Genomic DNA, 72,089 nt, shown 5'->3' with positions numbered 1-72,089 from the left:
ATAGTTCTCGTTAATGTTAATGAGCTACCTGCAGATATGAGATACACAAGCATATATTCCAAAGAAAGAGAGTTGTACATATTGACTCCAATTGGCTTGTTTTGTGAATATTATATTCAGGATGTTCTATCAGGGGGCTGGAAATGGTTTTCTGCAGCAAGCCAAGGAACTGCAATATTTCTGGGGTTTATTTATTTATTTTAAATTAAAAAACTCCTCTTCTCCTAAGTCATTTCAATACTTGCTTTCCTTTCTGTTGTTTGATTTGCATCTGCAGCCTCAAGTAATGATCCAAAAATGAACTAGGAGCGGAGGAAGGTCTGTTAGATATATGGGAATGTAAATTACAACAGCAAAGGAAAAAAGAAAGAAAATAAAAAGCTTGTGTTGATTTTTCCTTGAGATCAGCATTGGGGCAGAAAGGTTACTGTTTGATTACTTGGCTTGCCTACTTGCCAAGTTTAATAGTAATGTCATATGATGAAAAGGCATATTTAAAAACTTGTTAGGTGGCAAACATGGAATTGGAGTTTATTGCTTGTACTGCCTTTAGCCACCCCCTTGCTCCACCCTTTCTGCTGTTGTTTCTATTGCTTTATTCTTGCCATGCTTTGAAGAAGTCTGCAATCCCCTCTAACTGCAGTGGTAATGGAGAAGGAAAACACAGTTTCTTCTCTGCTGTATTTCCTTATATTGTATCAGACACTGGCTTTGGTTGTACTGAGGCTCTCCCTGGCGCTGCTGCAGCCCCTCAGGGTGCCTGTCCCTGTAGCCATAGCTCAGTGAGTGGATCCCTGCAGCTGTTACTGAACAACAAGGCTATCAATATGGTATGTTAGGGCTGCAGGATAGAGCTGCTGAGATAGCAGCTCCAACTAGGTTTTTAATAAGGCCAGTAAGCACAATAGGAGGGTAAAATTTACCAGTCTGTGGTTTTACTTGGTTGCCTCAATGTTATTTGTTTCCGATTTCCAGCACATATACAGTTTACCAGTGTCTTCCTTTTTCCAGAATATAAATGAAGATCTCATTAAACTTAAAGCTCAGCTGTGCTGGAAAATATTACTGAAGTCAGAATCTTCACTAATTTCTTCACATATGAAAAAACATTGATACTGCCTTTGCCTGCTTGCCTCATAGCTGCCCCAATTTAATCAAAGCATTTTATGTCTAGGAGACCTGCTTATTGTGCAAAGTGCTGTTCTCTGTGAAGTTGGGGATTTTTTTTTTTATTTTTTTTTTTCCAGCCTGGCATTGCTGCTGTGTGCACACAGGCACCTTTTTGTTATCACATGTGGACAGGTCGAAGTGAAACAAAGAACAATTTCACTCTGAATTCCTGAGCTGACCCAGAGCATTCCCATGGTGCTAACATTGGTGTAGTGGGAAGTAAAAATCATGTTTCTAGTTTACAGGCAGAGCAGCTAATTTGCATAGGCAGTTCATAGAGCTGCCCTAGATTTAGACCCTCTCCTTGATTTGAATGACTGGGGACCAAATATAGGCTGAGGAAGTTAACTAATGAGACTCCTCACTGATTCATGCTTCCCTCTTACCAGCAAGGGCTATTGCAAAAAGAGTAAGATCCTGGACATGCATTTACCGTGAGGAAAATTTTAATAGGATGAGGTCTCTGAGCACTGGGTAAGTGCTCAAAGGGCATGTTTTGAAATTGGAAAGACAAATGGTGCTTATGTGTAGGTGATGCAATGCAGATGTTTTTTCCCCCGTGTCCATTTACATAAGTTTATGATAGGGCAAGGTGAAGAAAAGCAGCTTTTCCTTTCACTTTCCCATTCTCAAAGTAGTGTCACTTCTGCAGACATGTCTGATGTAGTGCTTTCTGAGCTTCCCATTAAAAGTTGCAACTGCATTGCTGCTGGGTAAAGTTGTGAACAATAGCAACAGCACTGAATACATCTGCTGATTCAGGAAGACATTTAATTAATAAAAATAATTGTATGCATTTCTGTTTGGTTATTTGAAATAGTGCTTTATATTCTGCAGTAATGAGCAGTGTGAATTCAGTCACCTAATAGTGCAAGTTTTTCTTTGCTGCTATTTTTTTTCCTCAAACATCACGTGCTTTATTGTATTTCAGCATGTGAAACATGACCTTTGCATCATTACATTATGGCATTCTACAAAAAAAGTAAACTTGACCCTTTTAAACTCCTCAGGTGGCTTAAAGTTCAAGCTGTATTTTTCATAGCTGGAAACATAACTTTAAATAAATAAAGCTGAGATTTTTCCCATAGCATTACTCTAATAGTTAAATTCTCAAAATAAAAGACCAGATATGAGATTCACAATAAGATGACAGAAGTCAGGAACAACCTAACAAGTTGTTGTTTTCTTTGGAAACTGCTCTTGTTACTGTCACCAAAATCGGGAATGAACTTCTTAACACCAATGTAGTTTTAAGAAGCAGGCATTCTTTGTTACAGCGGGGGATCATTCCACCTATTGTGCATACCGACTCTTCCCTCTACAAAAGCTTTATACTATTAAAACATGCATATTCATTTCTATTTCCAAGAAGTTAACATATTCATCACATTTCCAAGAACTCATTAATACATTTAAATGTCCTTTTTGCATGCGTACTGGTTGCCTTCAGGGGTCATCTGATGATCATAGAAACTTTTGTCACTATGCCCTTTAGCTGAATTTTTCTTCTTTGCATGTTTAGTTCTTCTTTTGGCCTGTCTACAATACTTCTGTCTCCACAAAAATGGTTTATTCTAGCATCACTACCTTGTCTACCGTATTTTAAAGATTTGATGCCTCAAGTCTCCTTATTATCTATTTTAGACTATAAACTTGACTAGGCCTAGCAGATATGTAACTAACTTTCAATGTCACACTCTTTAAGCAGAAGGGTATGTTTTTTCAGAATGTTATCGTTACTTTAGGGTATAACTTAAATATCTCTGCTAAGACATGATTTAGGGGGGCTGCTTCACTATCATTCCCCTATTTGAAAATGCCCTAGTTTTCCTAATTTGCTGTATACAATTATGGAATACAATATGATTTCAAAAAAACATATTCATTTCTCCTTAAGGAGAGAACATCTGCAAGGAAAACAATTTTGCTTGAGTGGTAACGTTAACACTTTTGACTGGAGAAAGAAGACAGTCTCTGTAGCTGTGTTGTAATCACTCTTAAAATAAGCCGTGCCTTATGAAACAAACAATTCTCTGTTGGTATAAGTTTTATGTACTGGATAAAATTAAAGCAAACTGCCCAGGGACAATGCAGTCCTGCGCTAATCCCATTCAAGTAGTGTATGCCAGACATGGTAAAAATGGCTTCGCTGTTGCTAGTCACTGAAGCAAAATGGAACACTTCTGTCATACCAGGCAAATAATAGCTTATCGTTCAGGACATAGTTGTCATTATTGGGAACTGGCTAGTTAGGAAATATATGGTAAAATACCTAACAGTCAGATGAAGCTAATAAATACAGTTGGATATTTTGGATTTCTGTGATCCTCCTTAATGTAATTCCCAGTGAGAGGGTGTTTTTGGTTTGGTTTGGTTTTAACGTGGAAAAATTAGCCTTTGCTCCAGTTTTGGGTGATGATTTTCTGCAAAGTCATCTCATAGCCCCTGGTAAGACTCTGCAATTCTCCATTATCAATTTCGATAACAGAAGAGAAGGTACTTTTGATTAATTTTTGCATTCAGATAAGAAAGGAAGGCATCCTCCCCAGCAACTGTGATTAGAGTCCTCTAAACACATAGGATTAAGTACAAAGGAAAAACCCAAACCTTGGAAAGGAGATTTTGGTTGGAAGAGCATTTTCAAATTTACAGCCATTTTTGGTGTCTTCGCATTGCGCAGCAGAACTGTGTGTGAATAGTCATTGGCAGTATGTCTTTCTTCCCTGTAGATTTTGACTTGGTGAGGCTCCCACAGGAACACCTTCCTTGCTCTGTCTGCTTTACTGGTGTGTTTTTTCTGAGCAATACTACAGGCTGTGCAGGGAAAACAGATTTTTAGCTGTATTGTTACTGACTTGTACTCTATCAATGATCCAAACTAAGTCAGCCTTGTGTTATACTTTTCCCCTTGCATGAAAATTTGTGAACTTTTTATTGAGCATTAACTGTCTCTTAATGAGCTACCAATCTTGAGCAGTAGCAATATATTTAGTTGAAATTAGTAGAAAAGATCCAAGTTCTCTCCCTAGTCCTTCAACACACCATCAATGTATTTCTAAGCACTTGTTTTGGGCTTGATTGTCCCAATATATTAGTGTAAATGAGATCAGAATTAAACAAGCTGGCTCTAGCTGTTTTCGTAATAACCACAATACTCTGAATTAGCCTGTCCCATGCCCTCTGTCATCTTCTGCTTCATTGCAGTTGCTTTCTCTATTCCTTCTTCCAGTAGTCCTCTAAAACGAAATGAATCACCTGTACATTTTTCATGTGAATTCCAGGAATTATGCAGAGGCAAATGCTCATAGTCTGTTATCACGCACTTGCCAACAGTCTGAAATCTTCTCGAAACAGTCACTGGGAAGCCATAGTTCATTTTACTGTCACCTAATTGCATGCACCTGCTGGTGACAGCAGTAAAATGTGATGTCTCTGACATGATGGAAGCAGATGGGGTGCTCAGAAGAGCTGCTTCCATTTTTCTTCCTAATGAGCATAGTCTTTTCTCTCCTTTTGCCTTTTCACTGTATTGGGGAGATACAGAGATATGCTGGGAAAGATGATGGCTGCGGCAGCAGAACTTAATGCGACAGTGCTGCCTTTTTCATACTTTTCCTAATAATGTGTCAATCAAATATTCATATATGAAACTTTCTTTTTTGATGGAATTAGTGAAAGGAAAGGCTTTTACAAACGAAAGGCCTCACAGGAACTCAGTAACAACAGTGGTACAGTCAGCCCATGTAAAGCTACAAAACAGACAAGATTTACAGGGAGGGCCAATTTCATTTCTTTTCATTAGTTTTTGATGCTCATATCTAAACAGGGCCTTGTCAGTATGAAAATTTGTCCTTCCCCCTGCTTTTTTGTTGGTCTAATGGGAAGAGATTTCCTCTCTATACAAGCCTTGTGTCTCTGTAGACTGGCTCAATACTGGCTCTTGTATTGACGTTTTAAAAACTGTACCCTGGTGAACAGTAATGCATAAAGGATTTGCACTTTCTAATGTGATAGAACCAGCATCACTAGCTTGATGCATTCCAACTGCAAATGTGCTTAATCAGAACGAAAAAGAAATGTGGGGGGGGCAGTAATAAGTTTTCTGACAGGCTATTTTCAAGGAGTTAAAATGCTGATACATCAGAAACTAATACACCTTGGAAATAAGTCCCTTTCATGAAAAAGTAATTCTGGAAGAAAAAACTTTTTTTCAGGAAAGGTATTTAACCAAGGCCAGACTTGACAACTGAAAAACTAGACATTATTTTGACACTATAACGATGTACTACTACTTAAATTTATGTTACAAAATCACCAGTGTCCTAGCAGTACTATGCCTCACGCAGTCCTAGTCACAGACAGGATTTCATGCTGTGTGACCTCCCCGCAGGAGGAGGCAATCTGAGGTGGCATCCTGGTTCCAGAGTGGGCTTTTTGGAAAGTCAACCCAAGACATCATTCCATGCTTCTGCTCTTCAGGTTGCCACAGAGTTGTGACCTGAATTCTGGACTGTATTTATAAGATTATAAGGACTTGAGGAGTAAGCTGAGTGTTCGTAAAGCCCTCTGGTGTGTTGCAGCCATGGAAGCATGGTGGTCTTTGAGTTCATGTAAATAGATGATGCTGCAGACATTATTCTGCTGCAAAATGCCTTAATCAGTTGTTTGCTGATGTAAATGCAGAAATCCTTCATTTTTGCTGAATTTGCTTCTATCTTATTGTTTTTGCAATTAATATAAGAAAAACATGCAGCTGATGATTCTCATTGCTGAGCTGTGTTTTGCTTGGGACTTTCAAAAGCATTTAAATAACTTAGGAGCACAACTTCCATTAATAGTCATTTCTGCACTTTGGAAATGTCTTCTCAACATTCAGTCCATAATTTTCCCAGAGGAATGACTCAGGTAATGTTTGCTATATAAAGCTTTTTCAATCTGAGCTTAGAACTGTTTAATAAGTGGGGGGTTTATTTAAAGCATTCAGCAGACTTTGCTGCTACATGCTGATCGACGCAGTCGGGGGTGCAGATAAGTACATTGTGCAAATGAGCAAATATGGGCCTCATCAAAGCCTACCGAAGGCCATCAAAAATCTCCCACTGTGAGGAACGTTGGCTCAGACCCATAACAAATAAATACAGAAAAAAAGCAAAGATATTGTGCCACTGAATGCCCTTACTCTTGCGGCTGAAATAATAGCGTTCTTGTAGTGTTAATTATTTTGTTTCCCAACTCTCTACCTCTGGTATGCACATATTCACACTCCCCTCTCACTGACCATCCCATCTCCCTGGTAGAAAGTGGTTCTGTTGCCTCAGCATATTGCAAAGCTCCTCTCTGAGGAGAGACAGATTATATGCTGTTTTGCTGTAGGTGGTTCACTCTGGTTGGTAGAACTGGCTGTTAAACTCACAACCAGGTCCCAAATAAAAACTTACCTCAAGCCCTCCTCCTTGTGCCTGCAGACCCCTCTCTTGAGAGCTGTGCCACCCAGATTTGGCTTGGCTCTTCCTTTACCGTCCCCTCCCTGTGCAAGCTCAGACACAAATTTCCCTGCATGGGAGGGAAGAGCCCTACTACTGCCACTGTGTCTCCTCTTTCCACCCCATGTATACTGGTCCCATCTGCAATGCTGGTTGATATTTCCTTGGCAGCACATTTTTGGTAGTACTTTAATAATAAGTGCAGAAATTGCTGGCAGGGCTATTTTCTTTAAATTCTCTAGCTCAGTTGAGTTTTACTGAAGTGCAGTGCTGCAATTTAGGTATCAGTTGAGATGCATCTTCAAGATACATAGTTTTTTGTTTTCTTTTTAATCATACTCTAAATCTAAATAAATAAATATGTAGCAGTAAATGCTCTGTGGTATGTCTGGTAAGATTAACAATCTTCTAGTAGAATAACAGCTCATGATAGTCTTTGCTATTTATGTTCCTGCTGTTTAGAGGAAAAGCATATAGTTCAGTGCACAAATTATAAAGTATGTGGGTTAATGAAGTGCCTGTCATAAAGCTGATTGTTGCTGCTTCACATCCTCTCTTTTTTGCTAACAAAGCTCTTAATATTCCAAAGCTTAGAAGATTGAACCTTCCTCTTTATTTTTCAGTGCACACCCATATTCTGAACAAAAAAAAATCTAGTTAAATGTTTATTTTTATCAACCTAAGTACATACTGTGAATAAGTTAAGGTATGGGAAGTAATATAACCGCTTACTGAGGCACATAAATCCTCAAAGTTTTGTTTTGGATCCCATTTCTACTAACAAGGTATTTTTAAGCTTGGATTACTGCAGGTTTTCATGATACTTTCCTCTTATCACTTCTATGTCTTCTTGATAGAGACAATTTTACCTTTTTAAAAATACAAACAAGAGGAAAGGGATCAAATGCACCTTTCCGCATCTTTGTGTTCACTGTTTTATGTAGCTCCCTAAACCCATACAGTTGTTCAATAGATTATTAAGGTGGTTCTTACATAAAAGAATGAGCTTTTTATTTCATTTTTTCCCCTTGCACAGTAGGGAGTTTTGTGCCTGGAGTTGTGACCTATACTTATAGCTGAGGAATAAAAAAACCCCAATTCATACCTATGAACTATATCTTCCTGTACTTACAAATACACATTATTGACTTGCAAAGATAGGGATAGAAGGCATGAGAAGGAGTTAGTGTTGAAGGCATTTACTGCCCCATATTTACCAGTAGCAATAAGACAGGCAGCACTTTGCTAAAATCTAATCTGGAAATGTGATCGCAGATACAATTTCTTCTGTGTTTTTTTTCTTTCCATCTAAGTATGCTCCTCCTCACTCTAAAAATAACATCTCAAAGAGGAGACAGCAGAAATGCTTTTCAGATATAATACAAATATGATTAATCAATATATATATACTTTGCACTGACTTAAATTTCCTTTGGAAAAGACTTATGAGTTTGCTGCATAAAACAAAAAAGTACAAAGGCACACAAAAAATCATCCCTTTTCCAAGTGTCCTGACTTGCACTTTGCAGACCAAGTTGTGTGACTGAAAGATCTTTGTGTTCTTGCCAATCTCTGTGGGTTTTGTTACTGTATTTCTGGGAGCAGCACCATGTCCTTGCATCCTCCCTGGCATCGTAGATGTTATCCTTATTGTACGAAAGACAAACCAAAGCAAAGAGATACTGAAATTACTCTGGAAGTCTACAGCACTAAAAAGTATTAAGCTGGGAGTCTCCTAACCCTGAGACTCTTTTGCTTTTTTCTGTATTCTCTGCAACAGTGAGACAGGTGTTGGCAGGTACAGACAAGTCCTTCATCTAGATGTTATTTGTTTTTTTTCCAGGAGAGTTTGAAGTTCAGTTTCATTTGATAACAAATACCAGCAGTTTGCTGGTCTGCAGAAGCTGTAATGGGATGCTGCCAATAATAGACCTGAAGACTGAGAAAGTATTTTTTAAAATATACAATGCCTTTATGTATTATGGATGTCATTATGTATTATAGAAGTTGATTACCTGGACTTCTGTAAAGCCTTTGACACCATTTCCCACAGCATTCTTCTGCAGAAACTGGCTGCTCATGGCTTGGACAGATGTATACTTTGCTGCATGGAAAACTGGCTGGATGGCTGGCCTCAAAAAGTTGTAGTGAATGGAGTTAAATCCAGTTGGCAGACGGTCACAAGTGGTGTTCCTCAGGGCTCAGTATTGGGGCCAGCTCTGTTTAATGTCTCTATCAATGATCTGGATGAAGGAATCGAGTGCACCCTCAGTAAGTTTGCAGATGATACCACGTTGGGCAGGAACGTTGATGTGCTTGAGGGTAGGGAGGCTTTACAGAGGGATCTGGACAGGCTGGATTGATGGGCTGAGGTCAAATGCCAGGTCCTGCACTTGAGTCATAACAGCCCCGTGCAATGCTACAGGCTTGGGGCAGAGTGGCTGGACAGCTGCCTGTCGGAAAAGGACCTGGGGCTCCTGGTTGATAGCTGGCTGAACATGAGCCATTAATGTGGCCAAGAAGGCCAATGGTATCCTGGCTTCTATTAGAAATAATGTGGCCAGCAGGACTAGGGAAGTGATCATCCCCCTGTACTCATCACTGGTGAGGTGATATACAAAGGCTTAAATTATAAGCCTTAAACTGAAGTTGACTTTTGAGTGAATTTCCCAGCCTGTGCCATAGTAGCATCAAATGCAACCATAAGATTCTTTTCCCAACCTGTATCACATCAGCATGAAATAAGACTGTGAGACTTTTCCTCCTACAATTCAAAAGCAGATGCAGAATACCAGAATAGTAGCTTCTCAGACATATCTTGGATTCTGGCCAAATCCAGATGTGCCCATGTGAATTGAAACTTACCCACCAGCTATTACCATGTCTTTCTGTCTATGTAATTTGTTTGTTAGATTGTATTAAAGGAAGACCCTCTCACAGCAAAGATGGAGACCTCATCTGCAAGTGGACACATGGTGTAGGACTCCCAGTTGCTGTGGAAAGGCTCTCCAAATCTTGTGCTGTGATGGGGCTCCCCAGCTGATGTACAGGATGTGAATGATGATAAGTATTTGGGCAATTGGTGATGTATCTTTCTTAATCACTATACTTTCTCTTATGTAGTCATGATTGGGTGCATTACCCTGTTTAACTCTGTACCTTGCTTATTCTTCTTTTTTTCCCTGTTTTAAAGTAAACTAAAGTAAGTTTGTTTCTAGTATTTTGTTGGTGTCTGTGTCCTTTTTGTCAGTCCCATCAATTGGCAAAACATGGGGCCACACCTCAAGTGCTGGGTTCAGTTTTGGGCACTTCACTACAGGAAAGACGTTGAGGTAATGGAGAGTGTCCAGAGAAGGGCAACAGAGCTGGTGAAGGTCTTGAGAACAAGTCTGATGAGGAGTGGCTGAGGGAACTGGGATTGTTTAGTCTGTTTAGTGAGGGGAGACCTAATTGTTCTCCACACCTAGCTGAAAGGAGGTTGTAGCAAGGTGGGTCTCGGTCTCTTCTCCCAAGTAACAAGCGACAGGACAAGAGGAAATGGCCTCAAGCTACATGAGGGGAGGATTAGATTGAATACTAGGAAAAATTTATTTACTGAAAGGGTTGTCAAGCATTTGAACAGGCTGCCCAGGGAAGTGGTTGAGTCACCACTGTGAAGGCATTTAAAAGATGGGTAGATGAGGTGCTTAGGGACACGGTTTAGTGGTTGACTGGGCAGTGTTAGGTTAACAGTTGGACTCAATGATCTTAAAGGTCTTTTCCAACCAAAGCGATTCTGTGATTTTTTTCTTTGTAATATGAAGCATAGCAAAAAGCAGCGACGCCAGCGTTAGGTGGGGGTAGAGTCATGGCAGTGCCCTTTCCTCTGTTAGCCCCCATCACTGCTGTGTTACACTACTTTGCTGCTGGTAACAAACCTGGAGCATCTCTCCAGAGTATGACTCTGGAATGTAGAAACAGTGGTACAGTTGTTTCCAAGAATTACAATATTAAATTAAACATGAGATTTGGTCCATCCCACCCTTAGAAAGTGGTGCGAGCAGCAGCTAGAGAATGGAGCCATATGCAGCCTCTCTAGGCATCAGGGAGAGCAGTACAAATCTCCAAGAATCTTTGGAGCTTCCCATCTCTGTTCTCTTTTAGGTGCTGTGCTCTAACATGAAAGTCTGGAAGGAAATTCTCTAACATTTGAATTGCAGTGAATGGATTTTATCCTTTTAGGTGCTGTATGGCTCTATCCAGACTTAATTTACTTTCATGTATCGAGTGTCTGAATTATCAGGCCCTGGTCAAATGCACAGGCCTTTTATATTTTGCTGCATTTGGTTGAAAACTCTGATAATATAATTTCAGTACCTCATTTGTTACATGGGCAGCAAAAGAAATATTGATCCATGTTTCTCCCTCCTTATAATTTTAGAAACCATGATCAGTCTGCACTCCTGGGACCCCCAGTTCTTGTTTTCTCAACAGCATGTTTAAGGTGAGGGATTGAGTGCAAGCTACAGTATAGCCAGCCAGAAATGTGAATATATTATGGTAGGTGTTATCCAAGTATTCTAGCTTATGTGAGTAAAAGCAGTAATAAAGTTGGGTTGCAGCAGCTGCTGGCAGCTTTTATTTTGAGACCCCTAGTCACTGTTGAAAGTTTATTACCCCATCTTCATAGCTTCTGTTTGCAGGAGAGAGAGGACCAACCTATGCTGAAGACACACCTTCAACTTGAAAATGTTGGTGTCATCCCAGAGTCACTGGCAAAGGCTGACTGATGGGTTGTCCCAGCTGGTGGTGAATAGAGGACCAATGGAAATGAGCTCTTTTTTCCAATGTTAGGAGGAGGGAAAATAAGTAAGATGATGTTTGGAGGAGGGAGAGGCAGCACATAGCCTTGTGTCACCCTTTCTTAGCATGTCCTAGCTCTGGCTTTTGAAATGTCATTGCTTGTAGGGAATGGAGACACATCGATCAAAGCGAACAGATATCACATCCCCTTAGCCCTGAGTGCTGCTCAAAGAGGAGGAAGGAGGCATCAGCTGTGTACTAACACGGGATAGATGAGCTAACTTAAAAAAAAAAAAAAAAATCCACGTGGTTAGTTGTTAGAAGTCTGTTTCCCAGCAATCAAAAGAAACATCTAGCCTGATTCTTCTTGCTGTAATTTTGTTTCCAGCAAAAGTTGAAAACCCTAGTTTTGATTATTGCTATTGGGAAATGTATGTATTGTGTTTTATTTGATCCAAGATCAGCTGGAGCAGTCTGAAGCTGACCACATTAAACTTCCGAGCAGCTTAACCAGGGAAGTTGCAATCTTGGCTTTCCCCACAATGGCTATACTAGCAAATGCCACTTGCACATTTTTTGTCACATATCAATAGAAATTTACAGCTGAAGAAAGGTTTGGGAAAAAAAAATCAATAGTTTCTTATAACTGCTTTATGAGAAGCTTTATGATTTGGCTCACTGGCTTGGTTAGAACTGCTGAAGCTGTTCTGGTGGTGTCAAGAAGGTATAGAATACTTTTTTGCAGCCAATATCTACATTGAATGGTTCTTTTAAGTCCACATAATATAAAAATATTTTGGAAGCCTGCACACTCATTAATTACATATTTCTGCATTATTTTCTTCATGTTTGCATTTGTTATTCTACACTTACTTGCTCTTTAAAGCAAAGCAAATTATTACCAATGAAAATATCCCTAAAAGGATTGTCCAGGGGGGGCAGAAAAACAGTTGTTATACATAGTGCTTTTTATGTCCACATGTTTTACCCTATTCACTTTGCAAAATATGTTTGGAGGTGCTTTGGAGGACAGGGAGATGGTACATGGATTACAAGATATGTAAGAAAGGAGGGCAAATAGAGAGCAAACCTTAATTTCATAATCTAATGCCACTGATTCATAGGAAAACTTTGTGGGACCAGGCTGTGTGCAAGGTGGTATAACACTGTAGTGTGTTGATATTTTAATCATTAATGTGTTTTCAAAGGTCCCTGAAGTCATCGTCATGCTCTGCTGACCTGATTCTTTGTGTTACAGTTCTGTTTTTATATGTCTTTTTCTCCAGGAACAGGGGAGATGTGGTGTAGGGTCACTATTTTGTCAGGCTGTGCCACAGAAAGTGGAACTAAGGAAACCTGAAAACTTCAGCTTGGCCAGGAAATCTGAGACGAGAAAAGCAGGAGACTGTAGAGAAACAGCATTTAAGATCTTCATGTGCTTTTGGAACGGTTGTGGAGGCTGGTGGTGGGAATCACCGAGTGGGACTGCCTGGACTCGCTGGAGTGGGAATTACTCCAACCTGCAATGACAGTGTGGGATAAGAGTATAGTGTTTCCTAAAGCAGGTCTAAATCCTTTTGCATTAAGTGCTGCCCAGTTGTTTGGGGTTTTTTGTTTGGTTTCTTTTGTTTTTATAGCTTAATTTTTCTAGGCTACGAGCAGGATGTAAAAGGGTTTCACTAGTAATTGGAATCTAGCTCATATAATAGAGTTATAATCAATAGATTATAAATGACTGGAAAAAAAATTTCTGATAATACAAATTGCAAACTAAATCTTGAAGGTTAAAGACCACTCCTGCTGCACTGCTTCCTGCACTTTTTCTTTGCTTCTGTATTCAACAAACCTTAAGTCCATTGCCCAACAGGGATAATAATGACAAGGAAGTTAGATGCTGCATATGGAAGGTTTACCTCAACATACTAGGTTTTGGATATATTCCCTTACTAGAAAACTGTGAAGGTATTAAGTACTTTATAGTTGATTATGGATTTTTTTTTTCTATTTATTTATTTTGATATAAAGTTTTTAAAGCAAACATCTCTAGTGGATCATAGTCCATCTCTGCAGGAGTTGCATTCTGAGGCTTCATATTGTGTTTCATTAATTTCTAGAACAAAACAATTGTTTACAAGGAAAATATCTATTTTTCCTACTTTTATCCTTCCCAGTTACTAAGAGTCAAGCTAGAACCTTTTCTCACTCGATATCAATACTAATAAGTACAGAAAGGTAAATATGGTAAGCAGTGAGTGTTTTGTAGTTTCAAACAGTGAATCCGTGAGACTTTCCAAATGCAATCAGTTTAGCTGTAGGTCAGATGGGGAGATCTTCCTTCCTTCCTTCCTTCCTTCCTTCCTTCCTTAAATTGATCTTTTAAAATAATTGTTATGAGGATATATGAGAAGGAACAGAATCTAGCTACGCTCCCTTGGGATATGCAAAGATAGACATCTAGCTGTGACAGCACACATCTCAGCACAAGATTTCCCGAGTATTTACCCAGCTCCTTAGGTAGGTTTGGCAGCCTGATTTTTCTCTAATGCCACAGCTGGTCCTCATATATGCATACCTGGGGTTGTCTATGCTATATATCAGTCTCATTAATGACTGTGGAACATGCACATCCCTAGGTATTTTACGAAGTAGGCACATTGCACAGTACTTTTGTTTACTGCTTCTTACTTGTTACATTTGCAGAGAACAAAGTTAGAATTGTCTGTGCTTCCGTTAAAGGCACGACAATTAACTGTGTCAACATATCTAAGCTAGTTTAAAATCATTCCCCTCAAACAGTGGAAGAATGGCACTGAAGGGATAATGCAACACAGGGTGACTGTTTGAATATTTATCTGTCTGGAGATGCACCTCACTCTTGCACTGAGATCAGCACCTGAACTAGGTAGTTTAAGGATACTGGGGGGTCTGAGAACTGCCCAGATTCCACTAGTAGTGCTATCTCTGCAAGAGTTGTTTCAGTTGAATAATGGGAGTAAAACCAGTAAACATTAATTTTAGTTACTTAAGGCAGTTGGGTCTGACTCCAAACAGATATACTGGTTTCAAAAGATAAAATTTTTATTTATTTTTCCTTTAAAAAATAAAAATGCAGCTGAAGTGTTCGAATTGAGCTGTGAATCAATTGCTCTGTAGAGAGAAATGTGTTCACACACAGAAATTAAAGAATAAATTAAGCTATCTGCCATAGAAGTTGACCCTAATTAAGGTCAATTATCCTTGATAAGTAATTAGTCAGGAATCCTTATTATATTTTAGTCTCTCTGTTAACAATAAATAGAGCATTATTTTATTTTTATGGCTAGAATAAGTCTCTTAATTGATAGTATTCTGCAGGAGACAAACATCCATCAGCTCTGAAACTGATTCGCTGAAGACATTTTAAATTAGAACAGTGTTAGTTAAATTATCCAAAGAGCAAAACTGCAAAGCTCAAGAATGTACATCTTCTGCAAACCTCACTCTTCTGTAATTTGTTGCTTATAAAGAAAAAAAGCATGTCACCTATCTCTGCCTTGAGGTGAGAGAATGTTTTTAGTTAATATCATCATTCCCATAGAATCCAGTTTGCCATGGTTGTCCCATTCTTCTTATCATCTTAATATCTGAACATCTTTCACTAAGCAGTAATGACAAATATTCATGATGTTTTGTATTCTTATCCCTTTATATGGAGTATATGCAGTACGATGTTCTGTCTCACCTTGTCATTCATATATGTAGGTATGCATATGTAAAACATATAGATATAGAAGGATATGCACACAGAGGCATCTGCATACATACATAGATCATGATGTGATTGGTATATTGGTGAACGAAGGTGGAAAAGGTTTTGATTGTCAGTACCTGCCTCTACTCCAAGTTTAGTTTCTGAGTGTGGGATGCAGCACAGAAAATAATTATGATTATCTAGAGGGCAAAGTAAGTCCTCTTGTAATGCAGGAAGTGGAGCTTAGTGGAAGAGCAGGTATAGTGGATTCCTTGTTTGTGGTAGGTTGGGTATGCTGGAATTTGTGGAGTTTCTTCACAGCAGGATGGGCACAGTACTTGCACAATGCGCTGCTTGAGTGGTCCCCTGGATGTGCAGAGCTGAAAGAGGAAATGGGAGAATGCTTATTGGGGAGATCTGTCAGTCAAAAATATCCTTTGCTATGGTGAACGAGCCAAGAAATCTGTTAGCAATTGCACAGGCAAAGCAGAAGTGGCAAAAACCTAGATTCATTTCAGGTGAAAAAATTTGTGCATGATGTCCTCTAATGATACTACTGCTTAATGAGACTATTTGGGCAAGGAAAAAATTGGAAAAATAACAGAAGAAAAAGAAATAGTTTGCTTTTTATACCCTTAAAGTTATCACATTTAGTACAGAAGGATGTCTGAAAGGCTGAATGTATGCACAGCCACACACATACGCATGCACACCTGCCTTTCCTGATGCTATACTAAAGCCATTTTGAGCCTAATGCTCTTGAGAAAATTGCTCCAGAGTGGTTAGTTCACCATGCGGAAACCTCACCTCTGTGATGCTAACAAAGTCAGCAAGACACTGGGTTATCTGCTGCAGAGCTCAAGGCATTTCAAACATAAGCTACCCAGAAGGCTATTTAAGATGTAGAGTATTCCCACTGCTATGTTTTTATGTTTTTAGGAAGTCTTAAGAGTGGGACTTGATCCAACAGGTCATTGAATCCTCCACTTTGTTTTTTTGGGGAGGAGGGGAGAGGGAGGGGGTTCTTTTGGGTTTTTTTGTTCTCCCTTTTAGAGTTTCCCATTTTCTTCCTTGCCACCCTGATCTATTTGCAAAGGCTTATCTGACCAAACAGATGCAAAGCTATTCTCAGCCTTCAAGTAATCAACCATTTGTATGTCACAAGTCAGAGATAAGCCAGCCAGCTAGGTTTGCTTTTTGGAGTGGCTGAGCTATGGGGAGGGGATGTATTTGTAGGGGAGCTATTTATAGTGGGGGTCTTCTGGTGTGTAAAATCCTGCCCCCTCCCCTTTTTTTCTTTTTCAAACAGTCCTTCACTAACATTAAAGTGGTAGAAATATGAAAATGATAAGTTATGTGTCTGGTTTCTACTAAGCTTTTTCTAAGAAAACCTTGATCTTAGTAAACCCAGAATTTTAATAAAAATAGTGAAAGCATATCATTTGCAGCAGCTATCTGTCAAATATTTTACCATCACATCTCTTCCACACTGAAATACATGAGAATAGCAGTAAGAAGCAGAAGCTCTGAAAAACTGACAAGTAACTGTAATGAGAGATGCCCTGGTTTTACCACATTGCTATTTCTAAAGTGGCCTTGACTTCCTTCGGTGGAGTTACTTCTGACTTTTAACTTTCAGAGGTAAATATCTGCCAGGTATATAAAAAAAAAAAAAACCACAAAGAGAATAAAGTAAATGCACTAAGGGCAGAAATCAGGCATATACTATCACTGAGGTTAGAATAATGCCCTAAAAAGTTGGTTGTTGGTTGTGTAACAGACCCCATTTGCAAAGTGGTGATTTCTAACAGTAGTAAAAGTCTATTGTGTATATAAGTGAAGAATTTATAACTAAAAAGAGGGTATTGTTCCATTCCCTTGTGCAGTTTGAAGATAATGATGTGTTTTGCAATTTTGGCTGTTAATGGCTGTTGCACTGCATGTTTTACAGCAAGTATTTATATACTGTTAGGGATTTTTTTAAATACTGTTGTGTTAATGAACATAAATAATATATTTGGACATCATTCAAACCTGATGCTGATCATTCCAGTGAAGACAATATTCATGACTCTTCTCTGCTTCAGAGAGGCATTTGGAGCCTGACAGTACTGAACTCATATGCAAAGCTCCCTCACTGTGAGTTAGCTTCTGTTTTGATTTTTTTTTTCTGATTTGCTTGAGGTCAGCCTTTTCAAGTATCTGGCAGGTTTCTTCTAAATACAATTAAGTTTATTTGGAAGCTTCTTGCATTTCAAAGAGCATATCGTTGAAGGTGCCCATGCTATTTGCAGTGCTTTCATCAAAAATTTCCTCCTTATAGAAGCTTTTTACAAACACTAATGATTTCCTGTACGCAGCCCCTTCATTACTCTGTGGCACTTCTCTTCCACATGTTAGGTTTTTTTTGTTTTTGGGTTTTTTGGGTTTTTTTTTGTTTTTTTTGTTTTGTTTTTTTTTTAAAGATGCCAAAGCAATGTTGTTCAGACCTTGTGGGCTGTTCGCAACAGTAGCAGAGGAGAACATAGAGATAGCTATCAGATTTTGCTTTCCTCTTCCAGCTACCTGCTGGATTTCACAGTCCAGTCAACTAAAGCTGTTTGATCACTTCATGTGCTGCATGTATTCAGTGCAAGAATTTTTACATGCTCTGCAGCATCAAGTGATCAAAAGAAGTGAGATCCTCTGTTGTAGCATCGATAATAGGCTACTCCGCACTGCGTATCTCAGCACAGCACGCAAAGAAATTGTCAAATTGGTTTTGATTCTGAAAGACGTTCAAGATGAAGAAAGGTAAGATAAAGGAAACTAATGCCATTGAGAAAAATATACATGGTATTAAAGCTTGCCGTAGGATGGCTATACACCTGTTGGTGAGAAAGCAAGCTGGCGACAGAAGCAATAGGACTGCTCAGAAAATAGGACAACCAGGTCTTGCTCTTCTGTAGGGAGCCCAGGCCCAACCTGTGGCTTGTTGTAGCTCTGTTGTCTGGTAATAGCACAGCTATGTTTCTTTGTGTGAGGTCTCTTCACTTCAGTTATACATTTGTATCATAGACAAGTAATTGATTTTTTTTGTTTGGTTGATTTTTTTAATTCTGCTTAACTACATTGCAGATATGAATTGTTTCAGATAGACAGTAAGCTTCTGAAGTAAGAATAGTGGGTTTTCTGCATTTTACAGAGAGGAGCCAAAAATAATAATCTATGTCCACTATTCAGATGCTTGACTTTTAAATCACTTTTTGGGCTGGTTTGTTTTTTTCTTTTCTTTCAGTTTTATTTTACCTAAGGCCATGTCAATAATGAATACCTAGCAGCCAAGATTAATTAAGAGCAGGTTGTTTCCAAATGGAGACTTGAAAGCAAGAGAAGAAGGGTTAGAAAGCAATTCTGGAAATACATTTGTATACAGGCAATCAGAGCAATAAAGGAATGCAAAGCCTGCATTTAAACAGTGTTTAGAAAGTATTTTGTTCTAGTGTCTGTGGTAGACATATGGAAATATTCAATATTGTCGCTAATATTAAAGGAAAGCTTATCAAAGGCATGAATGGCAGGTAGGTGTTCAGTTTTCATTAAAGGTCAGTAGGAGTTGAGTGTCTAATACAATTTTTTACATCTTAATAATTCCATACAGGTTTTTAATATGAAAAGCCCTTTGATTCTCCAAAATTTATTACTTGTGTTTTCATGAGCATGTGTATTGATCATCTGGCTAATAATCATTTAGCATGAAAGCCTGCTTGGGAATTTGCTAATTCTTCACTTCTGGTCCCAGTTATACCTCCTTCTGACTCTGATTTTGGATTTGTTTCAGACATGCAAATTATCAGAAGAGTTCTGTGAAGCCTTTCTAAGCACAGAAATCAATACCCTTAAACCAGCACAATTTCCAGTGTGGATTAAATAGTACTGATATCAAGGTGCTACTCATTTGTTGTTTTTTCTTTTTTCCTAGGAGTATCTTTACACCTTTGGATTACAGGAATTACAGGATCCTTACAGTTATTACAGGAATTACAGGATCCTTACAGTTGCAGGAATACTATTTTAATAATATCTGTGTAAAAACACTATAAAAAAGAGGAAAACAAGCCTAATTTTCAAATCTCACTGTGCTCATCTGGAAACACATGTTGATGTATGTGTGGGGAGGAACAATGTTTGCCATTTTTGAGTGTGGCAATGAGTATGGCATACTCCCAATAAGTATGCCGCCAACTGTATGAATTTTAACAAGGGCAAGTGCCAGATTTTGCACCTGGGACACAGCAACTCTGAACACACACACACACACACACACACAGACTGGGGAATGAGAGGCTGGAGGCAGCCCTGCAGAGAGGGACCTGGAGGTTCTGGTCGATGGCAAGTTGAACATGAGCCAACACCGTGCCCTGGCAGCCAAGAGGCCAGCCGTGTCCTGGGGTGCATCAAGCACTGCATTGTGAGCTGGTTGAGGGAGGTGATTGTCTTGCTCTACTCTGCACTAGTGTGGCCTCACCTTGAGTACAGTGTGCAGTTTTGGACACCACAGTATAAAAAGGATATAAAGCTACTGGAGAGTGTCCAGAGGAGGGACACAAAATTGGTGAAGGGCTTAGAGGGGAAGCTGTATGAGGAGAGGATGAACTTGCTTGGATTGTTCAGTCTGGAGAAGGGGAGACTGAGAGGAGACCTCATCGCAGTCTGTAACTTCCTCACAAGGGGAAGAGGAGGGGCAGGTGCTGATCTCTTCTCTCTGGTGACCAACGATAGGACCAGGGGAAATGGCAGGGAGATGTGCCAGGGGAGGTTTAGGTTGGATATTAGGAAAAGGCTCTTCACCAAGAGGGTGGCGAAGCACTGGAACAGGCTCCCCAGGGAGGTGGTCATGTCACCAAGCCTGACAATGTTTGAGAAGCATTTGGACAACCCACTCAGACACATGGTCTGAACCTTGGAATTGTCCTAGGCAGGGATCGGAGTTGGACTCAATGATTCTATGATGATTCCTCAGGGTGGGCGTACTATATTTGAGGTGCACAAGCTTACAGGTGTCTGCCTACTGGAAAACAAGCATGCAAGAATAAAGTCCAGGTATATGAGTTACCTTGGCCAATAATTAAAGGACTTTTTTTTCCTTCAAATTAGGTTCTGTTTGGTATAATGGCATCTGTTGTCTCTTTAACCAGTCCTACCACAACTGTGAATCTTTGGTGAGACACTAGCCAGGTAAAGACGTTTCTCTGCTACATGCTGTTTTGACAGAAAGTACCATGTTAAGGGCTGACTACTTAAATTTTTCTTTCCTGCATATTTTCTCAGAAAAAAATAATTTTGTATACTGTAGTAATGATGCTGAGTGGATAATAAGATGCAGTATGCTGCTGCTGCAGGCTCTACACCATATGTCTTCCATAACTATTACATTTTGGGGGGCTGGTTGTTAGGGTAATTGTATCGTCTCAGTAATTCATCATCAGAGTAACTTGAAATAATACAGCTGTTATATATAGCAGTGAGAATTACAATGTTTAAAACTAAACAGCAGAACTGCATTCTGTGAGCTGAAGTGTCAGAATTGTAGATTTATAAATATTTCTACATTTTCTGCTTGCTGAGCTTTATGTATAAATCAAATTGCTATAACAACACTTAAAGCAGACTGTGAAGACAATTATTTTAAAGCAGAAAGTTATCCGAGTCATTATTTCATAGTAGTAAAGAGTAGTTGCTTCCTGCTCTGAAATGCTGGGGCAGTGAACGTTTGTGATACCTTCATTCCAGGCTTTTTGTTCTATGATCGCATATATGGCATTTTGTGACATAAAAAAAAAATCATTTTGAGTCATGTATCACTACTTCCACTTAGTGAGCCACTTAGGTAGCTTTTTTTTTTCGAGTACGCCTCAGTTGTAAATTAGTGTGATACTGGACCCATATTTCACTTACCTCTTTTAAGGGTCATTGGTTTAAGGCTAGAAGGTGCTTAATTTTTATAAAGCAACATTTAAGAGTGCAGTAGCTCTGGTAGCATCTGTATGTATTTGCATACATAATATTGTTACAGTGACAGTGTTTTTCTTATATGTTAACCAGGGGCATCTGGTGAACAATGAATTTTTATTATTTCTGAATTAATTTAGAAAAATCCAGATAACTTAATGGCATGAAGCTGGGGTCATTTATAGGTTTATAAAATGATCAGCAGCCCTGAGGAAAAGAACTTGGGGTTGCTGGTGGGCGAGAAGCTCAACATAAACCAGAAGGCCAACTGTATCCTGGGTTGCATCAAAAGAAGTGTGGCCAGCAGGTTGAGGGAGGACCTTATAGCAGCCTTCCCATACCTGAAGGGGCTACAGGAAGGCTGTGGAGGGACTTTTGACAAGGGCAGGTAGTGACAGAACAAGGGGTAATAATGGCTTTAAACTGGAAGAGGGTAGGTTTAGATATTAGGAAGAAATTCTTCACTGTGAGGGTGGTCAGACACTGGCACAGGTTGCCCAGAGAAGTTGTGGATGCCCCCTCCCTGGAAGTGTTCAAGGCCAGGTTGGATGAGGCTTTGAGCAACCTGATCTAGTGGAAGGTGTCCCTGCTCATAGCAGGGAGGTTGGAACTAGATGATCTTTAAGGTGCCTTCCAACCCAAACTATTCTATGATTTCGTGACCTTACAGTGTTTCTGCATAAAACATGAGAGCAAAATATGTTGTAAATTCTCTGTCTCTCTTTAACAAAATCCATGAAACAACTGATTGAGGATCCCAAAATTAGGGGAGGGGAAAAAAGGGGTTTTGCTGTATGTTTATGATTATAGATCTGTTTTTCAAGTGCCTTGTTCTATCTCTGTAAGGATCTTGGTGCAGACAGGAAAGGTGTGCTTGGGTTTGTTCTTAGGTGAGCATGCACAGGTGCTGCAGGAAATATTGGTAACATTTATGGCTCTGCAGACAACATTTTTCTTCTCTGAATAGTATGAATAGTGGCTCAATACTGTTAGGCAGTATTTTTGTTGCCAGGATGACATTTCAAATGGGTGTGTGCAAACAGGTACCACAGACCTGACCGTGCTTCTCACAGGAATTCAAGGGTCATATTTGCATTCCAGACACCACTCAAGCCAAGTAACGATAGCCTTCAAGTCATGAAAAACTTCCTGAATGCAAACATACTGTGTACTGGAGGCTCAAAAAGACTAGTCAGCTGTAGTTAAGTTCTTATAGTGCATTTTGGAAGTAAGTATTTTCATTTCATCCTTCCAGTCCCACTGTCTTGGGGACCATGAGGCTGTGAATTAAGTAAAGGAGAACAAATCTTTCCAGAAGCAGGTCTCATGATGAAGGAGGAGCAGTCAAAATTGCTGGGAGACTGGATTGAGAAGAAGCCCACTTTGCTGCATGTTGCTCAGATTTGATATGAGGGTGACTAAATCAGTGTCACCTGCACAGAGTGACATTGTGCAAGTCACACCTCCCAGCTGGAAAAAAAAAAATCAAGCATTTAGTTTAAAATTGTGGGATTTAACATGCTTTTTAATTCTTTCTGTTACCCTGCCAATGCAGTACCCGGCAAGGCTTTGGGTTTTAAGCTTTTCTATACAATTATCAGAACTAGGAGATTGTTTTAAAATGCGAAGTGGGATTTTCTCATAACCTAAGGTTTACAGAGATGTGAATTTAAGAAATAAGCAAATATCGGCAAAGTCGCGAATAAATGGTGAGAACTGGCAAGAAGGAACACGGGGAAAATCTCAGTCTGCTCACTAGGCAACCAAGAAAGGGAGATGCTGGGTTTGTTGTGGGGTTTGGTTAGGTTTTTAGGGTTTTTTTCCCTTCTCCCGAGTAGCTATATATTTCCAGCTTTTAGGAAAAGAAAGAGAAACCAAACAGCTTTACGCTTGTCAGATGGCAGTCTTTCAAAGACTCAATACTGGGTGGATGCACCCTATCAGGCATCAGCAAAAATCTTTGCTTCCTTCCTTGAAGTGCCTACCTGTGACTGATAATTTTGCCTGCTAGCACTGTGATAGAGTTTTCAAGCCCCTCCTACATTTGCTGCAGTATGTCCAGCACTGATATACTGAAAGCTACAATCCATCCTTGACAATGGTTACCTTTCTAAAATCATGAAGGGACAAAAAAACCTAACTGTAAATACTCAAGATGGAGGATGACAGAATGTCTGCTCCCATGCTCTTTTGTCCTGCAGTTGGCTAAAAAGTAAAGATTTGATTGCTGTTGGTAAAAAATGGGTTGAATATTTTATTACTTCTCATAGATAGAAGCAGAAACAAAATATTTTAAAAAATATTATGTTAAATGACATAATACCCAAGAGTATGAATTTAAAAACACCTATCCAGAAAGTTAAGTTTTTTCACTGGAATATAAAAGATAGATTCATTCAAAGAACTCTTCCCAGACGTTTATATTTTCTGTGTCTTTCCCAGGAAACATTTCCTCTGGAAGACACTAGATGGTAATAAGAAATATTAATGGGTTAATAGACTAAAATATATGTAGTTATTCAATTAATTTTGGAGTTTAACAATATCTTCTGTCCATTATGTATCTCTCCCCTCACTTCCTTAAGCAAACAGTACTATTTTTACATATGCATTTCCTTACAGGATTGAGAAAATCAGAAATTATTTTAATTTTTACATACATTTCCATAATATAGAATATTAGCCTCTGTTTACATTTGAGTGAAAATGATCTCACTCTTCTTAATAAAACTCAAGAAACTTATTCTTCAATAAAATCAAAGTAAACTGTCAGTTAGTTCTAAGACTTTATTATCACATTCACCAGAAAGTTGCTCCTCAGGGACTGACACTATAAGATGCAAGCTGGCATGCTTGAACTTTTTTTTTCCTCTCTTTGTTCACCTGTGGGAGTCACAGTGTTATTACTTTTCCTTGGAAGCGGTTAAAAGTTGTAAGTATTATGAGCTTAGGTTGTCTGTGGTCTCTTCTAAGACTACTGTTGTGCCAAATTTGCACACACTCATGTTTCAGTCCAGAATTACTACAGAGAGCAATAAAACCTTGCTGATGCTATAGGAAATATTATTCTGGGGATATGTGTATATATAGATATATATATATATTTATACTAGCATAGGTTTTACTGCATTTGAAGTTGGCATATCGGTCACACTGAACTAGGGTCCAATAGGGAACAAATTGTACTGTCAGCTGCTGGCTTGATTTGCATTTCAAGTTTCTCACTTGGTTCTCAGGTTCATCAGCATTCTTGTTGCTTCATTGGAAGCCTGATAAAGCCAAGCTAGAAGTATTTAAAGTACACAATTAAAAAAAAATACTTGAAAATATTCTACTGGAGTTGCTAGATTACAATAGTAGCTGCTAGTGCTTTCAAAGACAAAGTGTCTTGAAATGATTTGTATGTACAGATGCATACACACACACCTATACTGTCCGAGCAGTCAAAACTCCTAGTGTTTCAGAGCACATTAGGAATATAGGTTTGGAGCTAAACATGTATATCTAACGCTTTTATCCAACTGCTTTGAAACCATCAACATAATTATCCTGTCCCTGAGCTTGGACTCCTACAAGTGGCAAGGACAGCCAAGGTTAAACTGTAGGCAATGCCTACACTGCACATTGCAGTAATGTGTAAGGGTACTTTAGGTGATACTAAATGAGCTTATCTGCCTGTCTGGGTACTGTGAGGAGTACCAATTGCCCTGGCCTTAGAAACAGAAGAGCTATGTGGTCAAAGCATCTCCAACCCAAAAGTTTAGCTTTTGTGAAGAGCTGCTGGTTGGGGCTCAGAGTGTCAGGTAGCTTGTCTGTAGGTGAATCCCAAGTGCCTGCCCTGTTTTGCCCCAGGGAGTGATGCTGGTGATGTGATGGTTGTAGCAGTATTCATAGTGCCTTCTGATTTGAAGTTCAAAATAATTTCTAGAGGCAGAGAACAACGTTTATGCTACTTCTTGAAACACTTCACTCTTCTCCTGAAGGTGTGTCCTTTCTTCTGACCTCTCTTGGAAATAATATTGAAGACTCTCCCATGTCCTCCTACATGTCTCCACTCTGTTATTGTGGCCTTCCCAGTTCAGATTAGGTAAAGGCAGAGTAGGAAAATGAATTTATTTCATTGCTATGTTCTCTCACAACTGGGTGAGATTGAGAAAAATAAAACACAGGCTAAGAACCGTAAGGAATGCGGTGACTTCTGCAGGCCCTTTGTAAATAGTTAATTTTTGCCAGGGGAACTCTGAAATGAACATTTTTGCTAGTGGGCAAACAAAACCTCCTAGAAATATGAGCCTGAAATGCTGTATTGTTTCAGGTCACTGTCAAGGATAACATCATTCAACAGATAATGTTGACTTATTGCAATACTTAGTAAGGCACAGACACTTCTATAGTGCCTATCATCGGGATGCTGAAGAGAGAAACTCTCATTCAACGTTTGTCTGAAGCTGTTTCTGATAGGAAGAATAACTTTAAGATCATTATGAATGAACAAGTGATAAAAGAAGGTTTCTACTACTGCACTGTGCAGCTGAGGCTGGCAAAGCAGAAATAGTCATTTACAGAATCCCAGAACTGCCTTGAATGGAATTTAGTATGCTTCAGTTTTATCAGTCTCTTCTCTTTGTTTACCACCATGTTGCTCCAAAACAGAAGGAAAAATAAAAAGCAGTCCTTTCTCATGGGCTACGGGCCCATTATATTAAGCATCACAGGACTGAGGGCTGAGATGAGGTTACCTCAAGAGTTTACAGCACATCAGCTGATCCACAGTAACTGTATGTGCACATGCTCTTAACCAATGACAAATGAAAAATAATGGGTCTTAAGTTATCTTGCAGTGAAGGAGGAGTACAGTGAGTCAAACTACCGCAGGATTATGCAAGAACTTAAAACACTATCTATATACAGTGGTGCTTATTGCAACTCAGCTGATACATGGTGACTTACTGCTTTGTGATAGTGTAATGATCTGTCTGGGCCCGTGTAGTGTCAGGTCTTTGCATCATATTTTGTGGTTCTAGAGGGCTGTGCACAATGGGGTTGTGGTCTGTATCATGTTTAGTGTGATGTTTAGAAGTCAAATTTAAATATGGATTCATAACAAGGAAGACTTAAACTTGAATCCCAGATTTGCTTCCTTGTTATATAGGAGGTTACATAAATGCCCACAGGTGCTGAAGAAGTGTGGAAAAAATGAAATGTAGCCTTTAATTATGGAGTTTCTCATGTTCTCAGCTACACAAATGTATTAGAGCAAAAAAAAAAATCACTACAGTATGTTATAAGCTATTCGGGTGATACTCTTTGCTATTGCAGCTTTGTGCTTGATGTCTGTACAGTACTTCTGTGCAAATGTAAGGAAGTCAGGAAATTTGCTTTTTTCACTAAAAAGTATATATGTATCAAGTTCAGGCTAAAGATCTGCCTTCTTTCAGAGAGATTGTGGAGTCTCCATCTCTGGAGATGTTCAAAACCCTCCTGGACACTTTTCTGTGCAACCTGCTATAGGGAGCCTGCTTTGGCAGGGGGGTTGGACTAGATGATCTCCTGAGGTCCCTTCCCACCCCTACCATTCTGTGGTTCTGTGATTCAAGTCTGCAAAGCATTCATTTCACTTGCTGGTACCTGGCCATTTACAAATGGTAACTCGGTAACCATTGCAGTACCACATTCTCTTATTTTGGAAAAGCATCTGATATATCTGCCTTTTATGCCACTTCATTTTGCCTGCACCTGTCCTATTCACTCAAAGGTGGGTTTTTTCCCTTGTTTTTTGATCTAAAATAATGTATGTATATACATATGTATAGCAAATAGGAAAGCAGCTATGTAAAGTGTAGGTTATGAATAGTATCATTATGAATCATTGTAAAATTAGTGAGCTTTTTTTCAATGCTCAAAGCCTTTGATTTCTTGAAACTACTGTGCAAAGGTGCATATGCCATTATCATTACATACTGGTTTTCTGTATTTCATAAATTAGTGAAAGAGGAGATTGCTTTAGAGCCAGGACAACGTTATATTTCTTTGGATACATATCTGTATAAAGAGAGTAAGCATATGAATGAAACAGGTGAAGCAAATAAGCTACTGAATTGATGGGAGAAAATGGGTGAAATTTATTCTGAGTCATAGTTGAACCAGTTGAAATAAAATAGGGCTACAGTTAATCTCCCAAGATAACTGAGAGATTGCTCTGCAACTTGCATGAGAGACAAAAGAAGGTGAGCCTGTGCTGGATGAGATGGATCCCTTACTGATACCCTATAGGTATGGAAAAGTAGGACCAGCCAATAAAGAAATGCCAAAATAATCTACAAGGGGGAAAAGAGGAATGTTTAGAACATTATTTAAGCAATTGAGCAAATAATATACTTTTCATAGTCATTCTGCAAATCTTGGTAGGGAATGGTCCTTTTATTGTTCTAAAAAAGTTCATAGCTGAAGAGGTGATAGAGTAGTGCCAAAACCTTGATGGTCTTTCTCCAAAGGTGTTCAGCAGCTGCTCAGCTGTGTAACTGGAATATGCAAGCATTATTGGAAAATGAAGTCAGGTATTTAAAAAGAGAATAAAAGACAGTGGAAGAAATCCTGAGTTCTTTGCTTGGGAGACTTCTAGACATGAGGAGCTGCAGGATACACTTACTACAGGGAGTGAGGCCAGGGTAGTAGGAGGAAAAGGGAGCAGACACAAAAGCTGTGCAGGAGAGGTGAAACTGGTTCTGGAAAGATTGACAGGAATGATGAAGAAGTACAAAGTGAAATATTTTGTGTTTCATCTGGTAGTGTAAAAACTTTAAGAAGTTTTTAAACTTTTAAGAAGAATGTACCAGTACCAAAGACATGACATTTCACATAGAACTGCCACTTTTTATGCACAAGCCCCTAATCTCATACTGTGCAGTGCTTTTTTCTTTTTCTCTTCAATTTAATAAATATCCTTATTCAGGAATAAAATTGATTTTATAAGAGGGGGAAAAAAAAAAAATCACAAAGCCCTGAAGTTAAATTTTTAATAGACATTAAAAGACTTTGTTAAAATGTAAATGTCCCATTAGAGTGAACTTCTTAATAATTAAAACACAATAAAAATATCTGGCAATATCACAATCATCTGGAAAATCTACAGCCTTGGTCCTGAGTATGAATGGGTGTGAGAAGTCCCCTTAGCCCTAGGCCTGCCCAGGCACAGCAGTTTACAGGCAAATCCTAGCAAAAAAATCAGTCTCAATCCTTAGTGGGAACAAGATGCTGTCCCTATGTCACAAGCGCCTTTCACTCCTCTCTGGCTCTGATCAGGAAAGTCTTTGTTAGTAATTCCATCTATTCTTGTCTTAATGTAGTGCAAAAAATCTCTCAATTAGGAAAAAAAAAAAAAGTATTCTCCTTTGTTATAATTTGTGAAGACTTTGAGTGTGAATGAGGTTTGGAGAAAGGACATGCAGGGCTGGGCCTTGGATTTTACAGGCCTCAGATCCTCATACCTCTTGCAAGTGACACTACAAGGCTTTCCATTTTGAAAGCCTAAAAGGAAAAATGGTGTTAAATCCTTACAGAGGTGAGGGAGGGGACAAAGAAAAAAAACCTGAGCTTTCTTCCTCCTTCCCACCTCCTCATCTTGACCTGAATCTCTCAGAAAAGGAGAGAACTCAATTTGGTGAAATAACTAATTTGGAATATCAATTATCCATCAAAGAGATGTCCTAGACTTACTGAGCTGTCAGGAGGCTTGTCATTGCCACATGCAAGCCTTAAGAACTTCCATCTGAGGAGGGAAGATGTTGTTAGAAATCTTCCCCTGTCTGACACACTGTCTCTATTTCTTGCTAAAACAACTCTTAATTAGTTTTTCCTTTTCTTCTTTCCTTTTTTTTTTTTTTTTTTTTTTTTAAAAATATCCAGCACCAGGGAAAAATTGGAGTTAAATTCAATGTTGGAACTGATGACATCTCTATTGAAGAGATCAACGCAATCATTAATGATGGAAAATACCACGTAGTACGTTTCACAAGAAGTGGTGGCAACGCCACATTACAGGTGGACAACTGGCCAGTTATCGAACGTTACCCAGCAGGTAAGTGCTTACACAAACGCTTGTGAGTAAAAGAGTGGGGGATGCGTGGAGTTTGGCTCATTTTGCTTCTCTTCTAATACAATGTCCATTCTTTTGCAGTGTTTTAGTAGCTATTTAAGTAGTTAGAGAGTCCTGAGCAATGTGCAGTTTATGATGATGGCATTTCCTAAGTGAGTTTAAAAGCAGAAATTTGTTATTACTGGAAGTGGAAAAATACAGTTATTAAACCATGAAATAGTGGGTTGGTTTCTTGTTTTCCTTTGTTTTTATTGGATTATTGTTTTAGGGGGAAAAAAAGGCTTTGACAAAAGCTACACAGTAAAATGACTCCCAAATCAATCCCCAAGTGATGGGGTAAAACAGTTACTGAGGAAAAGGTTGTCTGTGTTCTTCTAATTACAAGTTGTTATTAAAGCAGTCTGAAGCTAATGAATTTAGAAGTATGTCAGCAGGCATAAACCAAAAGGTGTTTCAGTTATCAGTTGTACAACCAACCAACCAAATTAAGATGCCTTAACTTAAAATGCAAATTAGAGGATATTATTTATGCAAGTGATGCTGGTTACTTGAACAAGACTGCTCGTGTGAATACAGAGTTGCTTTGATCGGGCCCATATTTAATTTTATGTAAATGCCATGCACTGAAGATTACTGTGTTACTAATTTTATTCATTTTTAAGGCAACAGGTTTTTCAGATACGCAATCCCTTTCTTATTGAATAAGACTACTGAGCCATTAATGTTAATTTACCACTCTGCATGTTATCTGTTAAGAGTTGGTGTGTGTGTTTATATTATTAAACAAAAGGCAGCAAATCCAGAGGTGTAAGTGAAAGGTGTCCTGGTTTGCGTATTTGCTATTATATAACTGATGGTTCTGATTTATCTGTTTATAAGTAGAAAATTCTTCATTTTGGGGGTGGAGTGGGATGCAAGATGTTTCACTAATAAGAAGTGCATAAGCCATTCCCTGTACTAATTATTAGTATTTAGGGTTTGAGGTTTTTTGTTTGTTTGTTTTGTGTTGTTTTCGGGGTTTTTTATTAAGTTTGAGTTGTAGTCCAGCTGTTCACCTGACTTTTTAAAACATAAAGATAGTTTTTTAAAAATCCACAGGTGAAATGTAACCCTTCAGATAATTTATTGGAAATGCTTTATTATTAAAATAAAAGTATGCATCACAAATAAAATTGCATATAGCAGGAGCTGTTAAAAAAAAAAAAACCAAAACCAAACACCTGTGTGCTAATTTGTTATGAATGAGTGACAGTCCTGCTGGTTAGAAATAATTAATGGCTTTAAGTTAGACACATCTCTGAGAGGTGATAAACTCTTGAAGGAAAGGGGGATACTGAATTAAATATGTTCTGTGATTTTTCAGATATTCCTGTTTCCCCCATGTCCCTCTTGTCTCCTCACTTTTGCAGCATTTTGTAAATGGTAGCTGAAATAAGATGGTGGAAGCTGAGGAGTAGTGTGTCTTAGTTTCTGTTCCAGACCTATGTAGCAGAAAGGAAAATACAGGTTTAGGGTAGGGTTTTAGTTTCTTTTGTTTTTTACCTAAATTATGAACATAAAAATATTTTTGTTTTTTTTCTCTGTTCTGTTTCTTCACAAAAATACAAAGTGGCTACAACAAGGACAAACCACAGGTTCCTCTGATTCTGAAAAGAGTGACGCACAGAATTTTTTAAAACTGAACATAGATCAATTTAGAAAATTGAGTGATTTCCTTGGGATGGGATTAGTGGAGTGGAAGGAGGTTGGATGGTTTTTGGTTTTTGTTTTGTTTGTTTGTTTGTTTTAAAAAAAGGAAAACAAAAAAAGAGAGAGAGCTTCCCTAGTAATCTATGCATAAACTAGATTTCAAGGCATTTTCAGTTAATTCATCAGCCAGGGTACAGAATCCCTTGGCTTGCTTTATTGCTGGATCTTCCAAGGCTGCCGTTGGCCTTTAATTTTCTTTGCTTTTCCCATAGTAATATTTTGAGTGCTGTATACCATAGCATTGCTTTTGAAATCCATCCTCCCCCTTTTCACCTTCCGTCTCTTCTCCCTTCCCACCATGAGAGCACCTAGCCATACATTTCTCTTTTGTTTCCATGCTGTTCCATCAGGTTTGGCACTGAAAGATATCTCTGAAGATATTAATGGCACCATGTTCAAAGCTACCACTGTCATCCCAGTTCTAAATGTAGTATTTATAAAAGTGACATTTTAGAGATATCGATAACACAGTTTGGCAAACACTGCTGCATCCAATGTAGACATGCTTCTGCTTTTGCTGTTTTAGGGACTGACAGCAGTACCTGTCAGTACTGGTTAACCAGTTAACTTGCTCTTTGGTCATGTTTTGGGCATATTGCAGTTGTACAATACAGACCAAATTTGATGCTGTTTGCATGAACGAGGGTTAATTAGCTTTCATTTCCATGCTAGAAAGAATATTCTTTTTTGCTTTGTGTCTTTCTGAATTGTTTCTTTCTACATAATTTCTTAATGTGCCTGCACTGCTGTGCATAAGCACAGACTTATCTCTCCTACTTCTGTTTTTCGTTGTTTTTTTTTTTTTTTAATTAAGACTAGAAACAAGATTAGCAGCTTAATTAGTAAGTTTGCTATTCTTAAATAAGCTGTATTTCCTTTTTCAAAAATATTATAATATTTAAAAAAAATCAGTTGGTTGCCTAAAGCATACCAACTGATCAATTGTCTGTTCTTTACAAGGAAAGATTATACTCTGAATTACACTTCTGGTTGGAGTGTCTGACTACAAGACATTGCTTGTTTGTGGTCAATGTTTTAAAGTAATGGGTAAGGAGTTCCTGGTAAGAGGCTCAGGATTTTCCAGTTCCATTGCCTGTGTAGCCTTCATACAGCTCCATCTAACGTCTGTAGACAATGGCACCCGCAGCCCAATAACAGTCAGCATTGCATCACTTGCTAGGACAATGCTGTGGGCACCCCTCTTGATATGCAAAGCGACCATCTTTTGAAAAAGAGCTGTGGCCCTGATTGCCAAAAGTCTGTGTGGGATTTGTAGGGAGTCTGAACTCAGTCCTGGGTCTCAGGAGCTGCCCAGGATTCAGTGCTCTTGCAAAGGGTTTTCTAGCTGGTGTAGCACACACGATTCTCTAATACTGCTTTCTGAGCAGTCAGAGAGGTAAGCACCTTGCAAAAAGTATCATCTAGCAATGCTCCATAGGGTTTCCATGGTTGCTTTGTGTGTTTTATCCTAGAGCTGCATAAAATGCAGAAATAATCCTGGAAGATGAGTAGGATGTAACATGTTTCCCTTGTACATCATCCTCCATCCCCACTATACTCAAGTGTTTTCTCTGGGCCAATGCAACTTCAGTTTGTATCCAAGTAGATGTGAAATGAGAGAGCTGTGAAAGGAGAAGAGGTAGGGGTGGCCAGTGGTAGAGGATGATTATCCTTGTAAAGGTGACTGGTTGATTTTTGGAATATAACGGGGAAAAATGTGGTTTAGTCCTAGACAAATGTGAAGATTTTGGTGTCCTGCAATGGCTTGATGTTTTTCATAAATAGAGGTTTAGATTCAGGTACGTATGCTCTTCCAGACTCCCATCAAAGTCTTTTTTTACTCCAAAGTTTCTCTCTTGCCATTTCTCTGAGTGCAATGCTAGAGCTATGAGGATGTACACTTCCATTTCTGCCCTTTATTAAATGGTTGTCCTATTTTCTCACTCCCTCATTGTGTCAGTGGTGGTGGGTAGCCCTATGATTGAGAATGGCGTATTGTGTTTCGATAGCTGACTAAGATGCCCAGACCTGTACTAGATTTGTATATTCCACCTTTCTTAACTAAATTCAATGTTAGGTCTCTACTGAATGATTATCATCCCTCTGCACCTTCCCAAAGGTTTTACACCTTGGACCTTTTTTCAGATAGTGATTTCTCATTAGCTTACCTGGATGTCACCTAATTTCTGATCATATTAAACAGGAATGAGAAAACTGCTGACTGTACAGAGTCCCTGATCAATTGACTAACCCTATTTTCCATGCAGATCCTTTCTACTCCTTATGGCTTATCTTGTCTGCTTCACAACTTAGTTTTAATTGCCCTTCCCAACTAGTTGGCTTGTGGTTGTAGCTTTGGGACTGCACCATAGTAGCAACTCCAGCTAGTACTATGAACAGGCTGCTCTTGTAACTTCAGTTAGTAATAATTCTACACTGAAATGTAGGTTTGCTAAGAATTCATTTATGGTAGGAAACCAAAGGACTTGTTAATTTGGTTCATACTGAACTAACAATTATGGCCAAAGGAAAAAACAAAATAATAGGAAATTTGTTTTAGTCATGTTAAAATATTAATTTAAGTATTTTCTAAATAAAGTGCTCTGACTTTTCATGTCAAGATTGCCCAGTGTTTTTAGGGGATTTAAGTAATCTGAGAACAAAACATTTCATTTAATTTGAAACAACTTCACCTGTAAGAAAATCTGTTTCAAATCAAATCAAATGGGAGGGAGGGGGCGTAAATCTTTCTCACAGCAGTGCTCATAACCATATCTATTTAACAAGGAAAACAATTTTCTCAATTTTCTAGTTTTACTTCCTTAGTAATGAAGGGTGTGCATTTTACGAGTCTGCAAAAGTATATCAAAACAAGCTAGATGACTTGCTAAAGTCACAATGATCACCACTTATTATGAAAGATTTTCAGAATAATTTTTCTGTGAATAACTCTACACTTTCTGCAGTCAAAGGGAGTTTGCCCAATGCTATTTCTTTTTAAAAATACAGCACAACCAATCATTTTACCAGTGAAAACATCCTCTTCAGCACTTCCATCATAAATCAGACTGATGCAGAATTTTCTGGATATAGGATGATCTGTTAAATATTGTCTAACTGGTCTACGGTTTCAAAACGGTTCAGATTGCTGGAAATACTCAGCACTTCCCAGGACCCTGCAGCAGTCTGGAAGATACAGCCTGATGTAGGCAAATACGTAAAGCAAAGCCTTCCTGGTCATCCCTGGATCTCTGGTCAGCCTTAGAAGATTATAACTTAGTTGTAGCTGTTCTCATGTACCCCGTGGGTCAGCACATGTTGTCAAAGAAGTGTGTGACAGACCTAGATCTGACAGCATGAGCTTCTCAAACACATTGTTCACACAAAAGAGAGTGTCCAAAACACTGCCAGAGTACTGGAACAGATGTTTCTCTGTGATTCAGGAGTATAATTTACGATCGAGCATACACACCAAAAAAGAACTTGTGTGAGAGTCCGTGTATGTTGGCAGAAAATCAAACAGCAGGCTGACATTATGGTTAGTGCCAAGTACCTCTGCAATATGACAATTGGCAGCTGAAGCTCTTGGGACTTTGGTATAATACAGAATAATTCCGTTGTGGTTTTTTGCTTTACCACATAAGCTTAAACATCTGAGAGCACACATGTTGTCTTAGGGACTCTCTCTGGATCTGTGGGCTAAAGGTTGTTATTGCAGAACATCCAAGGGTTAGAGGAAGGGGCATCTCATTCCAATGCTTCTCTTGGTCCCTGTATTCTAGAAAATAAGCAAAGCATCTGCCATCTTTTCATGTGATATACCTGACTTTAAGATAGATGCTGAGAGTCAGATATTACCATGTAACCTTTTAGGAGAAGTGCTATCCATTTCTCTTGGTTTTGTGTGTTCAGATTGACCATAAAATTAACAGGAGACATTTGTGTCAGTACAGTTGTTTCTCTGGAATGCATTAGTATTTCTGAAGCAATCCATGTAGTTGTCTAACTTGCATACCATTGGCTTAGAAATAGCTTCCAAATTCAAGCCCCTACAACCACTTCTGAAGAAAATAATAGATTTTCTTCCAGGCATAAGTGTGGTGGCCAGGAGAGATCTCAAACTCTTTCACAAACATACCTTGGAATATTCTAATAAAATGGGCAGCCAGCCTGTTATCAGCACATCCATACAAAATTGTAATGGTCAAGATGAGGAAGGAACCTAACAAGTAAATGGTCACTTGGTATTTGCCTTACCTTGCCATAGGGTAATTTTTCAAACCTCCCTGGCCACTGCTGTTCAGACATGGGACTTTCAAGGTGTTTTCCTAAAATAATATAAGCTTTCTGATTCCTATTTATTTATTTCTTTATTTGTCCAGCAACACATAGTCTTTACCTTCTTTTCATCACTTAGTTCCTTCTTTGGATACATCTTGATTCTCTCTCCTGTGCTTTCCTTTGCTATGGTCAGAGTTTTGACACTCCTACAGTCAGGTCTGTCACCTTGATAAATCAATCCTGATGGTGGACATAGAGGACATGAAGAGCACCCTCTTCTGCAAGCTGCGAAGCTTGCAGACTTAGGGCAATCTCTCATTACTTGGTGGGGGCAACGCTCCCAAAGACAAAATAAAGACTACCTATCTGCCCAGGGGGGAAATGCAATGGGAAGAAGTATTTGGTCTGGCTGAGATGGAGTTAATTTTCCCCATAGCAGTCCTCATAGTGTTGTGCTCTGTATTAGTAGCTAGAAAGTTGTTGATAACACACCAGTGTTTTGGTTACTGCTGAGCAGTGCTTGCACAGCATCAAGGCTGGCTCTCTCATTTCCTCCCACCAGTAGACTGGGGATGGGAATGGTCTTGGGAGGGGACATAGCCAGGACAGCTGACCCAAACTGACCAAAGGGATATTCCATACTATATGACATTTACCCAGAAATCAAAACTAGGGGAACGGAGGAGGAAGGAGGGTGGGGGTGGCATTTGTTAATGACGATGTTTGTTGTCCAGAGCAACAGCTATGCATGTATTGAAGCCCTCCTTCCCGGGAAGTAGCCAGACATCACCAGCTGGTGGGAAGTAGAGAACAAAATATTTATTTATTCTTCTGCTTCTGCATGCATGGCTTTGCTTTGTGTTTCTATTAAGCTGCCCTTATCTTGACCCACGAGTTTGGGATTTTTTTTTTATTTTCTCTACTCCCCATCCTGCTGAGGAGGGGGTTGATAGAGTGGCTTGGTGGACACCTGGTGTTCAGCCAAAGTCAACTCACCACAAAAGACTTTAGTTTTGTTCACAGAAATTAAGCTTCTGTGAAACAGATACTGCCCAATGTCTCCTGTTCTGTATGTCATTTTCCTGCTGTGAGAAACTAGCAGTGCCAACGAAACAAGGACATCTCATAATGCTTTGCTTCCCTTGGAGATAACAGTGTTTGGAAAGAACAGGAGGACTTCTCAGGAACTCTCCATCTGGGAATATGTAGAAGATGAATTATACAGTGCAAGTGAACACTTCATGTATAAATTTATGCCATATGCATAAAATCAGGCTATAGATGTGGGTCTAAAATATTTAGTCCATGGAATTAGTAAGAGGAGAAAGGAAAAAATACCAGTGAAGTCAGTAGTTCCTTAGTTACCAAGTAATGTCTCATCCTCCCAGATTTGGAAAGCAAAACTCGTCAATGTTCTTTATGGCCTTTCATCTGTCCAAGGAGTCACATCTCCCTGGGGTTCTGTTTATGCTAAGGTCTCTGCCTGGGAACGTCTGCTAGCAACTATTATGGTTAAACCTGCTCTGGTTTGATAGGAGATAATGGGGCATAAATATGAATGAGTTAACATACTTTTTATTTTTGGATTTACACTAAGTCTTTGACAAAGTTTTATATGTGAAAATATTCAGGAAGAAATTACACAACCCTGGTGGTACAAGCAGAATTTTTTTGTGGAACAGACTCTGGCTTAGGGAGAGCAGAGGCACAGACTCCTACCTAATGAAAAACAACAGAATAAATCTATTGATTTTTTCATTGGCAATATGAAAATTTAAACCCTTAGTTATATATTAATTAACACTGATTTAAAAAAAAAAAAAAAAACAAAATTTAGAAATTATACATACTGGCTGTACTAGAGATTTCAAGATTATTAGAAAAGACAAAGATTAGTGAACGAAGAATTATAAAAATCAATATACTCTTCCTTTGGCAAGCAATGAAAAAAAAACCAAAATAAAAAATGAAATATGAAAGATATTTAAAAAACAACAAAAATCTATTTTAAAACACCATCATTTAAATACCCTGAATTTTTACATTTCTAAAATTTAAAAATGAAAAAATCAGTTTTATACAATTTATTTTTTCTAGAGTGAGAAATTTTGTAAAATCTTCATCAGCTCAAACATTTTAATTGATCCAAGCATTTTTTATTGTTGCCCCAAAGTTAAAAAATCAACTTACTCTGTTGGATAGGCATCATAACAGTAAAAGAAATGTTGATATATGCCAGGTAATGCATACAGGTGAGATGATTTGAATTTTTATGGAAAATATTTTTATTTTTTATTTTTATTAATTGCACTAGCTCAAGACAAAGGTTTAAAGCTGTAGACAGCTCATGGATTATTTCATTAGCAGTCAAAAAGCAAGTATGTTCTTAAAATGTTTAGAATGCTAAAGAAAATATTAATGGCATTGTATTTAAATCAATGGCCCACTTCCCCTCTAAAGGATTAGTGGCTTGGGGTTGATGTTTTTCCCCATTCCCATTTCTTTTTTCTCCATGTGTATTTAGAAGTTATCTTAGTGATGGAAGAGCTTAAGAAATCAAAAAGAAAAATGTACTGGGCCAAGTCTGCTTCTTTGCATAAATTGCTTCTCTTCGAGGATAACTTAGGTGAAAACTCCTGCGCTTAGAAATTTTCTTTCAGTTTCCAGTCCAAACGCGTTCCAGTTCATCCCACTTTGCTCTTGTATGTCTTTTCACAAAACAATTTTTTCATTTCTCTGCATATCGTAATAGCCTTTCTTTTGATGCTTTTTCATTTTGAATTCATTTTTCAAGAGCACATGTGGCTGGAAATGGACAATAGAACACTAGGACCTCGTGTAAAGACATAGGAAGACATTAATGCTGAAAGTTGTCTCCACTGATGTATTCTAAGATCTTATTTTCCCTTTTCTTATCTCAAAACTGAATGCCTCAGTATCATTTTGCAGCTGACTAGTACACCCATTGAATATATTTCCTTATGAACTCTCTCTCGTAATATCCCAGTTTATTGCAAAAAATGGTGCGACTGGTCCTGTATCTTAAGTGTGTGACCTACACTTTGTAGTATAAGCTTTAGTGTCACTTCTATTAACTCAGAAGGGCTGAGTTCCTCTTGACTGCAGATTTCATTGTGTGGCTGACATTTTATGCTGAGATCAGTGAAGAAAATACCAAAGACGATTGGTCTGAGAACTCATCTTAGGTACTTTCTTAGGAGTTCTACCCTGGTAGTTTTCCTGTGGGAAAACCACTGATTTTCCTTGTGTACCTGCCATGGCCTCAGTAGTAGCTCCTATGGCATACTCTAACCCAGTTTTGGAATCCACCATGATATTAATCTTATTAACTTAATGTAGAACTCAGCACTTAGTTTATTATATTTGCTTGACTTAAGCATACGTAGATCTTCCAGTCATTCAACTAGATGCTATCAGCTATCCAAAAGAGCTGATAGGTATGACTGAACTACTATCTCTTGAGGATTTTTAGTTTTCAAATATAGGTAGTATAGTGGGGAACAAAATGGGCCAGAATATGGTATAGCTGACACATTGGCAGGGCTGAATGCAACATGTAATGACTGCTTATCATCTGTGTGAGTGATTCACCAAGAAGCTGAAGAAAACATCTTACTGAAGTGGTATTGAAATAGTATTGGGGAGAAGACGACTCCAATGCACTAGTTAGTTTGTGGAAGGGGCTTGCCTGCTGGGAAGATGGGTACCTTGAGTTTGACCTAAAAGAAGCAGCTCTTGTATTCAGAAACCTGTCAATAGATACAGAAGCAGGATATCAGGCTGTGGTCTCTACATGAGAGGAGAGAGGAAGGAGAAGTGGAAAAATTAATTGTTCAGTGCTATCACTTGTTGTCTTTTTTATTCAGCTGTTTATCATACACTTTTTATACTCCCTTATGTTTTTCACAGTTAATAAATTATTTACTACATGGCATCATATCAAATGCTTTACCATAATCCAGATGAAATTCCTTCATCTAGAAAATCAGTTAACTTCTCAAATACAGCTATTAGATTAATCTAAGATGATTTGCTAAAGTTTTGCATTTTATACCATTTTCCAATCGCTTCTATGTCTTTCATTCTTTTCTTTCAAATTTGTTCTAAAACACCATGTATGGCTAAGGTTTGATCAGATGGTTCTTTTCCCCTACTTATGTAATGCTATTATGTTTTCTGTTCTCTAATAAAAGAAGTAGCATGCCCAATTGGATAGCTGTATTTAAAAACTCCTGTCTTGTTATTTTTAAATTATGGGAGAGAGGTCATCTTCCTCACCTTCTGACTCCACAAGTTCATTAAGAACATGTATGTTGCTTTCTTCTGAGCTGTGGAGATCTACATTTTTATAGACACATTCCTGTTAGTCAATCCAGTCCGCTCCCTTGGATCATCATCAACTTCACTAAAAAATTACTCCCCTTCTATCCATGATCTCTTTTTGCTTATAGCACTTAAGAATCTCTGGCATTTAAATTTATTTTACTTTCTTTGAAAGGTCCTTTGAGCTTCAGTTTTGGCAACTTGTACATTTATTTCTGTTTCTAATTCTGAAAGTCACTGCTTTCTTTGCTGAGCAAGTCTGGGTTTTTAACCTCCTGTAATATAGTCTAAGATAGAAGCTATTCACCCTAGTAGATATCTCCTTGTATATTTTTAACCTCGCAGGTGCAAGTCCAATTTTTTTTTTTTTTTTCTACTTTACCTTAAAGAATTTCCAAGTGTCCTTCCTGGATGAGTCCAGCCTCTCAGACTGATTGCACAAACACTTTATCAAATTTTGTTCATTTGAAATCAAGAATCTGATTTACAGACTTATTTTTAGTTGTTCTTGTATTAATTTGAGTCAACTCATGATAACTCAATCAAAAAAATATTTCCTACAATGGACTTTTCTATACTGTTTTGATTATTTATCCAAAGCAAAGCTAAAATAGCATTGTTCTTTGTTTCAACTGAACAAAATTTTTAATGAGTACTATAGGAAGCAGATATCTACCTGTATTCATACAATTATGTTCAGTTATAATATGAATAAAAGAAGGCATTGTAGCAGTGTGTCAAATAATAGCATAGAGAATTAAAAATAAGGGAAATCTGTGAAAGATTTCAGGAAGGTCTCTAGAGTATAGTAAGATTCAAGAAACTAACTTAGCAGAAATCAAAATACATTAAAAATTAATCTTAGTTACTGAGCCACAAACCAGCAGTTAAGTGAAGGATGTAACTAGGCCAGCATGCTGCCTTACCTTTGCCAACAGGTAATTGCATAACTGATTTCTTGCATCTTTTCTGATTCATACAGATCTGACTACTCCTTGGTTATGATTAAATGTAATTTTCAGCATGTATCTAGATCTCACTTTCAGTTTAATTTTATTGCCCATGTGAAAGATTGATGTTAAACAAAAATGGTAATTTATTTTCCCATTCTCTTTGGGTGAACCTCTGTTACAGCTTATCCAAAGTCAGTGAAATATTTTTTTAAAAAAGCACTGCTGCCCTTTGAGAGATTATGAAATTGTTCTATCCTGCTGTCATCTTTAAATAAAAAGCCTAGGTGATACCCAAACAACACACACAGTAAGTCTCTCTTCAAAAAGTGGTTTCAGTAAAGTTTCCCAAATCAGCTTTTTAATTTGACAGCTTATCAGGTCTTTCTGTCAGATAATGCTATATAATAATGCTTCTCTAAGTCTGCAGACAGATTTTCCTTTTTCCTTTATTTTTCATCTTGGATATCCTGGTGAAATACAAAGACTCATCCCTTCTTAGACTTGATAGATCCTGTAATTAAATTCAGATCTTGATAAAATGTGTGGCACGGTTGTCATTACTTGATCACAGAAGGCATAACACCTTTCAGTTAAATATGGCAAGGTGGCACAATGCATCTAGTTTAGAAGGAGAAAATAAATGTCAAATGAGTGTGATTCAGAAAAAGGTGCTTTAAAGTACTGAAAGAAACAGATACCTGCTCTTTTTCTGTCTTGTGACAAACGATAGCGCCTGCTTACCATGATTACGCGTAGGGTGATATGAAAATGGAATTTCTGAAGAAGACCACAAGCTATGAGGTTTCAAGATAGAGGAAGAAAGTGGGAGTGAAAACAGATCTTGGATGAGACATGGCAAATTTGTCCCAGCTGGTCCCATTCACATTCTTAGGAAGAGCATTATCTATTAACAATCCCAGTAAAAGCCAGATCACAAAAGATGAAACATTGCCAATACAGAGGGATTCTTTTGCACACTTTTACTTGGTTTGTTGTATGATTTCCATGTAACCTGCAGTATCATAATTTATCCAGTGTAGTTGGATAAGTTCAAAATGGAGGATTAATGTGTTGTTGGTTAAAAAGAAAATTATTCAATCAAATTCTTTACCAAGGAATTATAGCTACTCAGTAGCTTCCTTAACAATACAATGCTGATATCTGTGATAGAATCAAAGTCTTAAAAGATATTTGTCAATCATCTTTTTTTCCCAATGGCAGGACCATGTTGTCAATGCAAAGTTTTGAACACCAACTTCTTCTATTTCTCTTTCCTTTCAGCCTGCCCTCTAGTAGGTTCATAGCTGTTCTGTTCAGGATTGGACAGAACTTTGTTAAATGTGTCACTCACTAAGCCAGACCAATATCCACTGACTTGAGTAAAATTACTCTTGTGTAACACTTAAGTTGTTATGGTTGTGACTGTGCCCCTCACTTGAGATGCCTTATTTGATGCACATACACATGTGTTTGCTTTAAGACTGGTATTAATGCTCCCAAGGGCTGATAGAGCATGCAGGAGACGAGTACGATAGTGTACTTCTGCCATGTGTTCTTTCTGCAATGCAGTTTGTTTCCATTAGCTCCTGGGACAACCCTGAAGTCAGTCTGAAATGGGAGCCTTTCTCAGGACAGAACAAATCAATGTGGTGTTGAGCCTTCCAACAAGACAATCTATCATATGGAAAACAAAATTAATTTCTCTGCAGTGCTATTGCTTTTTAGGTGCTCTTAAAAGATGAGGTATTTTTTTTATTTGGGGCACATTGTACATGTGTCCCCAGATACATTTTACTGGTGTTGTGAGGTGTGACAGCAGAATAGTACTTTTATGTCTTCAGGATAAGAACTTCTATTAAACTAACTAATTCAGAAGCAATCACTATAATTCATATTGCAGCAGGGAAAATGGCAACCTGCTCTGTCCTAGATATATTTTCAAGAGACTGAATTGTGTTACCCAGGTATCCAAGAGGACACAAATCATTCCTGTTTTGAATGTTTGAGTCTATACATGTTTTAGACTCTCTTTCTCCCCTTTGTACCATGTGAACACAGGAGAGGTGATGTACGCCTGTCTCTCCGCCTTGCTCTGTGGTTAGCTTTCTGCAGTCTTAAGCCCTGTTGGCTACAAAAAGAAAACATCTTGAAACTGCAGTGTCCACACGTTCAAAATAACTTTTTCTTTAATACTTTGGATTTGTGATGAATGGCAACTTGGTTGCAACCAGTTCTACAGGACTGTTATATTATATCGTGCATTTAAAAGTAAGTTCAGAGTGTTCCAGGGGTATTCAAAGAGTTATCTTGGCCCTTGCAAGATGTAGCTAAACCAGGGGGTCTTTTTTGCAGTCTATCTTACCTGTCAGAAAAAGGCTGAAAAGCTTGTGTGATTTATATAACTGAGATACCTTACGAGTTTCACAAGAATCAAATTCTGTAGCATACACCATTTCAAATAAAATTGAAGCAGAAATTGAACATCCATCGATGTATCAGAAGCACAAAGCATTGCGAATGGCATCCTGATTTCAACTCCTTACAAGCAGAAGTTAACTGAATTAAAGGAAGTGAAATTATGCCTCTACAAATTGGTTTAATTGAGATGTGAATGGGTTTTTTTTCCTCTGTGGACCATTTCTAAGGAGTTAAATGGCCTTTCTGTGCAGCATCAAGTTCAGTGGACATTAAAAAAACTGAATGAAACACAGTGTTGTCAGGGTTAAGTATATATAAAGACAATTTTTATTTTTGTATTTTACAGAACTGACAGGCATTAACAGACTATTGGTTTAAAATTTTAAAATTACAGTTGCACAATAGGGAGTGAAGAATAAATATGCCCTTTTCAAAAGAACAAATGGTACTAAAATTTTAACTGTAGCTGGGTATAGAGCTAAGTCATGAAAATATGCTCTCATTTTCAGAGCACAGCAATTGCCTCACAGCAATTTTCAACCAAAAGATTCTTGAGCATCTCACTTTAAAGTCCTAGTCCTGTAGATCTTTCTCATGCAAATTCATGTGTGCTTTTGTCTGAACTAAAATACAAACTCAGACTGAAGACATTGCTATGGTTGCACCGTCAGTTCCAAAAATCTGTGATAGGATAAGGTACATGTGAAGGATTTGGACAGAGAAGTCTCAGGGTCAATTTCTGGGTTCCTCCTTCACTTTTAAACTTTTCTGGTGCTCATAGATATCTTGTGTGTATAAACCATCCTTTATGAGCCAAATTACCATCTGTAGAGGTGCAGTACTGCAGTGTTCAGTGTTGAAGTGACTTTGGGGAACCTGTATATAGCCAATAATCTCATTGTCAGTCCCAAAGCCTATGGATACCCTTCATGAAAGGGATGAGCAGTGACTGCAGTTAATTTTTCATTAGTCAGCTTGAGCTAATAAACTCAATATTGCATACAACAAATAGTTAGCAGTAAGGGGCATTAATTGACTGGAAATATGTCTAGTGGGGTTTTCCAGGGCTCTGTACTGAGCTCAAAAAATATCTAACACTTTTTCTAAGTGTCCTGGAAGTCTGCTACTGATGTGTGGCTGATACAAAGATTACAAACAAAAAAAAAAGTAGCAAGTGCAGGGCAATTGTGGTGTGTAAATATGATGACTTGGGAAGCCGGGGTATTTAAAGGAAGTTAGACTGCAGCAGTGCTAAGTGCCAAGGTATGGGTCTAAGCAAAGGTTGAAGGTTACTACAACATAGACAATGTCCTGGAAACGTGTAGTTCTGAGGAGGCACTTGTGGGGTCTTGTCCTTGAGGTTGCTCTGTATGAAACATCACATGATGCTGTGATAAAGGAGTTTATGGAAATTGCTTTGTGGGCACAAAAGGCTAAAATGTAAGAATTGCAGAGGATTTTACCACCCTTTAGAGCACTTCGAAGCCAGCTCTGGGATAGGTATCAAAGTCTGTACCTGGGATCTGTGGTTCTGTGGAAAAAAATTGGAGGATGTGTACCAAGAGCCTCAAAATTGGTTCTATCTCACTGATTTATAGTGTCAAAAAGAAGATTAAGCAGTGACTTGATTACAATGTAAGTGCTTTCAGGGGGAGAAAACACTAGATGTTTACAGTGTGCTTTAGCTGTTCCTAGAAAGCTATAACCAGAACTAAGAAATCCATGCAAGAAATAGAGCGCATGATTTCAACAGTGAGCCTTGGAATTCACTGCTGAAAGATTTTCCTTTATTGTGTGTCATCACGTTAGGAGAAGATATTTTCCTGGAAGACTTGTTTGAGCCTGTTACAGGTTATAAATTAACCAAACAATAGTTGTATGGCTGAATACAGGATCAAGTGGCTCAATATTAGTATCCTGTGATATGCAGATCAGATTATAGCTATGTCTGTATTAGGAGTGTGCTACCAACATCATACCAGAAAAAAGAATGTTTCCACGTATAGTTTCTATATGCAGAAACAATTTCTATATACAGAAATATTACTGTGCTAAACAGCAGCTATACAATGCCTTAAACATGTCAGTCTTACTGCATTAATCTGAGAATGTGCTTGCAAAAGAGCAGAAAGAGAATACTGAAAATTATCCCAATCCTAATGTATCATTTATCTTTCTCAGCTTTGTATATTTATACATTTGTAAACCCTGGTAGCTAGGAAAATTATTATTAGTTAGCTGGTTGTGTAGCCATTCTGTCTGGTATTTCACCATTTGTTACATGTATTTTTTCCAGTAGCTGACTTTAGTTGAAGAGCGTTGTATGAATAAGCCTGCGTACAGCTTTTCCAGCTGAGCCATGTTGCAAGACTCTGTTAAAAATAATCTGTTGTCTGTACACTTTCCTTATCTCCCATCATTTTGTGGATAGGAGCACTATGGGTGTTCTGTGCAGAAAACAAAATGGGATGTTACTCCAGTCTTTGTCAGAACCATGTTTTAGCCTCGTGCTTTGTTGATGGTAACAATCCATCCTGGCAGTTAGATATATTTTAATCTTAATTGGATTTACAACAGCCTTAGCCATGAAAGTTTGTTTGTAAATTCTAGTGTTCTGCTTTGGGAGCAGTGGCAAATCCATGCATATTTTAATACAAGCAAGGACAGTGGTAGTTTTCTTTTCTGATCTATTGATTCCAAGGTAGTACTTTTCATGGATGATGATGGACAGAGCATTGATGGAATGATGTAGTCCTTCCTTCTTCGAGTCCTGAATTTTATCTTGAAAATATGCTTATTAAATTGGAACACATTAATATTTTATTAGTAAGCCATCTGCACATTTTAGCTGTTAATGTATTATCTGCTTAGAATTAGATATCTATTTAATACTTCATCATTCTCAGTATCATCATTTAAAAATAAAAATAATTCAAATAGCATACTGCATTATATTTTAATAATGCATTAGTGCTTTGTGTTAGAGAAACTACTAGAATTCTTAAAGCTGGAAAGATGATAATATCCTCATCTAATTCCTTCAACATAGTGGGTTTCTGTATGTTTTTAAAAGGTCAAGTGGTTTCCTGAGAAAAAGTGGATGTGCAAATTGTGCTAGAAGAGCTATTTTCTTTCAAAAGTTGTTCTTTTCCTCATTTAACATTTCATAAGTGTTTGAAAGTAGAAGTAAAGTCTACTTTTTAGATATTGCATTAGCAAATGGATTTTTGTAAAAGAGAATGAAAAATTAAACATATTGACAGTTGACTAGCGATTACTATTTCCTTGCAAATTCATATATGCTTAAATAGTGCAATATTGATTATTTTTTCATTCTGGTGTTTAACTCAGATTAACTCTGAAAATCAAGCCAATAAGTTTAGACCTACATGTAAGTTAGCTGCCAGCTTTGCATTGTCCATCTAAAATGTGGCCTTGTTAACTTGAAAACAGAGTAGCTCCTCATATGAAAGTGTCTTCTGGGCAAGAGCTTAAAGAATTAGGATATCTTGATTTAGCTGGTGCAGGTCAGATCTGTATGTTAGATCTGGCTTTAGAGTCAATGACTTTCTCTTCTAGTTGCCCAAGGCTACCTTGATACCAGCTGTCATCTGAAAACATCCAAGACAAGCTCTGTAGCTTCAAAGGCCTTTTCAGGCCATGATTTAGCAAGGCACTTGAGAATTGCTTCTGTGGCTGGTGCTCAGCTTGTCTTTAAATGCTTTTGCAGAATAGGGTGCACTAAAATGGATTTTCCATAGGAGTGGTTGGTGACAACACTGACAGCCTTTCTCACGCCTGGCCCCCCTCACAGGTGTTTTATTCAGCAGTGAGTCTTTCTCTCATTTTTCACAGAGCATATGAGAAGTCATGAAGCACAGATTTCAGGAAAATTATAAATAAGTTATAGAAATCATCTTTTCCCTCCCTTCAGTACTTCCTAAATCATAAAAGAAGGAAACTATAGAAGTTTTGGACATAAAAATCCAGAGCATTTGAGCAATGCAGTTTTCCATTTTCTTCAAAATCAGAATCTGAAAGCAAAATAAAATGTTTCACAGTAATTCTTAGTCTTCTCAGTTAGACTACACAAAAACCTGAGGTGAAACATAATCGCAACGGGAAAATACTTAGCTCATTTGAACACTTTTTTTTTTAAAGCTATATTTCTGTGATAGTTTACCTTAGTTGGCAGCCAGACAAGACACAGTCACTTGCAGCACCTCCGACCCCCCTGCCCACCGTTTCCCCTCCCACCCAGGGAATTGAGGAGAGAATTGGAGCGGTAAAGGTCAGGAGACTTGTAGGTTGAGAGAAGAGCAATTTAATAATTAGAGTAAAAATAAAATTAAAATAATAAGAGAAATAATGATGACAACTATATAAATGAGTGATACAGAGTACAATTGCTCACCACCTGCTGATAATGATCCCAGAGAAGTGAAAAGGAACCCCAAAACCAAAATAGCAATCCCAGAAAAATGAGCCCGAGCGATTCCTGAGAGAATCAACCCCTTTCTGGTCAATCCTGGTTAATATGCTAAACATGAAACAATATGATATGGAATATCTTTTCGGCATATCCAACTGTCAATTCTGGGTTTTCCTAACTACTACACTTTTCTTCTACACTCCCCCCTTCCATTCCTCTCTTCTTGGAAACTGCCCAAACACAGTGTCCTTGTAGTTATCAACATTGTTTTCATAACAATCTTCACTGAAAAAAAACCACAGTGCTTTCTAGCTACTAAGAAGAAAATTAACCCTATCCTAGCAAAAACCAGGACAATTTAATAAAAGTTACAGTGACATGGTACATATCAGATATTAATTTAAATTGAAAATATTCATGAAGGGTTGGTTTGGGTTTTTTTTAATATATAATTAGAGGATCAGATTATTTCACCTTTTAACAGATAAAACTAAATCACTGCTGGGAGTCTACCCATGGCCATTATGCTATCATGTGGTGGACTGCTTGTTATAGTTCTGCAGTCCTAAAGCACTCCTCTGCTTTTATCTCAGTGAGCATCTGTTTCTATTATTTACAGTTTCTGTTTCTATGTCTTGCCAAAAGCAGTAAAAAAACCTCCTATGTGTACAAGTTTAAACCTTTCCATTTGAAATAGATTATTCTTTTATAGTAAAATGTCTGCAAGGCATAAATACACAAATTGAAATGCCACTTTTAGACAGAACTGAAAGTCTGGAGCTTGCTTTGGCCAAGGGCTACTTTTTGTTGTTGTTGTTGTTGGGTTTTTTTGCTGCACTGCTGACACGGAACAGATTTTTATCTCTTAAATGCCATTTTCTATCTGTATGGGTGCATTTGGTTTCTTCTGCTTGGCAAAGGCCTGTCCAAATAATGACCTTACTTTTGTTGTTTCCGTTGGCTTGTGTGTAATCATGCATATCCCTGGGAACGAGCTGATGCAGCCTTGGTAGATGTAGTGAGTGTGACAATGCACCTGTATGGTCCAGGACTTTGGGGCATAGTGGCAGTTAAATCTAGCATTTTCATGCTTTGTGAAAGAACAGGAAATCAATGTTTTTAATATTTGCAGTTGCAGTCATGTTAGTTTGTTTGCTGTTGATGAGGGTTGATGTTGATTGCCTTGGATTTCTTGTTTTCTATGTCTCTGGTCATGTAATGAGCATGAAATTATCCTCACTGCACCCTGCACTGCCTCCAAACAGTCCGCTCCGTAAGTTCAATTACAGTGGCTTTGGTGATCACAGCTGAAGGCCCAACTCTGTTTTCTCTTATAAATCACATAACCAAGAGCAGAATTTAACCCCAGAATATTTTTTAATTGTTTCAGATAACTTTTCATGTTGCAAATGGTCCAGAGATAATATATGGAAAAAATATATAGAGTTTCCCAAAGCCTTTCACTGATTTTCCCAAAGCCTTTCACTGACTACAATAAAATACAATGAAATGAGCAATGACCTCTTGACAGGTTGTCCTATTCTGTCCTCAGAACTTGCAGTGTGATTAAACTTAATTGGGAGGCTTGCACATAGTTAATAAGAACTTTCTTATTGATGGCTGCTACCTGAATACTGGATACTCATGGGATTACAGACCAATAGAAATTTAAAATAAGAGCTGAGCACAGTTTTCCATTTGCCATTGTTCATTTATATAATGTGAGTATTATTTCTGTCAAGAGACATTCTATATAGCAGCTCTTTGCTAACATGAAATGAAGATAATCCAGATTGCTATCTGGGCGAAAGTCAGAAGAACACATTCAGTAGTTGCTATCTCAGACTGAACTAATTTTACTTACAGTAGGTTGAAATATTCTTCATTTTCCAGCTGTTGAAAACGTATTGAATAAGAAGCTGCTTACAGTCAACTTCTGGTTAAGTTTCTATAGGAAAAGTAACCTTAAATGCTGTGACATTATGATTTAGAAACCGTTCAGGGTCCTTTTACCTTGGAGAACTGTAAAATGTCACTGTTGGAGTGATGTGGGCCATGGTACTGTACTTATAACCATTCATTTTTTATACTTTAATCTTCCTCTTTAATGATTTCTGTCAATTTTCCTGCCTATTTTAGCAGGAGCTATACAGTATTAGCTCCTTAAACACTGTACAGACAGTACAAAGGATCTTTTAAAAACTCCTAATAACAAAATATGACCTTTAATTTATCAGACAAGTCCTATGTTTTCTTATCTCCTTCTTGTTGCTTTTCATCTTTGCTTGATTGCTTTTGATATAATACACCAATCTCTCAAAGTAAGCAATCGAACACTGCACAAACTGAGATAGGGATTGCATTATAGAGAGGAAGTGAGAGTCAGGAAGAGCACACTCTTTGTTTAATTACTAATTAATCCAGTGAAAAATAATCAAAAACAAAACAGGGCGGAAGGCAGTTGATTTGAAGTGAAGGTTCAGATCTCCCTGAGAGGTTAATGAGACTTCTCAGTTTTGTCCTGTAGAAAGTTGTAAAAATATTATTTAGTCTGTTTAATATGCAAGCACGAAACAAGGAGCTTACAGGTGAACATATGATGTTTTGGTACCGTCTGTAGTATCAGTGGAATGGGAATCAAGTTACACATACATCTTTCAATAAATCTGGTAATTGAATTCTTCTTTAAGGCAACCTAAGTTTTGCTTTGTGTTTAGCAGTGTTATACATCACTGATGAGAGATTTCTCTCTGCTATGAAGATTGCAGTCAGTCATTCTGCAAGCAGAATATCCTCTTGGGTTAATTAATATTCATTATAAGGAATTTAGGAGTCCCCGTAGGGTGAAAAAGGCCATATTATGTTATGGTCATTTAATATGAACTTGACAGGTTTGACACTTTCAAGTTTGGAGAAGTCATACCTCACGGTGGTTTCTTTTTTTATAGCTTAGCGCTTCTGGAATAAGGTAAGGCATTATAGAGTTGCACTCTTATTTATTTGCTACAAGTTCTTTCTCTAACTTTAGAGTTTCTTTGCACTTTTATCTTCTCAGCACACCAATGATAAGGTTTGTTCAAAATGTCCAATGGGAAAAATACATATCCTAGAACTCTGTGTCTACTTTCCCTTTGAACACTAGAGGAGACCCAAATCAGCCTTCTAGATATGTAACTACTCATACAGTAGTCTTTGAGGCTGACCACTGTATCCTCCATCTCTCCCAACCCATCTTCCTACACATTGTAACAGGTAGAGTTAGCATATTTTAGCAACAGAAAAAGACACATAGCTTCATCTGTTCCATCCAGAATTCCTTCTTGGATCAAAAACTACTACAAATACCAGACAACCAAGTTTGTAAGCATTCAGCAAAAATATAGGTCAGAGCAGTGTTCCCCACAAACACAATGAATTCCTGGGGTGGACCTGGACCTCTTGTCCTCCACCCCATCCAATGCGGTCCCATGCCTGTATATCCTGGACCCAGGGTGTTGTTATGGAAAAGATGATCTTGTGTTTGCAGGCATAAAGGCAAGCTTACTGATGGCTGCTGAGGACAAGATGCTTGTGTGTAATAGTAGACTTGTTTATGAAGACAATAGGTAGGATCAGATGATAGGATGTGCTGCAGACCACTTAGGAGCTAAGTCTGTTAGACGCAAGACTTGCTAGAGGTCTACAGTGAAAGGTGAAGTAAGGTTATGCCCTAAGACATCCTACACATTGTGGATGTAAAGTCTGGGAATATACTCCGGGTCTTCAGCATACAGGTGGATGGGGAGCCCTAGCCTGAGTGACTTCTCTAAGAGGTCTTTGGTCAAAGACAGCAACGCAGACATAGTCACTGACTTCCTTAGATGACAATTAGAGAGTATTTAAATTTGAGTCTTAATATAGATTTAGAGAATGTCTGTATATAGGCTATTACGCATTACAGTCTGAATCTACTGTATTGTTAACATCAATTTACATTGCAACTGTGAAGATACTGAAAGTCTCCACCTACGACCAAGACATGGAGCCAGTGTGAACACCAGCATGACAATATAATGTGCAAGTCATGTAGAAGTTTGCACTTGCAATTGATAGGACTTAAAATATCATTCCCTCTTTTGCTGGGAAGAGGCAAGCTACAAGTGCAAAATCATCTGTTGTACAAATTTTAGTCCACAATCTTTACATTTGCAGTTTGTTCCAACACTAATGTGTATTTGTACACACAAGAGCGTGCGCACAGTAATAGTAATAGATGATTCAAAAGAACTTTAGTATGGGCCCTTACCAAGATTGTGCTTTCGTTTCCTAGCCTGGCCGTGTGAGATGCTATGTGGACTGTTTGCCTCAGTTCCACAGAGCTGCTGTGGTTTCCTCCCATGCCATCCAGCTGATGCTTCAGTCAGGTTTCATCCCTAACTGCATCTGGAGGAACGATATGAGTCTCTGCCTTCCTCTTGCAGATATCAGGGGAGTAATGATTTGGAAATAGCAGTGTCAAGATCACGAAGAGCAAAACAAGGGAGTGAGGGGGTTTTTTTAAGTGGAGATAGACCTTGGTTTCATAACTTTGTTATTTATTTCCCTAGCAGATCACTGAGACTAACAAGGTGAATTTGTATTCTGTTAAAGGGTTTGTTTCAAAGAAAATATTCTTGAGTCTAGGTTGTTCTTCACAGACTCTCAATTTTCAACCTTCTTACTTATTCTCTTTCAAGGATGCTGCTATTTCACATCAATAACTGACACCTTTATTTCAGAGAACGAAATAGAATTACACTCCAGCACTGACAATATAATAAATCAGGAGGGATAAAATACATATTAGTGAAGTTCCCATAGTTGGTTTGTCCCAGCTGACCTGTAGATATAAAGATATGATTAAAGTTTTTTTGGACTGCTCCTTCTCAATCTTGCCACAAGATTTAGCTCCAACTCAAAGATTTGACCTTTGCTGCTCTTTTCTGCTTACCTTGATTCTTTGGAATTATTGTTATTCCCTTGAAGCCTTTCTGCTCGTACAGAATTAACACTGTGTTGTGACAAAATATTATCTATTTGGCAGAAGAATGAAGCCATCTAGAATTCAATCAGGTTAGACAATGTCACGGTGCACATCCCGAGTAAATAATTTCTCCCTAGCTTTTTTTAATCAAAGAAATCTCAGCCCTATAGCCACGAAGTGTCAGGCTGAATAGTCACATAGCTGCCTACAGTTAAAGTTTAGGCATATCAGTTGTTTTTTATGAATTACAGTTGAAAAGCATGCCTGCCAGAGCACTTAATCTTTCAGATGGGTAACAGGTATGAAAATATTTATTAACCTTCCTGGAAGTGTTTTTTACTGAAGAAGTTCCTTGTGGTTCACCATATTGGTAAAAAGAAGCATAAATAAAGGAAGCATGAAAAATGTGCACTGAACACTCCTGAGAAAAACAATATGTGGTATTTATGTGTTCCCTGCTGGGGATGAGATTACCAGATGAAGTAAATGCACATAGTTTTACTGAATTCAGTGGGGCTATCTAGATTGGTTGTAGCTGAGTGTATGACCCAAACCAGCTGTTTGGGGAGAAGCAGTTACTAAAAAGATGTGTGTTTTTCACAATGTAATAATTTTTTTGTTGCTTTTAATGTTATTTCCATTATTTTCAGTGCTACATATCATTTTCTTTAATGTTATTGTTAAGTTACCTATGTGTCTACTAGTTTCATTGTCACTAAACCTATGTATTCTCCTTGAAACTAAAGCTGGATAAGTTCCACACCATTTCCCCCTAGCCCTTCCATTTATATTATCTACTAGAAGAATTTAAGCTAATATAATAGTTTCAAATTGTGATGCATTTCACAATGCACTTTTCCCTCTGATGAGGGATGGGATAATGTAATCAGCAATTATTTTTTTGTGTGACCTTTAGAAATCAAATGGCTATTTCCTTGCTTTTCATTTGTATTTTGCTCCCAGTGGTGCAAGACTGCTGCAGTTAGTATAAAACATAATTTATAGATAGAATCACATTATAATAGGGTATACCATTCTCAAAAAATGTACATACTGCATGGACTTTTTAATGAAATAATTTAAAGTCATGTATAAGATGTCTGAGACTAAATTTATGCTGTTAATTCACAGAGGAGTTTCCATAATCACTATAGAGATGTCCTGGAGCAGCTGCCAGGCACTGCAAGTGAAGGCAGCAATAAAACTTGTCTAGGGTAAATCCCATGTTAATAATGGAATTTGAGAGATGCCATAGTATTAGGGACCCAGACTGGTGACTACAGAGGGTCCTTCTACCAAATGCACCTGATTTACACCCGCTGGTTGAATAAGCAACACAGCTTAATGCCTTCCCAAAGGATGCAGTTGTGAACATTGTTTCATTTTGACATGACTGTATGGTTCTTTTGAGGGTCTAGGGAGCATTTGTTCATTAAAGGCATTCAGTGAGTTACAGTGAATCTGATAAGTGAATGATGACCTACATCCATGAGACTTATGTCCATTGAGTTAACAGAATCCTTATGCACCCAAACCTCTTCTGAAAAATTTAGCCTTTTGTTATAAATGACATAGAAGAATCCTGCCCACCCCCCTTTTTATTTAAATATGGATTACAAAAATTATATACCCAATAGCAACAAAATCTCATGATTAATTTGTTTTAAGTTAAGGAAACCTTTTGGAAATAGGACATTCTCTTACTTATTCAGTGAATCAACTGATAATGCCTCAATAAAAACTGTAGAAACATCATATTGAAAAGCTAGACATAAGTGTTAAAAGCAACTGGCTGTCAGGGAATACAAATTATTAACTCACTGGGTTTTTGTTTTGTTTTTTTGTTTTGTTTTTTGTTTTTGTGTTTTTTTGTTGTTTTTTTTTTTTTGTGGTAGTAGAAGATACAAATCCAGAACAGAAATATGTATGATCACACTACTTATCTTTGTTCCTGTGTTGATCACAGGACATCTTTCATTTTTTTCCTGTACTTCCCAAACTTCCATTTAGTCACAAGAAGTTTATTGTAAGTGAAGGAGCCCAGGGTGTAGAGCAGTAATTTTAAAGATCATAACAGGAAAAAAATAAATGTAAGTCCTTCTGTATTCTCATAACCTCACAATAGCTGTGTTGTAAAGACTTTTATTCTAAATCTTCAGTTTCCTTGAAAGGCAGAAAAAGGGAAGTTTCAGTAAAATATTGTTTTACAGAGGATGTTTCTGAAAGTTGAGATTAGAGCAAAATATACATATGAAAAAAAAGTATATATTTTTATATATACACCCATGCACTTTTGAATATTGATAAGCATGTAGAAGTTCCTGTTGCATATTTGCCCAGAAAAGTTGTGGAACCAACTTCTGTGGTTGTCCAGAAAAGTTGTGGATGCTCCATCACTGAAAGTGATCAAGGTCAGGTTGAATGGGCTTTGAGTAACCTGGTCTAGGGAAAGGTGTCCCTGCTCGTGTCAGGGGGGGTTGGACTAGATGATCTTCAAATGTCCCTTCCAACCCAAACCATTCTATGATTCTACGTTGGAAAGTGAATAGAAAAAGGACATCCTCTCAAAAGAAAACAGATCAGCTTTTGGCATAGTGAACTATGTCCGTGCTAAACCAAATGAGGGAGACGTGAAACATGGAACAAAGCAGTTTGTGTCACAGCAGAATAAGTACCTGCATAAAACCACCACCGTTTTTGTCACAGAAGCTGTTGCATTTGCTATTTCTGGGAGCTATGGTACTGATTCTTCCCTGCAAGCCTGTTATGTCTTGCGACACTGATAGTGGGGATAATTGTCTGACAAACTAGAACATTGTTTTTCCAAGTTTGGATAATACTTTCATTTGATAATTAGCAGTAGGATGTTTCTAGCTCAAGAAAATGTATTTGAGTGCTACATGGGCTACTGCATCCTGTACTTACATTTCCACTGCAGATACTGGACTTGGTTCGTTGGTGAGTTTTTAAATCAAAGACAGTATGCACATTTGAGCTAGTAAGATTGACTTTGGGTTCAGACCTGAATTAGGAATGACTGCTTTTTACTTATCTGGCTCTTCTTATCTCTCAGGTTCTTTACTAATATGAACCAGTACAATGGAAGAAAAAGGTATTGTCGGTCTAAAATACTACTGCCACCAAAAACCTGTACATTGAAGGAAATATTTAGGTTTACCATTCTGCTAAGAAAAGTTTTAAGTAGGAGATGTGGTTTTCTGAGGATTCACACCTATATCATTCAAACACAAAAAGCTATAATTACAAACAAATATTTAAAGTGATCTGCTCATTATTCCTTTTGTCTGATATTTTCCTGGCTGTACCAGCCTTATTTTATCTCATTGTTTTATTTAAAGAAGTCAAAGATTTCTGCACAGACTGAGAATAAATATAGTTTGCAAATATGACAAGTTTGTGTTTTGCTTGCCGAGTTCTGGTTAGTTCTTAACTTTTGAAACTCCACTACAGATGGCCTCTTGCTAAATTTTAAAGCGCTTCCACATTTCAGAACCAGGCTACCTTTTAGCAAGTCACTTTTGTCAAAGCCTTGGTGTTCCTTCAAGACATTGTCAACATGTCCTAAGAGAATGTAGAAATGGTGAATACCCTGGTCTGTCCTGTACCCTATATTTGAATTTTTGAAATTTATTTAAATGAAGCACATAAGAATGTATTTTTTCTGACTAGGAAATAAGTTACAGTAGGTCTGTTTCTAGACAGCAGAAGTAAGTGTGACTTAGATGGTGATTAAGTGTTGTGTTCTTCTTCTTTAAATGACTAATCTGGAGTGAGAGGTTGGATGTCTTTGGAAAACTTAAACCTGTTTCACCTGAACATGTTTAACTAGTTAATAAGAAACATCAAAAAAGACAAAACCCTGAGGTCAATGATCATTTTTTGTAAAGCCATTCGATGATGTTTAAATTTGTTTTTTGGGTCTGTCTATAACATAAGTTTAATAACCTAGTTCAAATGCAGATTTCTAATTTTCAATTAACATAGGAATAATTTTGTTTGCTAAAATAAAATAAATGAATGAATGAAAAGTCTGAACCATGAAATGTTCTAGGTAGCACTTTTTAAAATTCCAAATTTCAAAAAATCATGTGGCAACTGTATAGCTCAAGCTTTAAGTATTAACTTTTAACCTTTGACCTTACAGATTTTAACCAATGAAATGTCTCTTTAAACTTTAAAGGAAACAATGATAACGAGCGCCTGGCGATTGCTAGACAGCGAATTCCATATCGACTTGGTCGAGTAGTTGATGAATGGCTACTCGACAAAGGTAAAAAACATTGATTAAAACTTCAAATAAAAAAATAATTTGAACATAACCAAGTAGTACTTCATTGTAACACTAATAAACAGAAAAAATAAATTTCAGTAAAACTAAATTAAAAACAAATTTTAAAAAGTAAAATATAGAGTAATATTTGCATACCTTGTATAATAATTTCTATACATTTCTAGAAGTACCAGCTGTTTAATAATCTTACCCTGTTAACTTAAGGTTAAAGGGACTGTTAAATATAATCCACTAACTCAATCTATGAAGGTACTCACAGCAAACATTAACCAAAAATTATAAATCATTCATAGATTATATTACATGTTCCAGCATCTAAATTATTAACTAAAAATATATGTAGTTATGATATCTTCATTATGGTCCTGAAAAAAAAAATTTGTTTAAACTGTAGGTATCTTAAATAGTGGGCAATATGAATTGCCAATCAAAATGAAGTCCCTTTAACGTTTGCAACCTTCTAAGGGGATTTTGGAACAAACACTAATTAAAACAGAACTTAAAGTTGTGTGCATGCTTTTTGTGAGCAGAAACCAATCTGCTAAAGTGACTATTCAATTTACTAAGAGTGGTACTGTTGCTGAGGATTTCTCTGTTTAATGGAAATGTGCCATGATTTCTCCATCGGTATGTGTATCATTTCTGAAGCCGCTTTTACATCTAAAATCTTCTATTTTAATTGATAGCCTTGCTGAAAGCCAATCAGACATCTATTTTTGAATCTGCCTCTGAGATACTCAATGTGAACCATGTGTTTCTTTTCAGTGTGGATGTTGAAGGAAAATAAACATTTAAATACAAAAAGGAAACATTTAATTAAAGATGTAAATATTTTATTCATTTATATAGAAATATGACAGATTACTGCATAACATATTCTTTAAAATTCACTGGACCTAGTGACTTGTTGGCATATATATAAACTTTCTCTGTATGTATAGACATATTTGTATATGTCTATACACACGTAAACTCATATGTCCATACTTAAAGCTATAGGCCCTATGCTGTATTGTGTGAATAATGCTGTATTGTGTGAAAAAAACTTTGAAATGTTGGCAGACTTGAAGAAAAATTGATCTTAAGGAATTAGTAACCTGGCGTTCTTGACACACAGAAAAAAGCTTAACACTGCTTTCAGGTAAAAGGAAGAAGGGTGTCATTTGTAGTACTAAACACATTTGCAAATATATTTGATTGGCCTTTTAGCAAAAAAAAAAAAAAAAATCAAAAATCTCAAACCGTCGTAAATTAAGAAAAATGCAAATGCTCTCAAAATTTATGCATTTCATGGACACTTCATTAAAAAGCAATGAATTATGAGTCAAATCCTTTTCTTATAGTTTATTGCTTTCATTATTCACCCCATGAAAATCTGTTATCACTCGTGTAGAGTATAGTGTTCACAGTCAACATTTTTGCATGTATATAATATTATCTTCACAGGGCGTCAGCTCACAATCTTCAATAGCCAAGCAACCATAAAAATTGGAGGCAAGGAACGTGGCCATCCTTTCCAAGGCCAGCTCTCTGGTCTTTACTACAATGGCTTGAAAGTTCTGAATATGGCAGCAGAAAATGATGCCAACATCGTGATAGAAGGAAATGTGAGACTTGTTGGTGAAGTGCCTTCCTCTATGACAACTGAGTCCACAGCCACAGCGATGCAGTCTGAGATGTCCACATCAGTTATGGAAACAACCACCACTTTGGCCACAAGCACCGCTAGAAGAGGAAAGGCCCCAACAAAAGAACCTATTGGTCAGGTTAGTCAGCTTCCTCACCTTTTGCAAATATTTTCCCATCTTTGAGTGTGGCTTCCTATATCACATTCACTCCACAGATGAAATTGTTCCTGTTGAAGAAATGCATGAATTACAGATAAAAGTTCTGTACCATACATTGCTCAGGGATGCGATGTTGACCAGCATTTAGAGGGAAAGTGAGGACTTTGCTGTTCTTCTAAATTAGGCAAACTAACTGGTTCACATTTTTTATTGTCCTGAGTTTTTTGATCCTGTCCTCAATCTTCATAGTGGTGCATATTTTTAAATACCCTTTCTTCCTTCGATGACTTATATGGATTATTTCAATCAATATTAATACAGGATATCTGGAATTAGAGATAATGAAGTGGTGACATTATCCATGAGATAGAGAAAAGAGACCCAGTTTGAAGAGGGAACAGGAAAGATGTGTGAAGACAAAAAGTTGGAAGAGGCTGTAAAAGAAAGAATTAGCAGGTTCTCTAGTCCCATGATTGATTATCACCTTGGGCAGTATTCTTCATAAGAGGCAGTGGCAGCAGAGGGAATTAAGAGCATTCTGCACCCTTGGAGACTCAGGCTCCAAGTCAGAGGCTGTTGTTTACTGTTTGTTGAAGTTATTTGCATCTCATGAATTTAGTGATATATTTAGTACCTTTCAGGTTTTGTCAGGATCTCTGTATAATATGTGGGGGAATTTAATTATTGGGAAAAGGAGGGGGAAAATAAGGTGAGTGAATTAAGTACCTTAATCTTGTGGATATCCTGAGTAACAGCACTCAGACTTTGTGCTTTAAAAAAACTAAAACTTACTGTGACATTTCTGTGGCAGAAAAGATTCTTTTATATTTATTCTGCCTCAAAAACAAACCAAAAGAAAAGTACACCACTAAAAGCCTTTCCTATGTTCACTTGGTTCACATGCTTGCTTGTGCACCCACTGTGCCATCAAGCCATGACAGCTATGCTCTGAGATCCAGAAGTAGGACAAGGAGCAAAGAAAGTGTCACGAGCCATAGGGAGGAACAGGAGCACAACGTGATGAATGAGGTTAATTTTCTTGAGAATAGAGGAGAACATGCTGATTAGACTGGGAGACTGAGGTCAAGTTGCCTGTTTTCTGTGTAAATCCTCAATTCACAGTTTGAATTTGATTGGGGCATCAAACTCAATACTTCAGCTTTTCTGTCTGTAATATTTTGGTATGCTTTATACTATGGACTGAAAACTGCAGTGATGGAAAAGTAAAAATTATTTTATAAACCAAAGCAGACCAGTTAAGATAAAATTGAGCTTTTTAAAAAAGCATTTTGACTTGTATTTTCAAAGACAGGTTTTATGCATTTTTCTTGTTTATTTAAAGCGCATAAGAATCCAAAGGCGGGGGATTAACCTGGCTGGTGTGAGTCCTTGATGCAGCCCATTTGAAACAACTTGGTAGGAATATTTCCGTATCTAAGATCTGTATCTGTATCTAATCAACGCTTCTGAGGAAAGCATTCAGTGTAAATGCCATTTACAGCATACGGCATCCCGAGTCTATAAGTAAGCCCTTCTTGCCATTAATAATACACAATGGTTTATTTCAGCTATGTCTAAATGTCCTGCCTGGTAGGATTTGTGTTGTCATTAGGACCATACACTTAATTAGTCAGGGACTGCACTGGAACGCAGTTTGCAGTCAGGCCTGGGATTTGATTTGAACAGATTGATAACATCCCAAAGTCAAAGCTGAAATTTGTCTGCAGAATGCTAAGTTACTCATGCGACAAACTCAGACCTAGGAAGATACTAAATCAAATTAAGGACATAATTTATTCTCTGCATTAATACCTGTTTTCTTATTCTACCTGCATGTATTAATTTCTTTGCTAGTGACCCATAGGACTCCCGTGGGTCTGTCTTGCAGAGTGCTGAGTAATCACTCTCCATCTTGATGTCACTCACCATCTCATGGAAAATCTACGTTTAAGTTCTGCATTCCATTTCATTTTTGTCCTTTACATTTTTTTCTGATTTTTATTTATATATAACCTCTGCAAGAGTGTCAACTACATTGACATACTATAATGCACAAGAAGAAAAGTTGCCTTTCTAGCACTAATTAGGTTACTGAAGAAACTATGCAGCTGAACAGCAATTGCTAATGAAAAAACTTACATTATTGCAAACCAGTGCATGTCTGAAATAGAATAGAAGCAAATGATCTAATCAGTCAGAGATTGTTTGCTCCATTTGCAGAGGTATTGAATTCAATTAAAGATTACAATACTTAAAGAAGATAATTTAAATCTCTATTTATAGGAAATGTTCTTTTAAAAAACCTACAATGTTAGTGCTTAAATTGATGGAGTGCATGCTTCTCAGCAGATATCTAACTAATGTAATTCATGATACAAGATAGACATGATACTTCCAGAAAGTACATTGAATACTGTTGAGCGTGATTTTAGACAAATGAGTTCTTAGTGCTTCTGGGGGAAAAAAAAAAAAAAAAAAGTTTTTTTCTCAGTGACTCTGCTCTAAATGAAGGTTTTCCCTACTTGGAGGCTGTGTAATATTTTAACAATGGATGTTTTGGTGATGACAGACATCTTAATCATTATACTTGTAAATGTAGATTTTTTTGAAAGGGGAGAAAGGTACTCAAAGCCTATTGAATGTCAGTGGTAGGTGAGTGCCTCATTTTCCTTAATGCCTTAAAAATCACACCTCCTCCCTTCTCTTTGATTATAATGGCATCTAGAGCTGTCAGCCTTCATGCAAGGCACTGCATAAGCATATAGGAAGTGACAGGCCCTGCCTCAAATAGCTTACAGAATAAACAAAAGGTATCAGGTAAAGAGCTGGTGGTGGGGGAAGGAAATTAGAAGATGAGAGCAAGAGGGAAATAAAGCAAGCATTGCACTGCTCAGTATTAACAAGCTGCAGCAGCCATCATGGGAGGGATAGTTAGTAAACTGGTTTTTGATCCAGGCTCTTTAGCTAGCAGCCCCCAAGATGCAGCTGTCCTGTAGGATCACCATGTAGCTTACAGTAGACTGTGAAACAGGCAATTTAAGGACTGGGCTGCCTATTTTGTCCCAGTTGGACAATTGGTGCAAAATTGGCACCAGTTGGATGGTTGATGAAAGGTTTTCTCTACTATGCTACTCACTTTGCCGTTGACACTTTAGGGATCCATGGCCACTGGCATGGGTGCTGAGGATTGCAGGACAGATCCTTTGCTCCCCTGCACTGGGCGGGAGGAGGCTCAAAATTTTGCATAATTTTATGAGCATGAAAAGAAATCCCCAACCTTAAGCGTTACAAGAACAAGATTTCTGTTAAGTGAAAATATCCAGCTATGTGTTGCTAACTTTTGGTGAGCTATAACTATGCACTGGAGCTCAGAAATAATGAATTTGGTCTAAGAATATCATCCTCTTTGTGAAGTTATTCAGCAAAATGATGCAGTTAAGTTCTTTCTTCTTGTTTTTCACTTTTATTTTTGTCGCTTTTTCAAAGTCTCATTTGCAAGTTTTCTATTCAATCATAAAGGCGATAAACTTCTTTTAAAATTGAAAATAAAGGAGATTCACATGTTGTATAACTCCAGGAGCTCAAATGTTATGCAAAACATCAAATACTGCAAGGCTTGCAATAAAAATTGCAAGAACTGGCAGAAGCGGAAAGACTTCGAAAGGACTTTGAGTGTGGGTTTTGCTTGAATTAGGATAGTACAATCAGGCCTTTAGTATCTCTTTGGCATGGCTTTGTGGATCTGTATTAACTGGAAATCATAAATGAAGTGATAGTAAATCAAGAATAATATGTTCATTTCTCATCTGTTTCTAAAGATTTGATTATAACAGCCCATCCACAGAACAGGCTCTGCTCTCATGTGTTGGAAACCATTTCTGAAAGTTGTGTGCAAAATAGCTTTTTTTATTTTTCATAAAGGATTCTGGCAGTCCTCTTTGTTCTCATCAGAGTGGGCTCTTATCAATAACACTAAGCCACTTAACCACCAATTGCAATATACTGTGAGATGATTGCATGTTTTGGAACAATAGGCACTGATTTTTGGTCAAGCAGAATTAAATTGACTTCATATTAAATTGATGAGCTGAAATTTGGTCGGTTGCCTTGGAGGGCATACATCAGGTGAAGGGTATGTTTCTTTACGTGTATTGAAGCAGTAGATTTAAATTATATTCATTGCAGCAGGGACAATGACAGGCTTGGCTTAGTGTCCTCACCTGCCAAATAAAAGCAAGCATTTGAAAAAGACAGGGGTGTTTTTCCATGGAAAGAGTTCAATTTTAAGAATAGTAGTTGAGTATATGACCTTTAGAAAGAGCAGTAAATGCTGAATGTATTTTATAGAGACATGCTAATCAGTAAATCAATGTAGTTAATAGGAGGAAGAGTATTTTCCACCCATCTTGGTTTAAAATTACCCACTGTATGGTTTGCAATGCCCACTCTTATACAGAGGAGTTGAGTTCTTTCTGTGCCTCTGCGCTGCTACCATTTCTTCCTCTGGGCATTCACACCAACCAGTCCACAGTTCAACAGCCCCAGTAGGCAAAGCTCTTCCCCAGGGGTCTGGTAAATCACAAGGATTTGACTCAATGGATGTTCACTAGTGAAAAATGAATCCCATTGCCTCCCATCGCAGTGCTCAGCACCCATACCTACTCACTAGATGACAGAACCTGGGGAATTCAAGTGTTAAGAACAAATCTCATTTGCACTACGATCTCTATGCAAATATGATAGTTGTGGAAGTGCTCACATTTTAATTGCAGGTAAACAGAAAACTAGCTAGGAGTGTGAAACCCACATCCTTTTTTGTTGTTGTTTAAATTATCAGATTAAGCTTTTTTAGTTTCTTCTAATTATTTTTGCTAATTCAGTTGATCATTTAAAAACATAATTGTTAATACTGACACTTAACTAGGATCTCTAAAAATTTAAAATAGAATGCTGTGAACACTAAGATTCTCTAACTGTGTTGTAGTATTTGCTACCCAATCACATCTGGCTTCCCTGTTCTCCTGCAAAGTATTTGCATATCGAATATTGGCTCTTCAGTTGGAGCATTGAAGTTGTATAAATAGGGTGGCTGTAGAAATGCAGCTTTTGGCACACCTGCATGTTGGGTTAGCTGATTGATTTGGTGTTTTCAAGTATGACTTATGTGATTGCATGGTTGTCTGTCTGTCTCTCTTAATAAATTCAACCAATTCAGGCAAATCTGTCATTGGTAGAAATATTTCAAGGACATTAAGCTCACAGAGAAGCCAAATTGCATGAGTTCTGGTGCAAATTGCAAAGCCATGCTTTCCCCCATTTTTGTGTTTAAAAAGAAAAGCAAAGCAACTATGTGCTTAGGATGAGATTTTCAAAAATTCCCTCACTCATTCATGTTTCTATATTACATAAATGTTTTTTTAAAATCTTATCCTTGACATTTCTATATATAGATACTATATCAGAGTATCCTTAACATGTAAGTTTAGTTAAGAAATACATGCTTTTGTACAAGCAACCTTGCCATTGAACACCTTAGTGATTGTCATTAGCTTTATAGTCTACAGACAATTTTGCCTCTGAAACCACACCTTTATGTCAAGCTCAGAGAACAAGACTTGCTGTTGCTGTTACCATTTGTTAGAGAGGAAAGGTTCATACAAGCAGTTTGTAGCATACTGGGCCATCAAAGGCAAATCTTGATCACTTGTTTGAGAAATTACAAGCATAAAAATGCCTGGACCTGGTCAGCAATGATACTTCACGTTTACTGCACTATATTGTCCAGAGAAGACCGACCTCTGAGCGGGCTGCTTTGTCTTTAGCTTTGCTGTGGATCAGCTTCAAGAGGCTTGGTATGATGCATTTTGGTCATGAGACACACTTCAAAGCCTAGCCTTTCCCAGGTATTACCTGAGAAGGAGTAGCATGGAGGGGCCCCTCTCCATTTCACTCTGTGAATTGTTATTCTGAGTTGGCAATGGAGTTTTAAAGAATTAACATAAACTTGGAAGTTTTTTACACTGGCACCCCTCCACTGACATCCTTTCTTTGTTGCTGTTCAATGCAAAAGCTGACTGAAATAGGTTTTCAGTCTCACAAAAAGGAAGCCAAGCCATGCAATTTCCATTAAGCCAGTGGGATATGTCTAAAACCTTGAGCACTGCTTTGAAAATACCCCCTACAGTGCGTAGACACAGAGGGGGAAAAAAAAGTTTGTAAATTAAATTACAACATTGTCAGTATCCAAAGAACCTCAAGACACTTGTCTAAATTCTTGATTAACTGGTTGCAAATTAAAGTTTCTTTTTAAGTTCAATTTGGGAAAAAAAGGATCTGAGGCCACTTGCAGCTTCAGTTTTGTTGTTCTTGCATGTCTAAATGACCAGTGTCATTTATTACAAAGTTTGCTTTATTATGTGGGGTTTTTTAATCCAAATTGGTGTTATCAAATCTCAAATTCTGGCTCATTGTATTTTTTAAATATGGTGAATTTTAATTTTCAAGTAGAGCAAGCATCGTCTTGATAATAGTGTTTTTTCATAGCATGCTGCTTTTCTTTTTTCCTAATATGTTGCTTGTGTCACGTTAGCGCTGTAATATTTCTAAAACATCCCTTTGCATGATGAGATATGGTATCTAATGACTGCTGAGCAAAGACACCCCCAAATTTAGCCAGTGATTTGTTGTTGGAGAAATATTTCCCTCACATTCACAGGCTCTTTCTTCCAACTGCTTTCTTAGGAAGGGTCCTTTCATATGAAGTGGTGCTTGGTTCTGTCTTGTACTCTGTTATCTGTCTGCTGTTCCCCTTCAGTGCCTCCCAGCGCACTAAGCAAACATCATTACATCAGGATTATAGGGCAATGGGATTGTTTCACCCAGGTGTAACAAGAGGCTGTTGCAGAGCTGGTGACCCATAACCGCACAGTCACGTATTACGCACTTTTCTGCGTTTGGGATGGCTGACAAGGCCTGGGTGTTCCAGTCACTACTGATTTTCAGTAGCCTTGTAGGATAAAAATCCTTGCATTGTGTCTGAGAGCTGCTGTTCTTCTGTGAAAAGAAAGCGATAGTCCTTCAGTCCCCTTATCATTCACTGGAGCTGTGGTAAGCCTGAAGATCTTGTTCACAGTTTCCTTTGGTGAATTTCTATGACTGAAGTACTGCGTGGTTTGCATACTTGGCTCACACAATTTCCTTTCAGAAAGCATGAAATAATACATTCTATTTCTTTTGTGTATGATTCCTCAGAGCTGAGGGAAAGGAAGGTAGATTGACTCAGGGTGTGATTCTCCCAGCGGTGGGAACCCAAAGCAGGTAGTCAGCTCAGATAAAGCACAGCTTGAATGTGCTGCTACGCTGGCAGAGCCCCCCCAGGGTACTGCAGCAAAACATCAGCCTGCTGCTGCAGCAAACAAGGATTGCAATAGTTTCCATGTTGTATGTTCATGAGCGGCTCTCAGGTTAATTACTGCAGGTTGCAGTGTTCGTTGTGTTTTTATGTATGGCTGGCAAGGACCTGTCTACAACAGTATGTTCTTTCATATTTTGTTGAATACCAAACATGTATCAGAACTTTTCAAAATGTAGGTGATATAACCATAGTCTATACCAGGCATTTCTTCCAAACATGAGGATGACAGTAACGTGTGAAGCCTTTCTACTCTCTTAATATTAGTAAGAACAAAGCTTCATTCATAGACACACCTATTTCACAGACTGCAGATCACTTTCTTTAATGAAATAACTCTTGGGACTATGTTCAGTTAATAAGTTAGGGTAGAAGGTTTATTCAAAAAACATTTGCTTTTTTTTTTTTTTTTTTTTTTTCCCTGTGGGTAGTACCAACATCCTATGTCTGTCTTGAACAAATCAATAACTAATTTATGATTAATTTGGTTCCCCTTGGTATTCAGCAGTTGATCTGAATAGCTGGTGCTTACCTTTTATTTATATACAGGCATTGCTTCAGACTTCAGGCTTTCTAATCTAACTTTCTAATAGTTACGTCTCCATGCTCTTTACCTCGAAGAATACTTTGTAATTCTGTTACAAATTCTTTTGCATGCAGGCAGTGTATTATTGCTTTGCATAGTTTTTCTGTCTTTTAATTACTCTCTGGTGTAATTTTTCTCTTTTTTTGCAATATGGTTTTGCAAGCATATATAGATATAATTAAAAAACCCAGATGAAGGTTTTAAATTGGTATTTTTTTAATGCATGAGTGAACAATAAAGTCTCTGTAGTGACTTAAGGAAGAAACCTGAGACTTAACAGTTTCTCCCAAAAGGGAACATAAATGATGGGCAGGGACATCTGCATTTAGGAAGAAAAGAACTGAAGTTGTCCTGTGGATCTAACTGTACCACTCAATCAGAAAAGTGCCTAGAAATATGAACTGAGAAATAGGAACCATTTCCTTAAAATACATTCTGGAGGGTGAGACAATATATTGCCCAATTAAACAGAAATCAAAGAGCTAGATTGGTATTCTGACCTGAGAAAAATGATACCATCTTCCTCCAGTTCATTCCTCATTAATAAATTAACTGAGTACTTCCCTGCTGTGAGATGACGATAGGGTGAGGATGAAATCCATTAATGGCTTTGATGTGTTCAGATAGATTATCAAGGATTATGACTGTATCTAGAAACTCAGAACTGGAAGTACCAGGTATAGGAGAATGTGCAGCAAGTAGATTAGTAGTAGTTCTGGAAAGAGCAGAAATTATGTGGGAGGAAGCCCATGTGAAGAGGTTTTATGGTACTGACATATCCTCAGATCCAGGAAGAAAAAAGGCTCGCATAGGGAACAAAACATTTGAAGGTATAATGTACTATATTATTTTGCTACACCTTTTAATCTAGCCACATATTAAATGGTTGGGATTTTGTGGGTGTATTCTGTCAAGAAGAAAGACTGAAGAGGTTGACAGACTTGTTGAAATGCCCATCAGCTTGCATGAGGTTTTGCTGAGCCCCCAGCATAACACTATAAATATAGTGAACACATTTATTCTGACATTTTCATGCTTTAAAAAAATGGATGAGGTCAGAATAAATGGCCTTAGACATATCTTAAATGACACTTGCATATTATTTTCAGGTTTTTAGAGCTGGGCATTAGTATCTGTGCTGATAATGCTGTGATAATGCTTGGGAAGAGCAAGAGTGAGATTCTGATGTCCATGTAGCCATAGGTGACTCCACTGACTAATAGATTCAGGAGTTGATGATTTGTTTTGTTCTTCCTATTCAGATTCTCCTGTGACTTTCACAGATGTGCTGGCATTAATAAGTATAAAGACCTAAGAGAATACTCCCTTCTGTGATTCCGTGTGATATTTTGGGAAAACACATGTAGATCTAGCCTCCATGTTGCACAACACCACGGCCACAAGTTCACTAAAATTAAGTATCTGGGAGTTTTACCCAATGCTTTAGGGAGATCCAGCAATACTGAATGTGTTCAGTAAAGCTGATAATTCCTTACATTAATACTAAGACTTAGTTGTTTAATTCTAGGCTCCCAGAGGTATGGAATATGACAGCCTGAATACATTTTCTCTAGGTGTGATGGACTTGCTAATTAACTGGTTTAATCCATACCGAAGCATTATCAAAACCTTTGTATATCATGCCACAGTATAGGACAGCAGTGTTAGCTAGATGTGTGTTGCCATCTAAAAATTATTTCCATATTTATTTGAGTGTATAAATATAATTTTTTAGTTACATTTTTTTCAGTGATGTCCAGTTGCAACTAGGATAGCATAAACACTTAAAATATTTCCCTGATAATATCATTGACCTTAACATTTCCTCTCCCTGAGGTAGATGCTGGGAGCTTGAATTACCATGTGCAGGAATAGTATAAAGAAATAATATTTTCCAGAGTAATCCAATCAGCCATATTATAATTAAATGAGAGATAAAGGCAGTTGTAGCATTTTCTTTATGAAATGTCAGTCATGGTTAAAACCATATGCACAAGTGGCAGGAGAGGAAGGGTCAGGATGTGATTATTGTTTTCCTCAATGAAATGATTGATGGAAGAATCATTTGGGATGACTCAAAACAGCTTTTCCATTTTTATCAGCAACACGAGAAGAACAAAAGAAAAGAAAATATTTTGTTGAAATCTATTTTTGTTTGATTTTTTAATATTCTTTATTGTTAAGTTCAGGCAAATTGAAAAAAAAGATTCAAAATTAAAATTCAAACAAGATTAGAGTTTAAAAAATGTTTTGAGTGTATTATATTCATCTAATTAGACATAAATCTGTAAATGGCTGAGATCAGCCCAGTGTTTTCAATCAACTGTCTGAAAAGCTTTCCCAATCTGTTGTGGCAAAGCCTCCTCTGTAATTTTATCTGACCTTAGCATTTAAACTTTTGTAATAGTTTTTGTAGTGCTATGACTCCCCACAGAAATAGAGACCAGTATCTGTTTTCTCAGTGTTATACAGGTAAGCCTTTAGAGGTAAGCCTCTAAAGACAATCCTACAATGTGAGGCAAAACAATGTAATATCTTCATATATTAAAAATAGCTATCAGCTTGCTTACCGTGTGAATATATTAAAAGTGCTTTGTTTTTCCATAAGAGGGAGTTAACAGATGTCTGACACGATAATTCCACCATATGGCAATTTAATTTTCTTTCTAGTCCAATATTAAAATGATAATGATGAACACTGAGTAACATTGTTAATCTTTGTAGGTGGAAGTTGCACCGATGTTTACGAAGCAACACTTTAAGAAGGGGTGATTTTAACTTGGTATTGAACATCACGAGAGGTGTACTGTGGTTTCCCCTCTTTAGTCCTGGGTTGATGGTAAAATGAGCTAGATCATCTAACAAGACTTCACCACTTCTGAATTGCAGGATGCTGATAGCGGTGAGGACAATAGCCCTGCTCAAGGGATGCTAGTGAAGATCAAGGGGTAAATACTCTTTTTTTTTGGTAACAGTGAGCAGGACAGCTAGTGCACTACCTACATGTTTCTTTCACATTCTTTCTATTCATCAATGGTTACTATAGACCTCCCAACATCAAAGCATAGCATTTGTCTTATATAAAGTTTATCCCTCTATGTTGGTAATATATGAAAAGTCTGGGATTTGTCAGATGAGAAATCTGAGCTGTGAATTGTTGAAGGTTAGGAGGGTATTCTAGGAAAGTATTAGCTCCCGCTTGCCATATTCCTAAACTCTTCCCAAGGCATCTGCTATTAACCATTATAAGGAAAGAATACCAGGATAGATAAACCTTTAAATTGACCAAGTATGGCCATTTTTATAACATGTTGTGTTGTCTTCTTTTTGTTTTCTGCTTTTCTGTAGATGCTCATATCTCAGTTCATGGTTGGGTTTTAAGCACAGAGTTTCCCCAGAATTATTTGCAAACTTGTCTCATGCTGATCAGCTGACTAGCAAAGCAAACCAAATGGCAAGTTTTCATTTTGAAGTCTTGGCAAGGCAAGTTCACCAGTATGAAACTGTACCTATATGACCTAGGTAGATAGAACCAAGGGAAAAAAAAAATATGAAGAAACATTAAAGAAACTGTATTCAGATATTTCAGTCAGGTAACAAGGAGGGTCTGTACACCCATGCAAGAAATAGGAAGTTAAAGTAAAGCTCTCAGCTGGCATTCCCTTACCTCCTCCTCGGTCAAAGAAGAGAAAAATGCAGTGGTATGGGTGAAAGTTACAGCATGTGCATAATTGTATTTACAAATGCTAACAGTAAGATAGAGTTGTAATGCTGCATGATCTGAGTATTGACTGTATTAGTCAAAATTGCTTTATTTTCTTTCAGTAGTGTAAACAGAAATTTAATAAAAATCTATTGCTGATGAATAAAGCATATGAGATTGTGCAGATTATACACTTGGGCCTGAGTACGCAGAAGAATTCCTCTTCAAGATAACATATAAATATATGTGCTTTCTTTAAACATGTGCTTAAATTAATGCTGGAATTGAAAGACATTTAAACACATGTTTTTCAAGTCTTTTCTTGAATGAGCAACGAAGTTAGAAATAATGCTGCCCATTCCAGTGCCATCTTAATTAACCTAGGACTGAACTAAAGGTAAAATCTGAATTAGCTCTCATTCATTCTCTACAGAAGGAGTTTTGTTTTCTTTCATTTTTCTAATTAAGATGTGACATGAGGTGTGATTCTGGTATCTGAGCCACTGTTTTGTAACAAAAATTTGTAATGAATGGTTTTATTTCTGTTTGGGTTGGGTGCCTGTGAATTACATTCTACAAAACCTCACCCACAGGTGACAAGGAATGTAAAGTGCAATCTGATTTGCTCATTTTAAATAGCTCATTAATCATTAATGCCAACGTTCTCTTAATTGTGGTTCTTTGTGACCAGCAGAGCATTTATTGGTGATCTGCAGAGACAATGGCTCATTACTTTGCTGGCTCTCCTCCATTTTTTCCACTTGCTGTACCACACTACTGATGGGTAAAAATACATGAATAATTGACAGATTGTTTTTCTACACACTCTGCTGCCATATTTGCCACAAGAGCCTGTATTTAACTTCCTGTGGGAGCAAAGTGATCTGTGGGATCTTAAACAAAAGATATTTAAGGTCTGCAAGGCCCTTCTTTACAAAGATGAAGTTTGGTCAATGAAGAAATTTTGAGAAGTTAGATAGGATAAATTAATCTTCTTAGAATATCCCACAGTTTTAACAGTCCTGGTGAAGAAGTTACAGGGTGCTAGCACATAAAACATGAATATACCCAACCATGAATAAAAGTAGACCTCAGATCTGCCAATATTATGTCATTTTATGGAATAATATAAATTTTGGTATAGCTTTCCCCAGTATATATTTCCATGACTTTCTTCAAGTTCTTAGCTCTAACTTTGAGGACGAGCTGGGATAAATGTGGCTTATTCTGCTACTAATGTCAGGTCTTTCTGCCAAGGTTGCCAGCAAAGCTCTCATTTAATGCTGGAAGTGGTGGGTTTTTCACTTGCACTCTCAGAACTGGAGTGAAAACACCCGTTGAAAGCACACAGGGTTAACAAGCTGACATTGCACAGGATAACTTGCAGCCACTGTTGACCAAGAGGAGACTGTAACTTGTGGACTAGAGAGGGTGAACTTCTGTTGAAAATTCCCTGGGCTGTGCTGGCAAGTTTCTTGCTATTGTTAGAGCTGCCACGTTTTTGTTTCTTTGAGAGGAAGTGTTTCTCAATGAAGGACAAAAAGACATTAGTACAATTGAAAGCAGCCAAATAGCTAATTCTTAAAAAATTATTTTTGTTACAAATTAATATGCTCTGAGAGTTGGATCAGAAATGGACAGAAATGAAAGGGTAACAGATCCTTGACTTTGGCTAAGTACATAACACTGTTTAATGAATGCTTCCTACATCAAGCCAAATTCTCAGTCTCAGTGGTACAACTCTATTGACTTCAGTTACAGGCATCAGTGTACCAGAGAGGAGAATGTAAATCACAAAATTGTTTATATGCACTACCTCGGAGGCAGCCTGTGTTTTGAAAAGACATTCAACACTATTTC

The 72,089-nt window shown here is 37.7% G+C and overlaps 1 protein-coding gene across 1 annotated transcript; it reads left to right on the top strand.

Annotated features, from left to right (window-relative positions):
* Window positions 1–18,663: 18,663 nt before the first annotated feature.
* On the top strand, window positions 18,664–58,508 carry LOC104522256 (neurexin-1-beta; the record flags this gene model as incomplete). Its single annotated transcript, XM_010164494.2, has 5 exons — window positions 18,664–18,725; window positions 19,127–19,232; window positions 29,062–29,233; window positions 56,632–56,721; window positions 58,189–58,508. Coding segments are annotated over exons 1-5 (750 nt in total), but the record flags the coding sequence as incomplete, so codon positions are not given.
* Between the last annotated feature and the right edge of the window lie 13,581 nt (window positions 58,509–72,089).

The sequence above is a fragment of the Antrostomus carolinensis genome, unplaced genomic scaffold (assembly GCF_000700745.2).
Source record: "Antrostomus carolinensis isolate BGI_N321 unplaced genomic scaffold, ASM70074v2 scaffold13313, whole genome shotgun sequence".
Taxonomy (NCBI): Eukaryota; Metazoa; Chordata; class Aves; order Caprimulgiformes; family Caprimulgidae; genus Antrostomus; species Antrostomus carolinensis.
This window is presented reverse-complemented; position numbering and strand designations above follow the sequence as displayed.